Below are 68,277 nucleotides of genomic sequence, written 5' to 3' on the forward strand. Positions count from 1 at the left end.
CCTGATGGAGGGCATCAGGGAGAAACTCAGGCTCAGAGGAAAGATAGGACTCAAGCTAGAGATGTAAGGAAAGTCTGGGCCTGCCAGGAGGAAACACAAGCATCCAGTGCCCCTCTGTGGGTCAAGGGCCAGATGCTCCCACAGTAGAGACCAACCCTCCAACCCCCCAAGTCTCTGGGCTTCATTCAGCTCCCTGAGCTGGGTTCCCCCTCAGCCTGTCTGAAGGTGGTTCTCTCCACAGGGGAACCTCCCACAGGGGAGGCAACCTCCCATGGGGAAATGGCGGTTGTGAGGGTGAGGATCTGATACAGCCGGAATAGAATGGCTAGATCACAGGAGTCCCGCCTCCCAGCCCACAGCTTGTGCCCAGCCACACCTTCTGTTTTTAGACTCCAGCTTTCCCTGGGAACCTCTCCTCCCAGAGAGGCTGAAGACAGGCCCCCAGGCAGTGGCGGGTGGAGATTGGATCTCAGACTTGAGGGCAGCAAAAGGGTTAACTCTCTTTGAGTCTACTGGGCCAGTCTAGCCAGCTCACCCCAGAGCGCCCTAAGTCCAGGCCTGTCTCTGGTGTTCTCCCCATTTCTCTTTCCTTCTTTCTCCTCCTCCCACCACCTTCTGAGAGATTTGGGCAGAAGCCAGGGGCCCTAGGCACCAGCTCTCTCTGGGGTGTCATTTAATATTGCCCTAATCACCATCTCCTGGTTTATTAGCTGTCTTTCCCTCATGGCTACTCTTGTCATCCCTGAATCTCTGTCTCTCTCTCTGTCTCTCTCTCTCTCACAGAGAAGCAAAGGGCTTCTTTCCACTACAGTTCCTGCCCTACTCAGCTCGCCTCCCTAAAACTAATCCTGATCAACTGGGAGGCAGGAAGCAGGAGGTAGGAGGCAAGGAGCTAGAGGTACTGTTCCGAAACAACAGAGCAATCCCCGTAACAGCACGCTCAGAAAAAGAGAGAATATCAGAGGGGCAAGTATGAGGAAGGCGGACGAAATTAGAAGCCATCTAATGAAGACTCCTCTCCCAGACAAAACGGGGTCATCGAAGTCAGACTGAGGAGTAGAATACTTCCAATCATTTATGTGTTTCATATGGCAGACGGGAGAGCATGGAGACCCTTTCCCCTAGTGATATAATGAAATTATACTTTTGAAAATGTTTCACGAATTTCAGAGTGCTCTACAAACGGAAGGAGTCTTATCCATCGCTGCATAGCTGATCTGTGGGAGGAAGACCACCCGACAGGGTGGAGGTGGGGAGGCACTCAGGCCTGCCCAGCCCCCACCGCTACAGGCTCTTTGGCTTCATGATCGTAAGACTGTAAGGACCCCATATCCGTGGACACTTCTGATTCCTGATATCCAGTGCTTCTGTTGGGTGACGTGTCATGATTTGGGGACGTAAAAATGTGGTCTTTTCAGGGAATGTCCAGCAAATGCCCTTGCTTGAATGGCGTCTGTGTCAGCGGCCACTGACTGTAGGTACCAGGATGGCCTCTGTGAAGCCTGGAATGTACCTGTTTGCCAGTGAAGTGTGAGGGCGTCCCCATCTGATACCCCTGTCCACCCACCCCTAGTCTTGGGTGGTGGGAGAAGTGCCCGGTCCGGCCTCAGCCAGGCACCAGGTGCCATCCCTGGAGCAAAGGTAAAGTCCAGAGATAGCCTTCCACCCGATGACACAGGCAGGCATGTGAGAGATAAATAAAGGTCACACTTTGGACTCAGCCGGAGAACCAGGGCCCCTGTACCCCTTCTACTGGCAGTCCCACTCCCCTGCCCAGTTAAGGGAGGAAGACGAGGCTGGGGGAGGAGGCTTTGTCCGGCTACTCACTGCACCTGGAAGCGAGGTGGGCGCCATAGATCACTACGGTCATTACCCTCACCGCCGCCTCCCGCAACGCCCAGCCTCGTATTTATGCCTCATTACTCTGGCCGGGAGAGGAGGGCCGGAGGGTGGCGCGCGGTTCCAGGCGTCGCGTACCGGCCAGGTAGCAGGTGAGTTCAGGTGAGAAGCAGGGAGGGGAGGAGGGTGCTGCGCAGTGAGCTCTCCTTGCCCGCGGAGAGTGGTGGCTGCGTCCCTGGCACGACACCCTCTGTCTCCAGGGCCCCGCGGGCGCCCGCGCGGCACAGCCGGTCCGGAGCCCGCGGTGAGAGGGCGGTGCCAGCCCGCGTCCCCGCCCCTCTCCCTCCACCTTCACTCCCGGCCCTGTGCTGCCCCGGTCCCGCGGGCCGCTCGGTCCCAGACCCAGGCCTGGCAGCGGGGTTGGCATTGCCGGGGCAGCCGTCGGCGACTGGGAGCCCCGGAGGCGGGGGCCGACAGCGCGGGACACCTGCGAGCACAGGTGAGCTGCTGCGAGTAGGGGAGGACGGGGGCGGGGCGGGCTGGGGGCAGCGGGGCCGAGGGCGGGGGCGCGGGGGCGAGAGCGGAAGGGAAGCCGGCGTCAGAGCCCGATAAGGGGTAGGGAGAGAGAGAGAGAGAGAGAGAGAGAGAGAGAGAGAGGCAGCCCTTGAAGAGAGGATTGTTGGGAAGGGTCCTGGAAGACAATGAACTTTTTCCTCCATTGATCATAAATCAGAGAAAAGTTAAGGAGCGGGCCCTCTGAGCGGGCCGGGGCCTCAGGCCCATCTGGAGAGGTACAAGCCGCTACTTAGAAGGCCTTCTCTCCAGGCCCTGCCCACTCAAAGGGTGGGTCCTCTCTCCAGGTTTAGGGGGAAGGGATGAAGCCCCCACCTGGCTCCGGCTCGGCTCTGTGGAGGCGTTCCCAGAGGCTGGGGAGCACCAAACATACCCTCCTGCCCCTTGGCTCTGTCTCTAAGGCCGGAGGTCTCCTCGCTGTCCTCCCTCACCTCCCTGTCTGTGGCCAGGAGGGTCCAGGTGGGGGATGGGCAAACTTTGAATGAAGGGCCGGAGAGTAAGCATTTCAGACTTGAAGCCCGTAGGAACGGTCCCTGTCACGACTAGCAGGAAAGCAGTGGTAGACATTTGGAAGGGAGTAAATGTGGCTGTGTTCCACTAAACTTTATTTAGGGACCCTGAGATTTGAATTTTGTGTTCTGGAATATTAGTCTTCTTTTGATTTTTTTTTTTCCTGACCATTTAAACATGTGAAAAGCATTCTTAGTTTTCAGGCTGTGCAAAGACAGGAGGCAGGTGGTTCAGTGTTCAGTGCCCCCCAACCCATGTCCCACCTGAAGCTCTTTCCTAGGCTGGGGGTGGTGGCTAAGTGCAAAGGAAATACCCCCCCAGGAAGGGGACATCCAGGAAGCCTGGGCACCTGCCTATGGCCCTTGCTCCCAGCCACTCAGGACTACAGCGTCCTTTGAGGCAGGTGAGGAAGCCTGTACCCCAAATGTGCATACATGTGAAGGAGGAGACGTAGCTCCAAGGGACCTTCCACCCAGCATGTGGGCTCATACCCAACTCCACCAGGTCACGGATGGGCAGCTAGGCTCCCCCAGTAAGTGACAAGCTCTTGTTCCTTCCTCCCCCACTCCATCATCTTTCCCTCCTCCCTCCCTTGATCTCCATCCTGGCACCACCGACTGATCAAGGCTGACCTTCCCATTTCTCTGTTTTCTCCGTGCAGCCTCAGGGGACCCTTTTCTCCTGGACATTGAAGCTATGACCCTTCCGAGGTGACCCAGGAGAGAAGAGATGCAGACGTTTGCTCTTCCAGATGAGGGTCCCCTCCAAGGACTTGTGGCCTCCCGCATTGAGACTTACGGGGGCCGGCATCGGGCCACCACCCAGAGTTCTGCTGGCAGTCTCTATCCCCGAGGTGGCCCCGTGCCGGTGAGCCCAGGCTGCCCCCAAAGTGACCTGGGTGGGGCAGAAGGAGGATACCAAGGCTTTCAAGTCTTGTAGGCTCATGGGCTGCTCTAGTCCTATCCCTCACCCCTACCTTCTTTCTTGGCTTGTGAGGGAGAGGAGGGCAGGGTTGGGCCAGGCTCTCAGGACTCCACACCCATCCCAGGCAGATGCGGCAGTTGAGGCAAAGAGCCAGGGGAAGCCAGGTCCTCAGAAGAGGTGCTGTTAGACAGGTCTGAGGCATGGGGGGGGGGGGCCGGCGGGGAGTGGCATGTATCCACCCTTAGGGTTGGTGCCTCCCAGACCCCCACCTCTACCTGGGAGGAGCCTGTGGGCTCCCTGAGACCAGCTCCCTCTGAGTCAGCAGTGAAGGAAGAGCAAAGGTTCTGGGTGTCCCTACTCTGCAAGCAGGGAGGGGTGCGGGGGCCTCCCTGGGCTTCACCACGTTCCTCCCTCCTGGCCTGCCTCAAATCCTGACCAAGAAAAGGAATGTAGAGGCCAAGCAGTCTTTCCCTCAGCCTCCAAGCTACCCTTTACCTTGAGAACAGTTCTGCTTCCAGCTGGGGTATCCCCTGCCGTACTGGAAGAGGATTTGGCCCTGGGAGACAGGGAGGATGGCTGGGGACTCTCCCAGCTGAGGGCAGGAAGGGAGACTAGGAAGTTTGCGGTGTCAGTCAGGCCACAGGCAGATCAAGGAATGTGACCAGGCCTGCCGGGGAGGAGACTTGTGGCCACTCCATCTCAATCTCACATGCAGAAGGGCAGCCACTCCCAGCTGGAAAGGACACGGGCTGCATGCCCCTGGGGAGGAGGCCGCACATGTGTGTTCCCTCATCCCCACGTGTGAGGGAAGCCGCGAGGGACCCAGAATGCAGTGCGCGCTGCGCTGTGCATGCAAGCCCCGGGTCCAGGAAGCGCGCCTGTAAGTGGGCAGATCCCTGGGGGACACACACACCAGAGCCCAGGCGTGTAGGTACCTGTGCGCCTGCTCTAGCGGGGGCCCCCACTTCTGCCCCTGGGCCCACTGGGGGAACCAAGTTGGCATGCCCCTGCCCAGCTCCGCTCAGCCTCCCTGGCAGCAGCTGCTGTGACTCAGGGCAGGAGTGGCTCACCTCAAACTGGTTTGAGGGGCAAGGTGAGCCCTCCTCCCCACCCCACTGCAGCGGTAGGGGACACCATCTGGAGGCAAGCCCGGCCCCCCAGTACCACTCCAGGACTTCTGGGAAAAGGGAGGGCCCTCTAAGAACTTACCCTGTTCCTCCTCCACCAGTATCCCGGGCACCGACGCCTCCAAGGCTATGTCCCCTTTGCCAAGGGCTCCAGCCAAGTCCGAGGCCTGTCTCCCCTAAAGCTGCGAGAGCCAGAGCATGAGAAGAGGCATGGAGGCCTTTTAGGGGCTGTCCCCCCACACTCCCCCAAACTCAAGGTAAGGGGCCTCTCTTCTCCCAGCCCCATGCTCACAGCCTCTGCAGATGGTCAGGGCCAAGAGCATGGCCAGAGAAGTGGGTTCGGTTCTGTCCAGAGACCCTACCGAAGGTGCATCTCCAAGCCATGCTGCCTCTTAAAAATGTCCATTTTAGAGGCAAATGTCAATGTTGCCAGAGACCACTGGTTCCCTAGTCCCATCTGGTCTCCACCTGCGGTCCCTCTGCAGGGTTTCTGCCTCAGAAGAGCCCTACAAAGTATCCTTCCGGTCAGAGGGCCTAGGTCAGACCCCTCCATCAGGCACCTTTCTGCAAACCAAGGTGCGTCTCCATCCGTGTTCCAGCAATGCTCTTTCACCAGCCAGGGTCAGCTGTGACCCCCAGGCCTCTGTGTCCCCACTCACAGTGCTGCTTGCACTTGTCCCATTCTCAGACACAAACACACACGTGCCTGTGCACATGCGTGCACATAGCCCTCCCCAGGCCGGGCGTCTGGGTGCCCAGGACATGGCCAGGACTGGTTCCCTTCTCGGCTCTCCCAGGAAGTCACCAAGGCCCGACAACTGGAGATGAGGCTGCATACATTCAGCATGTTTGGGATGCCCCGCCTGCCCCCTGAGGACCGTCGGCACTGGGAGATAGGAGAGGGTAGTGACAATGGCCTTGGCATTGAGAAGTCCTGGAAGGAGCTGGTGCCTGGACACAAGGTAGGCCCTGTGGTGTCACAGACGTACACATACATACCTCCTCTGCCCTAGAAGAGGAAAAGGCCTTGGAAAGTGGGGTCACGTGGGGAAGGGAAAGCGTTTGGAGACATCTTGTTCTGGGTTCTACTCCTGGGTCTACCACATACTAGTGAGACCTTGCTCGAGACTCTAAATCTCTCTGAGCCTCAGTTGGTTCATCTGTCAAATGGGGATAATACCACCTATACACTTGAGGACTAAAAGGTCATCTACAAAGTAGATCTAGTAGCATTGAACAAATAACAGCTGCTGTTCTTGTCATCATTCCCCAACTGAACGAGCGCTGTCCCCACTCCAGGAGATGAGCCGGGGGCTTTGCCACCAACAGGAAGCACTGTGGGAGCTGCTGACCACTGAGCTGACCTATGTTCGGAAGCTCAAGATCATGACTGATGTGAGCTGCCCCCAGCTCCAGCCCAGGCCCCCACCTCAGCCATTTACCCATCTCCCTTGCATTATCCCCCATTCCTCCAGGCCAAAAAGGGAGGACCATGGCAGGGGGTGGGGGGAAGGTGGTGGGGACAGGCAAGCAAGATATCCCCCTCATTGGACACCTGCCTGGGATCTTGGGAAGCAGGTTAATCGTGGTAAATCTGAGCATAGAGACACATCAGAGGGCTAGGCTGGGGTCCCAAGAGGTAGAGATCAGGTGCTGAGACCCTTGTCTTTCCCTGAATCCAGCTCCTGGCCGCCGGCCTGCTGAACTTGCAGCGAGTAGGGCTCCTGACCGAGGTGAGTGGGCGCTCTGGAGGACCCACCACACCCCAAGCCCTGAGCCCACAGAGTGGGAGTGGGCTCCCAGAGAGCCCCACAGGCTGCTGTGACCTAATTCCCATGGACCTGTTTTCTAGAACACCCCCTGCCCTCCCTCCTCCCTCCCTTCCTGCTCTTGACCCCAAGCAGGCTGGCCTCTGCTCTTTTCCGGTGCTCAGCACAGCAGAGCCAGCGTGCCACAGAGGTAAAAGGGAAAGCCGCAGCCCCTCAGATCTCTCAGCTCCCCTGCAAGTTTCATCCAAGCTTATGGTTCCTCACGTGTCCACTGCCCGTGCTGCCACTTGCCAAGGCTTGTGGCTAAGCTCTGCTCCCTCTTCCAGGTTTCAGCCGAGACCCTGTTTGGAAATGTCCCCAGCCTGATTCGAGTCCACAAGAAATTTTGGGAGGAGGTGCTGGGGCCCACCCTGAGGGAGGCTCGAGCCTCAGGCCAGCCTCTGGACCCTGTCAGCCTGCAAGATGGCTTCTTGACGGTGAGGCATGGCGAAGGGCCCCGTCTGGCTGGGCAGGCCTGGGAGAGCCCAGAGAGGACCTGCCCACAGGGCCTGCCTGGGCCGCTCAAACCCATCTGTGAGTTGAGAGAGTCTGAGGGGACCCCCCCCACCCCCAGAATATCACCTCACCTCCTGCCCTTCATTCCACAGGTACCACCTCTGTCTCAAAAGCTCTTTGGTCTTTTGGTGACTCTTTTGAAATGAAATGCAGCTACCTCAGGGAAGGGTTCCACCAAATCTCTTAACTATAAAATCTTACTTCTTGGCCGGAGAGCCTTTGATAAACAGCTGCGAGAAGAATGGGGCCGAAGCAAGGCGTCCCCTAGGCAACTGGGGGAGGGTGTGTAAAAGGCCACAGGGCACCCAGAGCATGGAGAAATGCAAGAAAGCCAGAGGCCTGGGGTCAGACTTTCTTCCACAGTTTTACCCAACCAGGAAAATGTGGGCCTTGCAGAGCTGGAATGGGGGACAAGGTGGGGGGACAGTCTCCTGGGAGCCATTGACAACCCGTTCCACAGGAATAGGGCAAGCCTCAGGTCACTACCCACCACCTATGTGAAACGGGAGCTGCCGCGTCCTGAAAACATTCCAGCTGAATTATTGATGATGGGAGAGTCCATCCAGAGCAGCAGGGTACAGCAGGGGCTGTGCATGGGAGATCAGAGAGCGGCCGTGGGTCTGCCTCCCGGGGCCTCAGTTTCTCCCTGGAGCCCAGAGGGAAGGGCTGGCGGTCATGGGGGAGGGCATCATGGAGGGTAGGGACTGGCATGAGCTGGACTAAGGGTCAGTAGGAGGCTCCCTCCCCCATCCATGCTCCCCGTGCTCTGCTGCTGGATCCTGTATTTCACGACCGTCCCCTGCCTGCCCGTATCTGTCCCTCAGTTCAGCCAGAGATTCCAGCCCTATGTCCAGTACTGCCTGCAAGTGAAGCGGACCATGGCTTATGCCCGGGAGCAGCAAGACAACAACCCTCTCTTCAATTCCTTTGTGCAGGTGGGAGAGAGGGCTCCTGGGAGGGCGGCTGGGTAGACCTTGGACCACCTGATCATCCCTGTCTCCGGATCTAGCTGAGTCCAGTGCTAGAAAGGGGCAGCAGGGGCCCTCAGACTTCTGACCCCCTGCCCTCCTCTACTGGCAGTGGTGTGAGAAGCACAAGCGCTCCGGGAGGCAGATGCTGGGTGACCTGCTCATCAAGCCCCACCAGCGCATCACCAAGTACCCACTGCTGCTCCAGGCTGTGCTGAAGAGGAGCCCTGAGGCACGTGCCCAAGAGGGCCTGAGTGCCATGGTAGGTGGCCTGACAGGGTCATGCCCTCGGGAGCTGGGGGCTGGTGTGTGGGAACTGACTTCCAGGAGCTCTTAAGGCCCTTTTTTTTTTTTTAATGTTTTATTTATTTTTGAGAGAGAGAGAGAGACAGCGTGAGTAGGGGAGGGTCAGAGAGAGAGGTAGTCACAGAATCCAAAGACAGGCCCCAGGCTCTGAGCCAGCTGTCAGCACAGAACCCAACGCAGGGCTCGAACCCACGAACCATGAGATCATGACCTGAGCCAAAGTCGGATGCTCAACCGACTGAGCCACCCAGGCGCCCCTAGGAGCTCTTCAGGCTCTTAAGGGTCTCTTCCCTCATATGTATGTAGCAGTGTGGCACCAACTGGCCACTTGCATTGTCATTGATGGGGTGAGATGTACAGGGTAAGGAGCTGAGCTGTCCTTCTTCCACACCCCGCCCATCACCTAGATTGCTGCTGTGGAGTCATTCCTGCGATACATCAATAAACAGGTGCGCCAAGGGGAAGAGCAGGAGAGCTTGGTGGCTGCAGCCCAACGCATTGGGCCCTACGAAGTGCTGGAGCCTTCCAGTGAGGAGGTGGAGAAGGTAAGGGAGGGCAGGGGGTTAGGGGGCTCAGCAAAAGCAAGGTCCCCAGGGAAAAAGATGAAGCAGAGGCCTGGGGGCTAAGGGGCAGAGGTGGCGCAGAGGGCCTGTGCCCGCTATTCCTTCCCCATGAGGAGGGTCTAAGGGTCAGAGTTCTAAAGAATGAAATTACTGGATTCTTCCTCCCCCTCTAAGAAGGTAAGGATGAGAAGAGAAGGCGCTGGTGACAGAACAAAGAACCACAGTGGCTGGGAGGGGGAGGCAGCCCTGCCCAACCCTGTTTACCCTCTCCGCCCTGTGTCCCTCAGAACCTGCGTCCATTCTGCACCCTGGACCTGATGTCGCCCGTGCTGGGGGTTGCTCCTGAACACACCAGGCAGCTCCTGCTGGAGGGGCCCGTGCGAGTGAAGGAGGGGCGAGAAGGGAAGGTGAGGGGCTATGGGGAAGACTGGAGAAGATGGAAGGTAGACTGAAGAGAAGGGAGGGATGCCAGGAGACAGGATCAGAGTCAGAAAAACTGGAAATGGGCAAAGAGATGTTTGTGTGTCTGTGTGTGGCTAAGCTCTGGTGGTTTGTATGCCCCTGAGTCAGCCTATAAAGCAGAAGGTGGGACCAAAGTGACACCCCTTCCAGCTCTCGCATTCCACGGTTGTGTACCTGTCCCTGGTGCACGTGTGCGCCCATGCACGCACACTGTGCAGGAGCCCCGCCCCGTGTCCCACCCTTCCCTTACTCCAGCTGACACCTTGTCTCTTTCTCCTCCACACGCCTCCCAGCTGGACGTGCACCTGTTCCTCTTCTCTGACGTGCTGCTGGTGACCAAGCCCCAACGCAAGGCAGACAGAGCCAAGATCATTCGTCCCCCACTCATGCTGGAGAGGCTTGTGTGCCGACCACTCCGAGACCCTAGTACGTCTGTCCTGCGGGGACCTTTCCCTTCTCCTTTGCTCTTGGCAAGGGGAAGGAGCAGTCAGGGTAGGGATCAAATATGGTCCAGCCCTTTAGCAGACCTTCTCCTCCACCCAGACAGCTTCCTGGTGATCCATCTCACTGAATTCCAGTGTGTCTCGAGTGCCCTCACTGTGCACTGTCCCAATGCTACAGACTGCGCCCGGTGGCTAGAGAAGACCCAGCAGGCGCAGGTATGTGAAAGCCGGGGCGGCGGGGGGGGGTCCCTCAGAGGTCAGAAACGGGAGCACAAGAGGGAGGAGGAAGAGAAAGAGGCTGGGGTGGGTGCAGGTTCAGCCTGGTTCAGGCCCTCCAGAGGGAGACATAGTCTTGACCATCCACAAGAGCATGAAAGGAAGCCTTTGGCCAGCTACTGTGCTAGTCACTGGGAGAGCCCAAGACAGCATCCCCTAAAGGCTTTTTTACCCGGAAACCATGATCTTCTGAACTTCATCTTCCATTCGGCATTAACGGAGCACTTGCTGGGTGCAGGCCCTAGCTGGGTGCTAGGGAATCAGAAAAGAATAAAACGCCACTCCTCCCCTTGGGATATGCACTGCAGCGTAGCTAGGCAAATTAATATGCAAATAATAGAAACATGTACACAGAATGGAACTATGACCGAGAAGGGAGTAATTCATTCCGTCTGGTGGGCTGATGGGAAAAGGGGAAGTCTGCTGAGATACCTTCACGGAGAGGCTATTGTCTGAGCACTGACTGGGGGGGGTGAGTTCATGAGGGCAAGGATGGGAAGTAAATGTAGTCCAAATGGAGAAGCAGATTGTGCAGATGTGGGAAACGTGAAACTGTGTGTTGAGAGAACCACTGGCCTAATAGTTGATATTACCAGGACATAAAGTCCAAGGGCAGGCATGGTGGCAGAGAGGCTAGGGGCTAGGTACTACCAGATCATGTCTACTACTGGATGCTACACTAAGGAACTCTGTCCCATAGATGACAAGGATTGAAAGAAGGTGTTTAACAGGAAAGATTTATGTGTTAAAAGCTAGAGGAATTCAAAAGTCCAAATGGAGCTGTACTGGTTACCATAAACTTAATAGCTTAAAGCAATAGAAACATATTCTCCCACATCTCCGTAAGCCAGAGGTTGGTTGCCTCTTCCAGCTTCTGGTAGCTTCAGGTGTTCCTTAGCTCATGACTGCCTCACTCTAATCTCTGCTTCTGTCTTCATGTGGCCTTCCTCTCTGTGTGTCTCTCTGTACAAATCTCCCTCTCCTGTCTCTTATACAGACACCAGTCATTAGATTTAAAGCCCACCCTAAATCCAGGATGATCTCATCTCAAGATCCTTAACTGAAGATCTTTGCACATCTGAAAATAAAGTCACATTTACAAGTTCTGGGGGTGAGGACCTAGATATATCTTTCTGGGGCCACTAGTCAATCCACCATAGGAGCAGAGTGGCCAAAGAGTAAAGATTTGAATTGGTCTTTTAAAGATGGGGAAAACCATGAGCAGAAGAATCAAGGGAGCAATTGGGTTAGATTATTTTAGGAACAGTGACCATGTCTAAGTCTGAGCCAGGGTTTGTGTGAGCAAGTGACGAGAGGCCAGGTTCTACAGGACCTCAAGAGCTACTGAAGAGGGTAGATGGGACAAGGTTGAATTGAATTGGGTTGACAAGAGAGAGCCACCATAGATTCGTGAGCAAGGGAATGCCATGGTGAAATCAATGTGTTTATCTTGAATTGACAGCTGACAGTGTGATAAGTGGGCTGGAGGAGGGAGAGATTGGTGGCAGGAGATTTACTGTACTAGTTTGGGTGGGAAATATTGAGGTTTAGTGTCATGTTCTTAGGGACATATTGCAAGAAAGGGGGGACATGGGGAGGGAATGTTAGAGAAAGGAGCTGAAGAAGAAGGAAGAGAAAGGTGAGCATTAGGGAGACTGTGATTAAAAACCTATACTGAATGCAAGAAAATCCAGGTTCAGACACCAGTTCTACCTCTTCCTAGGCTGGGTGGCCTTAGGTGAGTTATGTGGTCCCCTGAGCTTCTATTTCTTCACCTAAAAAATGGACATAAATAATGGCAGTCCTTGCCTCAAAGAAAAGAGCCAAAGAAATCATTCTGATTAAGCAGGTAGCATGCCACCAGCTCTACGTAAATGCTCCCTAATGCAGGTTACAGGTTAGGGAGGACAAAGGATGATTTCCAATGGATGATTTCCCCCTTTGAAAGACAGCTTTGGCAGCTCCCTCTGAGTGAAATGAAATCAATACAAAGAGAGAAACCTGTTGGGTTAGTTGTTGCTTCCTGGGAGGGGTGGGTCTAGGGTAGTATTCAGTTTTAAACAGAAGAACTTTGAAAATGATATAGTGGGGGATAGCCAAGTGGAGACATCTTAGGACTTCTGGAAAGTATGGAAACTGGGTCCTGGGGTTCAGGTGGGTACACAGGATGAACTATGAAAGTTGCTAAGAGAGTAGATCTTAAAAGTTGTTAGTTAACAGAAGAGAAAAAAATTGTTTCGTAAAACGTATGGTAACAATGTTAACTGGACTTACTGAAGTGATTATTTCATAATATATACAAATGTTGAATCATTACCCTGCACACCTGAAGATAATGTAATATGTCAATTATACCTCAATTACCAAAAAAAAGCATTTTGAACAAAGAAAGAAATCTTAATGTAGACTATTTCTAAAGAATACAACAACCTCATTACTTTTCCAGTTTAAATCACATTAGTGGTTCTCATAGGACTTGCTTAAATGAATAGATAATAATGATTTGTCACTGGCACATTAGGTAATTAGGGCTTCTGGAACTTTTGAAAATGTGTGAAAATAGTCTTGTTCTTTAAATAATTTTAAGCACTCTTCCTGCAATCTTATCTATACTATCATGTCATAATGTGGAGAGCTTATTTAAGAAAAGGAAATCCAGAGGCACCTGGGTGGCTCAGTTGGTTAAGGGTCCGACTTCAGCTCAGGTCATGATCTCACGGTTTGTGGGTTCGAGCCCTGCATCGGGCTCTGTGCTGACAGCTCAGAGCCTGGAGCCTGCTTCAGATTCCGTGTCTCCCTCTCTCTCTGCCCTTCCCCTGCTCATACTGTCTCTCTCTCAGAAATTAAAAAAAAAAAAAAAAGTAAAGAAAGGAAAAGGAAATCCAGAACTTAGTCTCTGTTTTAATAGTGTATTAAAAGCTATAAATTAGGAGAGTAAAAAGTCAATATCAGGATTTTGCCATTTAAAAAAAGACATGAAATAAGAATGAAAGACAGATCTTGTGTCTTTCAGCCCTGTAGGACTGCCACTTCCTTAAATACTTAAACAAGCCACAAGGCTCCTCAGGGCACCAGGTGGGGGGCCCTTACTGGAGGCCCTTTCCTTCACCACCCCACTGTCAGAACTTTCTCTTTTTCCTTTGGTTCCTAGTCCCAAGATGACACCCTCCCCCCCACCACCACCTCCCTTTAGAACCCCCAAGGGACCAGTACAAACTATTGGGATTTTATTCAAACTAATTTACCTCTGACAGTCTCACTCTTGGCTAACAGAGGAAAGGAGGTCACTTCTGATACATAACCAAGCTGTGCACAAGTTCCCTGGCCTCCCTTAGCAAAACAAAGAACACTGGAACTGAAATTAGTTTGTCCTGCTATTGTTTCACACCAAATTCTTTAAAAAAACAAAAAACAAACAAACAAAAAAAAAAACCTGCTCTCTGTTGCCATCAGTCTTTGTAAACTGATAAGGGCAGTGGAATACCTATTGACCCCCTTGATAGAGCAACCACCCAAGGATGGGACTATTGCTGCCTTCCCCTCACAGAAATGTAGGTGTAGATTTATCCCCTTCAGGTCTAGCCAGGACAGCTTAAACTTTTAGAAAAAAACAATTAGCTTCTCTAGGGAAGACAGACTAAATCCTGAAATGCCCATGATTAGAGACTAGGAAGAGGAAAAAGGAACCAGTGACAGGAACAGAAAAAGCTGTCAGAGACAGAGGTCCAAAAATGAACAGAGGGAGGCTGAAGCAGGCAACTGAGGTAGTAGCCAGAGTCCAGCTCTCACCTGTTATCTGTGTTCTTGCAGGGGTTATGTCATCTCTCCAAGCCCAGTCCCCATCTGGGAAATGGCAGTGATAGTGGCACTATCATTCAGAAGAGATGGGACAATTATTGTTGCTGCTTGGCATGAGGCCCAGCATTTAATGGGCGCTCCATAAATGTTAGTTATTATCATTAGAAGAAAGAGGTGGTCAGTGGCGCCTGGGCAGGACTGGGTGTTGACTAGGGAAAGACCTCACAGCTGCTGCTCAGAGTTTGTGGGCACTTTGGAGATCTGTCCACTTGGGGAACTTTGGGAGGAGCAGATGAATCTAGGAGCAACCCCAGAGGCAGTGGGGAGAAGAGGCGTTTCCTGTGAAGGCTTATGTCCTCCACCAGGGCAAAGAAAGAAGAATCCTGCTGTGGGGGGGTGGGGGGGAGACCTCCTTTCCTCTTCTCAGCTGTGTGGAGGAGCCACATTTTGGCTCAGGCACCAATTTCCTCTTCCCTTCCCAACTTGACTCTTCTTTTCCCCATGCTGAGAAGATCCTCTCAGGGTTGCTGGAAAGGCTTTGGGGTGTCTGGGGGGAACCTCAAACAGCCCCATTCTCTGAGGCCTCAAGTCCCCTCCCTCCCTGCTTTTTCCTAGGGTTGGGCCAGGGGCAAGTTTAGTGGAGATATTTGTATTAGATTTTCCTTGCAAACCCCACCCCTTCCTCCCAGTTCTTTCCTTCTACACACCATCCTATACTGGACTTCCCAAACACTCCATTGAACTTGGATCATGTAGGGCCAAGGGCATGGCATCTCAGCCCAACATGCAAGCTGCTCCAGTTCCACCCAGGCCCCAAGAACAACCCCGCCCACCACTTTCTTGTTCCATCCCACACTGGAGATGAAGGAGGAGGTCATAGGACCTGGCCCTGGTGTGCTGGTTCTCTGAACCCAGGTACCATCATGCTTTGCTTTGGTCAACTGACTAGTCTCATGAAACTGTTAGGAATCTTTGCAGTGCTTTGTCACTTATGAGACTGAGAGACTGGAGAGCCAGAGAAAGGAAACTTGCAATATAAACCTGATGTTATTTTCCTATCCCTATTCATCCATTTCTCCAACCTGTCTATTGTCCTGACCCAAGCTACCCCCTGTGTTTCTGGAGAGGCTTTGGGAAGGTCCAGGTGTCCAAGAGTTGCTGGTTCAGATACCTAAGCTGGGAAGATAATCAAAATATTTAACAACCAGTATGGCCTGGCCATCATCCAATCAGAGTGGAGCATCTTGGGGGGTGGGGAATGCGCTACAGGTCCCCTCCTGTGCCACATGTTATCGCTGGATCTTGAAGGATAGGGCAGTCCTAGGATAGGGAGGCAGGAGGCTTGGACAGCAGCCCTTTGCTTACCAGCATGGAAGTACTCCAATATTTTAACAATGATATGGCCATACCAGTGAGTACTGGTATCAGCACTGCCCAGAGCTGCCTCCCTTTGGCCCAGCCTCTGCCTTCAGCCTCTCTGTGCCTTTCCTCCCCCTCCCCAAGCAAATGTCCTTTAGCAACTCTACCCTTTAAGGCTGCCCTTCAAAGTCAATGTAGTTCCTGAACCAGGACTCAAAGAGAAGGCCCAGTCCCAGTTACGCTTTCCTTCTCGTGGGACCATGAGCAAGTCCCTGTGTCTCTCTAAATCCTGTCCTCTCATCTGTAAAAATGGGCTAATATACATGCTTTCCAACTACAGGGTGATGGTATGTATCAAATGATCACATGCATGTGGAGGCGCCCTGTAAGGTGCTTCTCAGATGTCACTATTTTATTCTGAGGACGCCTGTGAGGGAAGAAGACAGAAAATAACAGTGTATCCTCTCTCCATTCCTCTCGGGAAGGTCTTGCTTTCATCTCTGAAGGACAGCAAAGGACAAAGCCTGACCCTGCCCTCCTGGTGGCAGAAGAAGGGGTAACTTGAGGGCCCATCACTATTGAGAACACTTCTACCACCATCACTATCTATCAGGGAGGGCTTCCTGAAGGAGAGAACAGATTGGATAGATGGTTTGCCAAGGGGACATGAAAAGCAGGAAGAACCACACAAGCAGGAAAGGGGCCTTCTGTTCACCCCACCCACCCCCAGAGCCAGCTCGAGAGTTCAAATCCTAGCTCCATCCCACTGTCTTTTGCTTCATGACCTTGGCAGTTACTTATCCCAAGTATTCATTTTTCCCTATTAAAGTAGGAGTAACAAATAATATCTGCCTCATAAGCTTGATAATCTGTTCAGAAGCTGTGGAGATTAAATGAAATTATGTAAAACACTTAGCACATGCATGGCGTACAGCAAGTCTGAATAAATGAGAGCTCTTAATGAAACTATGCCCACCCCAGGTCACCCTGCAAAGGCTGAAGACAGAAGAGTATGTCCAACAGAAGAGGGAGCTCCTGGCTCTCTATCGGGACCAGGAGCAGGAGGCCCCAGGCACCAGGCCCTCCTCACCTTCCCCGGAAGGCTCTCAGAGCAGCGCAGAGGGGAGGTAAGACCCCCAGGGACCACAAGTCTCTCAAAGCAGTGGGGCTGCAGGCAGGGAGAAGACAGGAACCCACAGAGCAGAGAAATGGCAACAGAGCTTCTGGGGACATTGGGAATAGAGGAACCCAGGCTACGGGTCGGAATAGAACAGGTTGGCACCAGTCAACAGTTGCCAGGGTGAAGGAAACAGACAAGAGATGTAAGCTCCTTGAGAGGAGCAGGCTCCCCAGGCCGGGGATGGAGAGTGAAAGCCAGTGTGGATTTGCAGAATGTCGCAGCTGCAAGGATCCAGTGAGTCCAGATCCCCAGGTTCATTCACAGTAACACAGCTGTTCAGCAGCGTGGTTAAGGAGAAAAAAGATCCATCACTGAAGGATCACCTCAGGGGAGCTCAGGAACCTTTCAGCAAATACCTGAGCACCTGCTTGATACAAAGTCCTGGCCCAAGTGCTGTGGCTAAAATGCCTTAGGAACTTACAGTCTAGGCAGCAAGATGAGAAACTAATCATGCAGTGTAAAGGTGACACCAAAGTAAGTTTGGAGGAGGAGCCATTTCTGGATAGAAGGATCAAGGGAAATTTCCTGAACTTGAACTTGATCCCTCAGCACTGGACTCTGATCATTTACTATTACTATCAATTGCAGGACTTCTGAGTTCTCAACCATCATCCCCCAGCTGGTGGTGACAGTAGACACAGATGAGGAGTCTCCGTTGGGACCAGATGATACTTCAGACTCTGGCTACGGGACCCTGATCCCAGACTCCCCCAAGGGGCCCCACTCTGTGAGCCGTCTACGCCCACAGGCCCTGCGGCGTGACCCTCGCCTCACCTTCTCCACCCTGGACCTCCAAGATGTTCCTTTACGGCCTCAGCCTCCTAACCCCCAAGCTCCCCAGCGCCGAAGCGCCCCTGAACTGCCAGAGGAAGGTATCTGGAGAGGAAGCACCCTTCCCAGGAGAGACCCACCTACCTGGTCTGAGGAGGAAGATGAGACCTCCGTAGTCGGGAATGTGGTAGCAGAAACGCTGCAAAGGGCCCGACTTCGGGGACAGCTCGCCCCATCCCCGACCCACTCTGACTCTGCTGGGGAAAGCCCCTGGGAGTCCTCAGGGGATGAGGAAGAGGGGCCCCTCTTCCTGAGACCTGACTGCACCCCCTCCCCCCACCCTCTCCGGGCTGAGGACATGCTCAGAGAGATCCGGGAAGAACTGGCCAGCCAAAGGATTGAGGGCGTCCCGGAGCCTGGGAGGAACAGCAAGCCTCCGAAGCTGACCCGGGTCCAACTGCAGAGAATGCGCGGGCCCCGCATCATACAGCTGGACACCCCCCTGTCCACATCGTAAGTGCAGAAGGGAGGGTGGCCTGGGAGGAGGTGGAGAAGCCAGTATGGAGTGAGAGGGGTCCCAGAGACGTCGGTCGGGACAGAGTATAGAAGGAGGGCAATACCGGAGCAGGGGCCATGGCAAGGGGGTACTTAGCCTCACTCTTCAGCCCACATCTACTTTGCCTAACACTCACCTCCTTTCTTTTCAGAGAGGTGTGAGGAACACTCAGGACCTCTGGCATTTCTCCCGGAGGAAATCTCTCCCCAAGAGTGCTGGTCACTACCCCACCCCTGTACTCTACCTCAAGGACCACACTTTCCACTAAGAAGCCTGGCCGGGGCACTGTGCCCTTCCTGCTCTGAGGGCTTTGGGATCAAGTGCTGTACATTTTTGTACCATAGACATACCAGAGCCCCACATAAAGTTGTGCATAAAAATGACCGCCTGGTCATTGCTAGATGAAGTTGGGAAGAAAGAGAACCTGACGAGGAAGGGGTCGCAGCAGCACTGCTCCTTTGTCAGTGGGCATCATGGCGGAGTGTCTGGCCCAAGCTCAGGGCTCTTCCCAGCCCACCCCATCAGAATCCCGGGGTCTCTGCCCCAGCCTCCCACCCCCCGACCCCCCCACTCAGAAGGACCACCCCGTTCAGGAGCAGAGCTTTAATTCCAGAGTTTTAGTGTATTTACAAGAATCCACAGCTCCAGCTGGCCGCCCCGTTGTTCTGTGCCTGCCCTGCCTTCGGACACATCAGCTCATTCTGTGCTTGTCCAGGCAGAGGGGTGCCCAGTCTCTATTAGTGTAACATAACTGATAAAAAAAAAAAGGTTGCTTATCTATTGTGACAACGGCCTAGAGACCAACCAGAGGCCCCTAAGCTCCCTTGCTGGGTTTTCCAAACCCAATGTGGGTGATGAGGCACGGCGCCCCTCATCTCTACAACCACGGGCTTGGGCTCCTGGCATACTCAGCCTCTCTCTCTCATGACCACACACGCACACATCTGTCACACACACAAGGCTGACCCTCCGGCAGTGCTCCAAAAACGGAGAAAATCTGTACACTGAGGGAGTAGCACCGAGTAGGTGGCTGCCAGTTGATGCCTGCCCCTCCAAGTCCCTCGTCCATAAGGAGGGGATCCGGAGGGTATCTCGCGCCGTCCTTCTGGGCCGCCCCGCCTTCTGGGAGGCAGCAGTCCTCAGAGCAGGCCCTCCCGGGGCGGGGCGGGGCCTCACCGGAGGAGGCGGGGCGAGAGCGAGGCGGGGGCGCACAGCGCCTCCTCGATGTCCTCCAGGCAGCCGAGCAGGTCCATGTCGCGGAGCACGCGGCCCAGCAGCTCCAGCGTGGCCTCGCGTCGTGGCGTGCGCCGCCGCCAGGCAGCCAGCATGCTGTAGTGCGCCTCGCGCAGGCAGCGCCCGTTCTCCAGCTCCAGCCGCTCGATCTCGTGCTCGCTCAGCCCCAGCCGCCGCACGAACTCCTTCCAGCGCAACGGGGGCACGCCATCCACCACGGCGTACAGCGTCGCGGGGTCCGAGGGATCCGCGGCTGCGAGGAAGCGGAAGCTGGGCGGGGAGCCGCGGGGCCCTCCCGCGCACGCGCCCTCCAGGAGCTCCACCCACCTGCCCCGGCTAGGAGCTGGGAACTCACCTTCTGCGCGCTGAGTGTGGGGGCTGTCCTCCCACTTCTGAACTGCGGTGGCGATGGGGGTGGAGGCGGGAGCCGCCGTGAGGATGGGGCCAGCCCCCTGGTAGGATGGGGCCATCTTTCTGGAGACGGATGCAGCCCTGAAGTTAGACCACTCACAAGGAGTGAAGATGGAGCTGGGGGTGAAGGTGGAGCTGGGGGTGGGGGAGCTGGGGGTGAAGGTGGAGCTGGGGATGGGACTGAAGCCTGGGGCTGTGGCCAGGGGCTGAGGCTCCCCCTGAAAGAGAGAAGGCACAGCTTTAGTGAAGGAGAGGACAAGCGGCCGGAACCTTCTTTATTCTGGAGAGGGGCTGGAATTAGGGGTGACCCAGGGTCGTTTAGCTATTACAAGATTGTAGTGGACAATCAGCAGGAAAGATTGGGGCTAGGTTCCTGGTTTCATCTTACCTCTTTTGTAGGTGTTGCTTTCCCACAAACTGAAAAAAAAGAAACCAAGCGTCACAAATCTCACTTCCTCTCTCAGCCCTGGAGCCCATACCGGGGCTGGCCCTCGGGACTTGTGGTGACATGCTTCAAGTCCAAAGTGGCCCCAGGGACGAGAGACCTACTGATGCATTGTGACCTCTCACAAGCCATCAGGGCCACCTCCTGCCAACGGGGGTGGGGGGGGGGTTCTCGGCAGCAAATGAAGGGGACACTCCTCATTTCCCTCCATGCTGATCCAAGGCACCCGCTCAGCCCCCTCCCACATCCCCCTGCCGAGCACACCTTCCCCTGCCGAGGCCCCACTCACCAATGGAGAAGAGCTTGGGCTTCCACCGTTGGCGGCACATTAAAGCAATGGAGAAGGATAAAATGCAAATACCAAAGAAGATCACCAGAGGCAGCAGCACTGTGGTGCCTGGAGACAAAAGACAGGTTGTAGTCTGAGGAGAGGGAAAGCTGGAGGGGCAGGGCTAGCTGGGTAGGTGGAGGGGCAAGGATTAGGAGAGAGCAGGTGAGCATGGGAACCAGGTTATTTCTCCTCACCTGGGTCCTGCGGGTCCTTAACAGTTTCCGAGATGGGTACACACAACTTCATGCACTCTGTGTTTTTCTTACAGCTAAAAGAAGAGACCGCACAGGTGAATAGGGGCCCTCCCATAAGAGGAAGACTGGAGGCGGGGGGGGGGGGGGGGGCGGAGAAGAAAACTCCACACTGCTGGAAATTCTCTGCTTTACAGACATTTTAGCTATCTCTTGATATAATGGAAATTAAAACCTCTCCTGACGCAGAGGAATGAAACACAAGCTAATCCCAAAATCATTTCATTTTAGAACTGGAAGTAATCTCGAGGAGGCTGTGTAGAAAAAGTAATTCAAAGCAGTCAAGGGCACGGTATGAATTCCAGTCCATTCATTGGCTGGCAGTGTGACTCCAAGCAAGTCATTTAACCTCTAAGCCTCAGTTGGCTCATCAATAAAATAAGACTCTTACCCACCTGTCGGAATTGAGGAGTAAGTGAGATCATTGTGCCTGACATATAGGAAGCGCTCAATAAATGGTGGCTGACACTGGGTTGTTGTGAGAAACCCATGGCAAAGAGAGGTCGGAGAGCTTTTTCTTGAGATGACACTGATAGTGACAATCCCTGACTTTGTGGAGACAGGTCAAACATGCATGTGAAAATTTTAAAAATACTTATTATTGGGGGCAGCCAGAGAACACTCTCGAACAAGCACATCTTCCCCAGCTGGGAGCTGTCACTGGGCAGCAGGAGTAATGAGAACTCCATGCGGGGCTAGAAGGAACTTGGGATGGTCAGTCCTCAGCAGGAAGAGGCACTTCCGCCCACCTCACAAGCCCAGTGAGAACCACATGGAATGAATGTTAAAAAGTCTTTGAAGGAGAAGAGAAGACACTTAGTAGAAAAAGAAAACAAATAGTTTGGTGTTACTTTGTGGCTGTATGACTTTGCCACGTGGATGTCATTATCCTTACTTTAAAGGTAAGAAAACTAAGGCTCAGAGATGCCAAGTAACTTGCCCAAGGTCACATATAAGTGGCTAGGCCGAAATTGAAACCCAGGTCAGATGAACTTTTAGACCCCTCAGAGTTCCTTCTTTGAGTATGCAAGAACAGCCTCCGTGGAGCCAAAAGAAGTGAGGAGGCCTGAACAGAGACTGGGGAAGAAATACCACATCGCATCAAAGATGCCATCACTAATAAGCACCATTATTTACACACTACATACACACACACACAGAGCTGCCAGTTAAACCATGATATATCATCAATTGGAAGATGCAGTCTGACTTCAGAGACATGAAAATGTGCGTCCTAGAATCAATGAACTATAGGAGACCTTGTCATCCCCAAATCCAAAGGTCTAAGTTCAAAGAACTGCAAGTCCATGGAGTATGAGCCTCTATTCCCAAAGACTTCTTCAGATTTTAGGAACAATTCTGGCAGGGGGTGGGGGGAGGAAGAAGGACCGTCTGGTGTTTTGACACTGTCAACCACTCAAACAGCCAGTAAGAACCAGAGCATCCTGGGCTGTCTCCCTTGCCCTGCTGGTAGCTCTCACCTGCAGCCACCCTATCCCCCCTGCCGAAGCCCACTCACCCCATTCCGTGCCCAGCAGCTGGCGGCGATACTCACTTAGCACAAGAGACGCATTCATTCTTTCTTAGAAAGAAGCCCGCGTGGCAGGTGCATACAGTGTCCTGTCTCTCCTTGCCTGTGGGCAGAGATGCAGTACACTCAAGAAGGGGCACCCTGCACCAAGGACCACAGGGACAGCTAGGAGGGGCGGGGGGGTAGATGGCCAGAGTGGTCCCACAGACTTAGGGAGTGGGAAGGAGAGGAAGTGTGGGGTCAGGGGGCTGGGGTACAGGAAGGCAGAGACCCTCCTGAGACAGGGCCCACCCTGGGGCGGGGAGGGGGCTGGGCTCGGGAGAGCTGTGCTCACAGGAGATGTGCACTGTGCCATTGAGGCAGAGGCTGCAGTTGAGGCACTGGAAATGGGTTTCACTCCAGTAATACCGGTACTGGTTCTCCCTGCAGCCACATACGGTGTCCCGGTACACTGTGCAAGAAGAAATCTCCACCTGGTACATTTCTGGAGAGGGGAGGAGACAGGGTGTGAGCGCCCACCACCACCACCACCACCACCACAGTGTGTATCTTTCTCTGTATGCATGCCCGCACCCCTGCACTCGACTATGCACACACATTCCTGCCCCCAGCCGCCAGCAGAGACGTGTTTGCCCTCACACACACACAGGCGAGCACGCTGCTCTAACATATCCACCTGACCTTCCATTTAGAGCCCTGGCCAACCTCCTGAGACTTACCTTTTCGGCATTTGGAGCAGCTAAGGCACTGTCTGAGGTAGTTCTCTGAAGCAGTAAATGTGCCGTTTTCACATTCTCTGCAGTCCGTGTCCAGCCCTGGGCCCTCACAGTCATTGTACAAGTAGGTCCCTGTGATGGAGGATCAGTTAGGCTGCAGCGGGAACTCCAGGAAGGAGCTCCATGCTAGAGAGAACAGCCACGAGTCTGTAAGAGAGGAAATAAGGGAGAAAATCCCAGCCCAGAAGAGGCAGCAAAGTTAGGAGATTGGAGGTCAGAGACCCCCAGGTTCTAGAATATCTGGAAAAAGCACAGGAAGAAGCAGGACCCCATAACTGAGGAGAGTCAGTGTTCCCACTTTCGCCTACCTTTGTGACACTTCGTACAGCAAATGGAATTATTTTGAGGGTGAAGATATTTTCCATGGGGACACAGAACAGCTCTCTTCTCCCGGTCCCTGAGGTGAGGGACAAGTCCAGTAACCCCTAAAGGGTATATTTCCACCATCAGAGCCAGGAGCACCTGGGGAAGAATCAGAGGAGAGACTATCAGGAGAGGGAGGGTGGGAACCTTCAAGGTAGAAAGTTCAAAGCCTTCCCAGCTCAAGTCCTTTCTCGGTGGAACACTGCCCCCGGGCCATTCCCGCTCAAGGTCAATGTTCTTCCTCTAAGCTTAGACAGCTGGCCCCACGTGATCTAGTGCTTAATTCTTCTCCAGTTGTTCTGTGTACTAATTTTTTGTCCCTCTAAGCTAAGACTGGTAGACCCCAGGCCTGCACTGTATTTTATCCTTATTTCCCCATAGCAACTAACAATGCTGGACACAGAGCTGGTGTTTAAGGAATGTTTTGTGGGGGTTTTTTTGTTTTGTTTGGTTTTGTTTTGTTTTTTATCAGGAACTGGCAGGTTACCTCAATTGGGGCCCTTACTTCCAACAAGGAGCCCTAAGGATACGGGTGGTGTTTCTCCTAGGTGCTATGTTCACAGTGTGTTCACTTTGTAAAACATCCACAGAGGTGAGCAGTTAGGATCTGTTCACTTCCTGGATTGCGTAATACCAGTAGAAAGGGCTTTTTTATATAAAATCAGATTGGAGGGCAGCAAAGTTAGGAGACTGGATGGCTCAGTTGGTTAGAGCGTCCTACTAGACTCGGTTTCGGCTCAAGTCACGATCACACGGTTCGTGAGTTCGATCCCCAGGTCCAGCTCTGCACTGTCAGAACAGAGTCCGCTTGGGATAGAATTCTCTCCCTCTCCCTCTTTCTCTGCCCCTCCCCTACTTGCACATGCTCTCTTTCTTTCTCTCAAAATAAATAAACAAATAAATAAATAAACAATAAAAACTTTAAAAATAAAATCAGACTGGTGCAGAAGTAAGTGACATTTCTGTGGGCACCATGGGTAGGGAGTGAGCAAAAGCAAGAGTTTCTTTATAAATCTGTATCAAAACCTCACTCAGGAGTCTGCCCTCAGACCTCATGTGCATCCCCTTCCACCACTAAATCTGCACAAATACCCCAGGTTGGCCAGGGCAAACAGGTGGGGGAGTAAAAGGGAAAGTTCCAGACTGGGAATGAGGCAGATGATTGACAAAGTTTAGGCACAGACAGGAGTGGACAAAGGCATGTAGGTTACATACAACCAGAGCTGGCTCAAATGAAGTCAGGAGCTGAGGGTGGGCGGGGAAGTCCTGAAGCCCTGGGCACACCGGGGTGGGGGTGGGGGGCATTTTGGGAGGCACGCTTTACAGCCTCGGGGCAAGCCCACAGCAGCTGAATCACTCGCCCAGTTCTGGCTTCAGAGCCAAGGAGTCAATGCTGAGCTCCAACCTAGACTTTGTTCCTTAATCAGCCTCTTCTGGCTTTCCCTGGGTCTTGATTTTTTTTTCCCCTCTGCTATAAGAGCCGCTTCATGTAAAGATAAGAGGATGTCCTCAAAGTGTGTTAAAATTGGGGGAAAATAGACTAATCAGATCACAGAAACCCCAGTCCGGAACAGGAGAGCGCGGCAGCCCACACCCCGGTACGCAGGCAGGGAGGCCAGGCTGTGCCCTGAGTCACCCTCTGGGAGACGCTGCAGCCTGGAAGCTGGAGCCTCAGCCACAATCAGAAGCCACACTGAGAAACAGAGCAGCAGTCGTGGCAGGGCTGCGCCCCCCTACTCAGAGGGCAGCCCCCTTCCTGGGCCACTCCAGCACTGCCATCTCCCCTGAACACGACTGGGGTGTCCAGGACAAACAGGAAGAATCCGGGTGGTTATGGGAAGAACTTCTCAATCTTGAAATTGTGACTCCTTTCCCCGAAGAAGAGCTCTCAGGACATAAGGTTACTGACACTTGGAATTCCATGCAGGGCTCTGTCCCGTAGGAGCAAAGCCAACCAGCAGAGACAGAGTCAGGACAAAAACTTGGGGGTCCCAGTTCCCCCTGACAGGCTTGGTGGGGAGCCTTTCAGGGGTCACTGGCCTGTGAGAAATAAACTTCCCAGGAGAGAGGGAGGGAGAGAGGCTTTTTCAAGCCTAGCGTCCTCCTCCCTCTCCAGCACTTTGGGGGTTAAGTCAGATCCGGGAAAGGGAAATCTTTTCCCAGCAACTCCGCCCAGTGACTCAGGCCAGGGAGGGAGGGCATCTAGGGGAAGGGACTGAGAACCAGCAGCTTCCCCAGCTCCTCAAGGGTCATGAGTCAGCACGAAGGCTGAAGGGACCAGCCAGCAATTAGGACCCCCTCTAAGCCCTTTCTCCTGTGGGCCAGGCTCTCCTTCCAACCCCCACTCGGAGTACACTTCTTCCCCCCTCCCCCTCAAAAGAGCCGGCTGTGGACCCCTGTCCCACTTGGCCCACATATTTTGGGAAATGGCTCCCTCTCCCATTCCATCCCAAAGGGAAGTCTCCTCAACCCCTGGCTTCCTCCCAGCGGGTCACTATCCGCCCCCACGGAGGGGCCACTCAGCAATTACCGGCCCCTCAGCATCCTTCCTTTAGACCAGGCCCCACCCTGGCTCCTCCTCCCCATCCAACCAGTCCCCAAACGACCAGCCCTTTCCCTGGAATCTCACAGGACCCCCCTGACACTCCCCAGTTCCAAAAGGAAGCAAACTAAGGCTGCCCTCCCACCCGGGGTTCACTGCATTCCCACAGCCTGGCTCGTTCTGGCCAGTTGGGTTGGGTTTGGGGACCTCCCTGGGGTCCCCAAACAATCCTTAGGAATTAAGGCAAGTTCTGAATCTCCACAGCCCTTCCACCCAAGTCCAGTGGCAGCACAGGAAAAACTCCAGAGCCCTGAACGCCCACTTCCAGGAGTAAGGGGGCAGGCACGAAGGGATGTAAGACAGCCAGCAGGACTTCCCAGGTGGCTCATAGCCCCCAGCAGGGCCCAGCCAGCCTGCTCTGACCCCTCCTAGCTGCTCTGACCCCTCCTAGCCAGGGCCTCAGGTCCCCACCAGTCAGCACCAGCCGGCTCCCCTCCCGGGAGGGGAGGTGTCCAGGCAGCTGCACCTTGCAGCTGAATTAGGGAGTGAGCTCTGAGGGCAAAGACCCTGGCCAGCCTGCACCTGTTGCCTGGAGCAGGGGAAGGGCAGGAAGCTGGGAGGTGCCTGGGGAGAGACAGTTGAGGGGGTGGCCCAGCACCCCTCCAACTCCCCCACAACTTCCGCCTGGGGAGACTTTAAAGTGAGACTTCCTGTACCAGGGCTGCAGAGGGGGCGGAGAGGATGAGAGCAGAGCGACCCTGTGGTCTAACCCTGACCCGGCACCTCGTGACCTAGCTGTGCCCTTCTCCTGCATTAATTTGTTCATTAAATTAAAATGTGTTTGTCTTTTAATGTCAACTTTCAGGGAGCTTATGACAGCTTCTCCTCTAAGAGCTTGGGTGAGACCCCACCTCTCTCCTCTGAAGCCTTCCATTAATGCTACTTCCTCCGCTCAAGCTCATTAGATGCTCAGCCCCCTGTGAACTTCTATAACAGAAATTAACTATATTACTTTTGGCTCTTATTATAATTATCCTGGGTGTGTAGATATGATCTCCCCAAACAGACCAGAAACTCTATGAGATGAGCAATCAGTAAGAGTGTGTGTGGTCAGAGATGGGTTTTATCATCCTGGTTATCTTCTCAGCCCCCAAAACCAAAGGAGCATAATAAGCATGGATTGACTGGCCAATCTAATGACTCCTCTGTCTTCCACTCCAGTTGAAGCCAATGACTCCCAGAGAGGGAAGTCGAGAGGCAGTGCTCCCATGAAGGAACACACTCATCTCCAGGGGAGAGTTGTCAAACGATACCCACTCCTTCCCACACACATGCACATACATGCACACCCCCTCACTGGAGAGTTTGATGAGTGTTTCTCTCCTTTTGAGCATCGCTGGTGACTGAATGCTGCACGTGTGAATGTTCCAAAGGCAGATAAGAGTTTGAGAAGCCCTGCTCTAGTCTGTTAGGTACTTCATTTGGCTATTCCCAGACCTTCAACATGCCCCAAACTCAGTTCATCAATCTCCTGGTCTAGACAAATGTCACACCACCAAGTTCTCAACACCCACAGTGCCGAAAGCTTTTCCACCCTTCTCTCCTAAGGCCCCCGCCCCCCCTCCCCCATCCCGATACTGTGACCATCCGGCCTGTCAGTTCATCTCGCCAGTCCTTCTTCCATGATCTCTCAGTCCTGTCCATAACCATGGGTTGCCTCACACTTGCATTATTGCAACTGTCTTCCAGCTGATTGCCGAGCCACCAGCCTCTCCTCCAATCCATTTTATCTGAGTTCACGCTTCAACTTGCACCCAAATGCGTGGGAATCTCCCTCTCCAGAGCCTGACCTCAAACATCGGTTCCACACAAGTCATTCCTTCCCTGTGTGAGTACTTGCAGATGTACCTCACTGCTATTCTGAACACGTTCTCAGCTGACATGGGCCCTTCAGAGAACTGTTTCTGAATGAATGAGTGAATGAATGAATGAATAAATGAGTGAATTCCTCTACCTGGGACCATATTCAAGAGTCTCTCTTCCTCCTCTCTCCCATTCCCTCCAATTTTCTCATTCTCACATCTTCTTGTTCCTCAACATGGTCCTTCCACTCCAGTCAAGGTGTTCAGCTTCCTGCCACCATCACCCCCAACACAAAATCCCACCTCTCCATTCCCTTACTCTCCCTCAAACCAGTCTCCCTTCTTTCTAGCCATGCTGCCAGTCAATGACTTCAAATCTCAACTCTAAATCCACTTTTCTATGAGGCTTTCCCTTCCTCATTCCATCTGACCAATGCTTGTTCCTTGATTCATTCAAGAGTTAGGGAACACCACGTAGGCACCAAGTCCCATATAGCTGCTAGGGACCTAGAATGAATACACGCTGCTCACGCTATCAAGCTCTCAGCTGGGTCAGAGACAATCCATTCATTGTAGGCCCTGTGGGCTAGGTGGGAGGGGCTCCTGGGGCACGGACACCAGAGATGAGGTCTGCTAAGCAAGCAAAGGCAGCTGGATGATGCTCATTCCCTTCCCTGGTCCTGCTTCCCGTCCGTGTTCCAGCGCACCACATCAAAACGCTTTTGTGGATATTCTCCCCACACTGTTCTGAAATCATTTTTTTGCTGTAAGCCATCTTTGCCCCCAGACTACAAGCTCTTTGAGAACAGCAAAGCCCTAGGAGCACTGTCACACTCTCTCCTGTATTCTTCCCCACGACCTCCCCCCCACACACGCACACACACTCTGGTGTGCTCAGTATTGCCCGGTGACTGGTGAGCAATTGAAAACAGCTCAGCCCTTTCATTCCTACTGTTTCCCCTCCAGCTCCAAGCTGACCTTGGGTCCCTTCTCAGCCAACCTCCTACCTGCCATCCTCCGGCCCAGCCACCAGGCACTTTCCTTTATCTGGTCAGGCCACCTGTACCCTCTGTTTGCCAAACACATAATTACCACCATACTAACAACACAAATCTAACGTTTATTGAGTGCTTTCTATACCTTACTCCTCTACGAGACTGTAGACTCCATGGGGGCAGAGATTTTGTTCACTGCTGTAATCCCAGCACTTAAAATAACGCCCAGCAGAGACCCAGTACTTAATAATTTGAAGACCTAACATACAGCTGACCCTTGAACAACGCAGAGGTTAGAATCAACGGCGTCCCCCATTTAATCACAAATCCACATACAACTTTTGACTCCCCCAAAACTTAAGTAATAGCCTCCTGTTGACTGGAAGCCTTCCCGATAACATCACAATCGATTAGCACATATTTTGTATGTTATCTGTATTATATACTGCATTCTTTTAAGAAATTATGCTAGAGAAAAGCAAATGTTACTAAGAACATTATAAAAAGAAAATATATTCACAGTACTGTGTTTAATGGGGGTAAAATCCACGTACAAGTGGACCTGCGCAGTTTAAACCCGTGTTTGTTCAAGGGTCAACTGTGTTACAATTTAATCTTCAAAACAATATTAGGAAGTAGCGACTATTACATCCATTTTAGAGATAAAGAAACTAAGACATGAAAGGTTCTGTAGTCTGCTCAAGTTCAGGCAGCTAGTCTGTGAGGGAGCCAGGATTTGAATCCAAGTGATGTACCCCCAAAGAGAGAAGAGAAGACAAGGCAGCCGGATGGGGGCTGAGGGAGTCTGGGAGAAGGACAGGCTTGAGAGAAGTCAAGAGACAGGCTGGGGAGGGGCACCTGGGTGGCTCAGTCCGTTGAGTGTCCGACTTTGCTCAGGTCATGATCTCACGATTTGTGAGTTTGAGCCCCATGTTGGGCTCTGTGCTGGCAGCTTGGAGCCTGGAGCCTCCATCAGATTGTATGTCTCTGTCTCTCTCTCAATAATAAACAAAAATGAAAAAAAGAGAGAGAGAGAGAGACAGGCTGGGGAGAAGGGGGTGAGACAGTGAGGAGAACAGTAAGAACTCAGATTGAGAGAGGTGCTGCGTGGGGAATCAGGGTCTGGAAATGGGGACTCCCAGCAGAAAAGAGAGGGAGAGGAAGGAACTTGGGAGCAAAAGTTTCAAAAAGGAGACTTCTGGGAAAACTGACAGAAAAGGAAGAAATGGTTAGGAGAGACACGACAAGACCCAGAGGAGAGGAGAGTGGGGAGGGCAGGGACCCTGGAGAAACTGGCCAATGCGGGCCAGGAAAATCCACCCAACTATGTGGGGGAGAGGGGCTCACGGTATCGCACAGACTGGCTCCAGGACATGCAGGGAAATCAAGGATACATTGAAACAAGCCTGAGGCACAAGAAAGGGACATTTTCCAGTGACGAAAACAACTTTCTACCAACTTCCCCAAACTGATCTGTAGAAGAAGAAACCAAGGGATTGTTGTTTGGGTCTGCGGGGAGGGGGCTGAAGGCTGGCACAGCGTCGGGGACCAGGAGGAGGTGCTGGTAGCTGTCTAGGGTCAGTCCCTAGAGTCAGTGCGATGGAGGCCACCCGCCTAGAAGCTGAGCCAGAAGCAGAGGAGGGGGATGCCAGCAGGTGGGAGTCCTGGCCCTGGGGACCTCTCCACTGCCCCGTCCCTATCTCGCTCCCCCTCCACTCCCAAATAACCCCTCTCCAACACACGCACAGCGTCCCAAACTTACCCACCAACCCATCGCCGTTCCCGGACTCAGTTTCCCCCTTCACTAGCATCCAACTCCTACCCCCTGCCAAGGTTTGCCCAGCCAGGGCCCACGGGCAGCCTCACCTCTCCCAGCCGCACACACACCCGCTGGCCAGCTGGCCAGCTGACCAGAGGTCGGAACTCTGAATCATCTGGACTCTAAGTAGGCTAGGCGTCCTTCCACTCCTCTTCTTACCCCCCCGAAATGCGCCCGGCCCTTGGGGATCACCTGCCCCGCATTCCCGGCCACCCCCGGAGCCCAGCAAACTTCCACGGCTGTCCTCGGGTTCTCTTTCACCCGCCGCCCTGTCTCCGACTCGGCGCAGGCGTCTGAACGCGACCCCCGAACTTCTGGCCGAGTTTGAAGTCGCGCCAGGCCGGCGGAAGGTCGCGGCCCGGGACCAGGGCCCACTCCTGCGGGGCGGCGCCCTCCCCTCCCCCCACCCCGGCCCCTCGGCCCGCGGCCCGGCTCTCACCAATGGCGGCAGCAGGCCAGGCACGGTGGGGAGGCCCATGTCAGGCCAGTGCGGCTTCTCACTCCCCCATCAGGGCTCAGGCAGTGGCGGCGGCGGCGGAGCCCGGGATGCGCGGGGCCGGGAGGTCCCAAGAAGGGCGCGCGCGGGGAGAGGGGCGCTGGGCCGCCGCGGGGGAGGGGCTGGGGTGAAGCTCGCCGCCTGGTCCCAGAGACCTCACCCCCCGAAGGCCAGAGCCGGAGCCCGAGTCCTGAGAAGTAAGAGAAAACCAAAGCAGAGAGGAGAGTGGAGGTGGGAGGGAAGGGAGAGTGGCAGATGGGGTGTTGCAATTGCGGGACAGGAAGAGCCTGGGGGAGGAGACGGGAGGAGGCGGGAGGAGGGGGCGAAGGTCCTTAACCCTTCGTAGCTCAGTCAGAGGCGCCAGAGTCCCAGATGCAACAGCCTGGGGCCCCCAACCCACCCCTCCCGACCCAACCCCACGGTGCAATAAGCCCCTCCCTCCTCACCCCGTCACCCGACCTTCCGCACGTGAACAGCACTAGAGCGATTCAGGGCTTTGGAGTCCAGTTCACTGGGTCCCAGTTCAGAATCCTCTGCTTTTGAGCTGGATGGTCTTGGACAAATAACCTACACTCTGTGTGTCTGTTTTCCGATCATCTGTGAAATGGAGAGAGAGCCCCTCGCTCCTGGAGTTACTGTAAGGATTGACTGAGACAGGAAAGGTAAACATCTGATCCATAACAGGTAATCGGTATTCCTTAGGAGCTCTTCCCTTGTCCCGGGAGTTCTCCACCCACACCCTAATCTCCCCCTTAGCTGGGAATTTACCCCTCCAACCTGAACTCGGAGTGAACTCAAACCCTAGTTTTCTGCCCTCCCTGGCGCCCTGATACCCTCGCCCCAATCAGGTGTTCATTCACTCTCTGCCCGGCTGGGACCTCTAACTGCTGATGTGACTTTGCCACAAAAAAAAAAAAAAAAAAAACGGTGGCAAAATCTCCCCCAAGCCTCATTTATTAAGTGACAGTAACGATGCCTAGCCCACCTACGTGGGGAAAATGCTGTCATGAGGCTTGATGAGATCATTATTCGTGAAAATGCTTTGGAAATCACAGATATTTGATCAGGTATTACCAGTATATTCTCAGTGCCCCTTTCCCAAATACTCTGATACATTAATCCAGACTGACCTTAGACATAATCTACTGCAGCCTCTTGTTTTATAGATAAGAAAATCTGGGGACACACATGGCATGTTCTCTGCACAGCCAGCTGAAACCCCCGAGCCCCAGCTTCAGTCCAAGGTCCCATTTTGCTATGATAGACACATTGCCACTTTTCTATCTGTCCCCTTGAGTCAGACACCACACTCTGACTCTGGGTATTTCATGCCACCCCATTTGTGCAGGATATCTCCCAGATGAATCCCACAGCAAGGGTACAAGGTTCACCCAAATATCCTGTAGGCACAATGACTTTCACTATACCCCTTTCAGGCCTGAGGTCCTCCATCTGCTGAGGTTGCTAGAAATGCAGGGAGACTGCAGGGGTGAGGTCCAAGGTCTTTCTGGCTTGGAATCAGAGCTCCTGGTTCCCTTTCCCCTTGATCTACCAGCTGACCCCACACCTTAGACTCCACACTCCCTGGCTCTCCCTGGCCTCCCCTCTTTGAGCCCAAGAGCAGGGCATCTGTAGATGAGAATGGAACTCAGATGTCTCCCACCTCTCTCTGGCTGACTTCACTCCACTCCATTCTCCAGCTTCTGGAGAAGGAAGTGTTTACCATATATTAAGCATTCAGTAAGTGGTAGCAATGTTAAGAGTTGCACAATTAGGGGCGCCTGAGTAGCTCAGTTGGTTAAGCAGTAGACTTGGCTCAGGTCACCATCTCACGGTTTGTGAGTTCGAGCCCCGTATCAGGCTCTGTGCTAACAGCTCTGCTTCAGATTCTGTGTCTCCCTCTCTCTCTGCCTCTCCCCCACTCACACTCTGTCTCTCTGTCAAAAATAAACAATTTTTAAATTTAAAAAAAAGAGTTGCACAATTAATAACTTTAATGTCCTAATTCTTAGTGTTACAAGGAATTTTTAATAGTCTGTGTCAACTGTCAAAGCCATTATATGTGGGGCGCCTGGATGGTTCAGTCGGATAGATGTCCAACTTTGGCTCAGGTCATGATCTCACGGCCCGTGGGTTTGAGCCCCGCATCGGGCTCTGTGCTGACAGCTCAGAGCCTGGAGCCTATTTCAGATTCTGTTTCTCCCTCTCTCTCTGCCCCTCCCCAGCTCATCCTCTCTGTCTCAAAACTAAGTAAAAGTTAAAAAAAAATTTTTTTAACATTATATGTAGCCTGGCACAAAAAGAGAGTTTCTTTCATTGTTTAGGATAAATGTGTATTTACTTTAAATTTTGAAAAATGTGGTATTAAATTGTTCAATAAAATTCTGTTTTAAAAAAATGGTTTGGGGCACCTGGGTGGCTCAGATGGTTAAGCAACTGACTTCAGCTCAGGTCATGATCTCATGGTTTGTGGGTTCAAGCCCTGTGTTGGGCTCTGTGCTGACAGCTCAGACCCTGGAGCCTGCTTCAGATTCTGTGTCTCCCTCTCTCTCTGCTCCTCCCCTACTCCTTCTCTGTCTCTCTGTGTGTCTCAAAAATAAGTAAACATTTTTTTTAAAAATGGTGAGGGATGGGTGTTGGTAGGAATATGAAAGGCTGGGTTGGCTCAGTAGGAAGAGCGTGCAACTCTTGATCTCCAGGTCATGAGTTCAAGTCCTATGTTGGGTATATATATATATATTTTAGTAAAAAAATAAATAAAAACTTTTAGAAAAGAAGTATGAAAGGCTAACTAATCTCATGGAGGATAGAGGAGGTGAGAATGTAGCCATAACCTCTCTAGGGCAAAAAGAAATAATGGTGACGGAGGAAATGGAGATGGAAAAATAGCAGAGGGGATGATGGAATTGGCTGTTATGGCTTATGGAGCAATGGATGAAGAAAGAAGAGCGGAGACCCCTCCCCATCACAGGTCACACATACTCCCACAGCAGCACAGAGTGATCACAAGGGCACTGGACTCCAAGTCAAGGTGACATGGGTTCTAGCCCCAGCCCTGCCATTCAATTCCATGTGTGGCAGGGAGATAGGGTGAGTCATAGCAGGAGACTGGGCTCCAGGCTGGGTCTGTGAGAATCATGAACTTGGGCAAATCACGTCACCTGCTAACCTACTCTATAAGGAAAAGGAGGCAACCTAAAGCCTTTCTTCTCTGACATCAATTCTAACTCCTAAACCTTGTTCAGGGGTATGTACATAGATAAGGGATGGAGATAAGGAAATTCCAGCATGGTTAGTAGGGGTGTGGGGGACAGAGGAGCTAATTGCCCTCATCCATAATGGAGCCAGCTTCATCTGCCAGGGGAGAGGGGCTGGGAACGGGAAGGGGCAAGGCCTAGGCTGGGCTGTGGCAGAGAGCAAAGGGGCTCTGACAGAGGAGACTGTTGTGACACCACCATTTTCCCCTCATCAGCTTGAGTCTAGGAAAGGGAAGTCAGAAGTTCTCGCGTCAGTTCCTGATCACAACCTTTCCTACCTCTCCACTCCCTTCACTATCTCCCGCTCTTTCCCCAAGGTTCCCATGGCCCCTCAGGACAGGGAGATTGTAACCGAGGAAGGTAAGACCTAGGCAGCAAGGAAAGTGTCCCCAAAGACGACAAGGAAGAATAACTTCTGGATTCCAGGTCTGATGCTAGAGAAAGGAGCCAGTGTTCTAAAAACTGGGGTTCCACTCACACATCTCTCAGTTTATCTATATTGAAAGCAGAAGGGATTCCTGATGCTGCTCTCTGCAACAATGAGAGAATAGAACATAGCAGGCTTTGAGGTTCCGGAAGAAGCCGCCCTGAGTCTCATCCTCCCATGCCACCCCCACTACTGGGCAGTTGATGGGGAGGTGGGCAGGTGAGGGTGTTATCTTACAGCTAGGTAGAAGGTAGCACTCAGTGATCACAGAGGAGGATTACTGATGCTGGTAAGTAAAGTTAGGGAGAAAAGGAAGTCTAGACAGTGGACAAGGGTGAGTCATCCCAAGCACTGGCCAGTAGGTCTCCCAAGGAGAGCAGCACCATGACTTCTCCTTAACATGGTGATGGGCACCTAGCACATGCTCAGCTACGCCCGTGAAGGAGCTGGCAGCAAAGTTTGTTTCTGCCAGTGCCCCTGAAGAATGGACCCTTCCATAGCGAAGCCAAGGGGTCTGGAAGTCTGGGGCCTGGGCAGTGACCCAGGGACTTGCATCCACTCCATACCCCCACACAGCCCTCCAGACATTCTTTATGCAACAAATATTTATTGAGCACCTGCCTACTTGCTCCAAGCGGGACACTGGGCTAGACCCTGAGGATACATAAATGAACAAGATTCAGTTCCTGACCACAAGGAGCTCACAGTCTAGCTGGGGAGGCAGACACAAATGAACAAGAAGGTATAATGCAACATCGGCACCCCAAGAGACGTTATGGTGTGCTATGGGAGTCCAGCGGAGAGGGAAGTGATCAAATCCGGGGCAGATAAGAAGAGGCAGAAGGCTTCCCAGAAGTAGTGGTGTCTGAATAGGGTCCTAAGAGATACATAGGAGTTCTCCAGATGGTGTGGAAAGCTTGTAGGCCAAGGAAATAGTTTGAGCAAATATGCAGAGGCATGAAGGACACAGAGGCATTGGGATATGGCTCCATGGGGATACAGGCTAGATGAGGCTGGAAGAAGCCTGGAGCCAACTAGGAATGGCTAAGCCTTTACTACATTGGTCTGTTCTGGCCCCTACCCTGGGAAGGGGAATTGCCCAAGAACTAACAAAGGGGGCTTTTGGGTGGGGTTCCCCACTCAAGTTCAAGAAGAGGAGCAAATGTCTGTGTCACTGGAAAGCAGTGTGGCCAAGCCCGGGGTTGGCTTCAGTCATCTTTGGGTAGGAAACCTGTGCATGGCTCTGTGTGCCCTTGCTTGTGTTTTGTTTCCGGTCGCCAGTGGTTTCCTAGGAAGGTTCCTTGTCTGAGCTCCAAGTTTGACTTGGCTGATCCCAAGGAAAAGGAGATTTGTTGGCAGTCAGGTAGGGAAATCAGAGTCTTCTAGAGGCAGGACCAGAGGGTACAGGACAGAAGCCAGGGCAATGCTAGGCAGATTCCCTGGCTCCTGTTTCCTGGGCAATTTCTGTAGCCCCTTATCCATCCTGCTTCCCTCCCCCACACCAAAGGCAGTTAGGCAGCTCGAGAGGAAGTCCCAAGACATTCTTTAATCCTGCCAAGCCTGGTCCCCTCCCACCAGGGGAAGCGCCTGCCTTGGGAGGGGAGGGCACTTTCCTTCCCTCTCAGGGCTCCCCCCAAGTATAGGCAGAGGGGCTGGCCCCCACCAAGTTGGATGGAGATGGGCAGGGACCCAGAGTGGCATAGGCAGGCGGAGGGGCCATCAAGGCTGGGGAGGTAGCAGGGCCTGGCGGGGATGTGGAGTAGGGGCAGAAATGGGAGGGGAGGGAGGAAGCTGGAGTGGAGGCCACCTCCTGGGCACCCCTGCCCCCTCGACCTGGAGACCAGTATCGACTTCGGAACCTCCGGAGCAGCATGAGGAATGTGATGACCAGGAGGTCAAAGATGAGCTCAGCCATCTCCACCACAGACAGCACCGAGGAGCCGAACCACAGGCTCCACTGGCTGCCCAGATTGGACAGGAGGGTGACCATCTGTGAGGGAGAAAGGTACACTGACTCCTGGGGCAGGGGGCCCTGCTGGGCTCCGGAAGGAGAGCCCCGTCCCTTCCTCCCCGAAGTCCTTACCCACCCCTCTCAACCTCCTGGTGGCCCCCTGAACCCCTTCTGTCTTAGTCTTACCTACCTGGAGCACCCTTCCCTCCCACCACACCCAGAGACTTCATCCACCAGTCAAGTTCCCCTTCTTCCAACTTTTGCAACCTGACCTTTGCCCCCCCCTTTCCTTGGTCTCTGCCTTCAAGGCCCGGGCCCTCTGGTCCCACAGAGGCAGCCCCTCGTTTTCCCTGACAGACACCCACTAAGGTCTCCAAGAGAATTGCAGGCTCAGTAGGGACATACCGTGACAGAGGGAGACTCAGAATTGGTTTTGTACTTCAGCTCCTTGAAGAAGATGTTGAGTTTGGCAACCCCATTCCTTTGGAGTTAGGGAGAGAGGAGGAAGAAATGGCAATGGGTTCACTTCTCATAAACACCCTCCTCTGATCTCGTCCTCTTCCCAGATTGGGTTTTCCCTCCCAAGGATTCCTCTCCCCAGGTGGGTCAGGGTGGGACTGACCTTTTGTTGTTGATGGTGTAATTGTTCTGTCGGGATAGCATCTGGAAGATCCAGTCCTGGAAAAGAATGGGGGTGTCAATGGGGTCACCTCATACTCTTCAGGCGTATAGGGTCGGGGGGCAGGGGTATCCGTACACATACACCCAGAAAAGACCACAGTGTTACACACACGCACACACATGCACAAGTGCCCGCGTCCCCTCTCCCTCCTACCCCTCCCCTTCCCCACATTACCTGGGATGTCACTGAGGGCCATCGTGAGTAACCAGCAGAGAGCTGGTAGCTGGTCACACTGGGGATGGAGAAAGGAGCTCAGTGATGGGGCTTCTCCCACCCAGTCAAGTGGGTGCCCAGCTAGTGTCCCAGGGGAAGGGGACACTCACCTGCAGGGCTTCCGGCACTTGGTGAAACACCCCAGGCGGTCTGAGGAAAAGGCATCCTGGAGCTTATAGTAACAGTAACCTGTGGGTGCAAGGAGATGCCCATTTTCCTAGGGCACCTCAACCTTCTCCACCCCAGACCCAAGAGGTCTCCCAAAATATGTAGCATATCACACATCATAAGTAGCATTACAGTGATGTCTCCTGAGTGGCAACACCAAAAAATGTTTAAAATATTAAGCTAAGTGGGGGTGCCCGTTGGCTCAGTCGGTTAAGCATCCAGCTTCGGCTCAGACCATGATCTTGCTGTTTGTGAGTTCAAGCCTCGCATTGGGCTCTGTGCTGACAGCTCAGAGCCTGGAGCCTCCTTCAGATTCTGTGTCTCCCCCTCTCTTTGCCTCTCCCATGCTCATGCTGAGTCTCCCTCTGTCTCTCAATAATAAATAAAAACGTTAAAAACATTAATTTAAAAAATTAAGCTAAGTAAGGAAGAAAACCAGAAAAAACAAAATCAGCCCAGGATTCATCTATGAAAAGATGAGCAGGATATGGACAAAAATCTAAAATTCAAAAAGAGGGGTGCCTGGGTGGTTAGTCAATTGAACATCCAGCTCTTGACTGATGGCTCAGGCCATGATCCCAGGGTATGGGATTGACCCCCACTTTTTTCCCTCTCTCTCTCCCTCTGCCCCTTTCCCCTACTCATATTCTCTCATGCTCTTTCTCTCTCTCTCAAATACAAAATAAAATAAAAGTCAAAAAGAAAACTGGGAACAGTTGTTATGTAAGAACAATGAGATGCACTTCACACCCACGAGGACGGCTATTCAAAATAAACAAATAAATAAGTATTGGTGAGGAGGTGAAGAAACTAGGATGCTCCTATATTGCTGCTGGGAATGTAAAATGGTGTGGCCACTTCGGAAGAGTCTGGCAGTTCCTCAAAATGTTAAGCACAGAGTTATGATATGACCTAGAGACTCCACTACTAGGTATATACACAAGAGAACTGAAAACAAACGTTCATACACAAAATGGAAACAGGAAATAGAAACAACCCAAATGTCCACGACTTATGAATGGATAAACCCATGTGACATATCTGTACAATGGAATATTATTCAGCCATAAAAACGAAGTACTGATCAATGCTACAAGGTGGATGAACTTTGAAAATACGGTGCTAAAAAGAAAAGAAAATGCTGTGCTAAAAACAAGAAGTGAGTCACAAAGGACCACATATGATATGATCCCATTTATATGATATGCCCAGAATAAGGCAATCTGTAGAGACAGAAAGTAGATTAGTCAATTCTGGGGGTAAAGTAGGGGGTTGCGGGTGCAGGGAATGGGGAGCTCAGAGAGTGCTAATGGGTAAGAAGTTTCTTTTTGGAGCAAAGGAAACGTTCTAAACTTGACTGTGGCCACTTCTGCACAGCTCGGTGACTATACTGAAAACTAAAACTATACTGAATGGGATAGACATGATCTCAATAAAGTTGTTACCTAAAAAGAAACAGGGGTGGGGGAGGGAGGGGATGAGTCTACGGATCTCCCCTCTCCCCTGTTTGCCAAGTTCTAAGTAAGTTCTAGTGTCATTCTTGCTACTTTCAGTGGTCCAGAAGTCCTTCTCCTTTTCTGACCCAAATCCCTCTATCTACCAGGGCTGGGGGTCTGGAACAGTGAAATGTGGGGGGCAGCTGGGCCCCTCCCTCTGGGAAAGAGCAGACTGTTCCTCTCCCCATCCCCACGGCTTCTCCAGCAAGCAGCATTGTTATTTTCCTCTTACAGATCCTCAAACTCACAAGCACTTAGAAATCATTGTTTGGGGGCAGCGGGGAGGAAGGGGCAGGGAGTCCCTGCTCTGCACACCGTCCTTGTCCTCAGAAATGACATCACGTCTTCCCCCTGGGATCCTGAGCTCCCCTCCAGCTCGGACGCGCTCTGACCTAAGGTGGGAGAGACGGGAACCAAGTAACCAAGTACCGAGCAGGGGAGACAGCTGAAGGGAGGAGGCAGAAAGATCCACAGGGACGGAACCCAGAAAGGCAGACACTAACCTCTGGGGTCTGCCCGTCCCTTCAGAGGTGCGGAGGCTCATCTCCTCCAGCAGTGGCCACCAGCAGGGGGAGAGCTGGGCCCAGGGGGAGCCTGGATAAGAGGACCCTCAGGAGGACCGGTGGCCCGTGCCAGGTAAGAAGAGCCTGTGTACCAGGATTGCCAACCCTGAACTTTCCAGTTTCTCATTAGGGATTTCCTTTCTCTCTCAGCTTCCTAGCACAGATCCTCCATGCGGCATAACTCAGCTATAGTGGAAAGGAACATGCATTTGTCTACTCCTAATCCAGGATTAGAAAGGAGATCTCTGTGCCCTCCAGACTTTTTTGATTGTGCCTTCCTGTAGGTAAAAAGGTCTTAAATAAGCAATTCCAACATATGTATTTGATTTGTAAATTACATACCTGCTACAATAGCATTGAACCATTAGGTACGCTATAAAACATACAAAACGGAAGATGTTGGGGAACGAGATAGATACATATAACTTCTAGTATTTTCTTCCTGCACCTGGTGAGCTGTGTGTGAGACAGGGAAGCTACAGGCAGAGTGTGGAGCAAGCGAGCCAGCGAGGGAGATTTTCCTCACGTGCTCTTCCTTCCTTCTGCTGCAAGTTATTTTTAAATGGGGCCGTTCTCTATAAACACACAGAAGCCAAAACCCAGAGAGAGAAGCTGGGAGGGAGGAAGCGGAGAGAGGGGAGAGACAGAGTGAGAGGAAACAGCGAGGTGAGTCTAAGCGCTGGAGTGCAGGACAGAGGGAGAATGAGGGTCACAGAGGGTCTGAGAGGGGAGAGTCCTGGAGCAGAGGGGCTGGCCAGGGGCTCCCTGCGGTCTCACCCCAGGAGTTATGCTTCCTGTAGTCACAGAACTCCGCGTTCTTAGGCAACGGATAGAAGATGTAGGCACAACCACATTCCTTGATCATGCTGTCCTGGAAGCAGGAGTGGATACACACCTGGGGGAGAAGGGACAGGGGGTTCGGGCCTGCCCTCCCCACACACAGCCCAGAAGAGGCAGGGAAGGGGGGATGAACAATGCTCTTCACCGGGCCTGCACCATCTTTCCACCTGCCCCTCCCCCCCCTCACACACACAGCCCTCCAGCTTGGACTGACCAACACCGCAGGCCCAGGAGGTGGTTGCCGTGGAAACAGGCTGGTCTCACCTGCTGTGTATACTTGGTAAGATAAAGGTTCTCCACGGGGACGTCGCTGCCATTCTTCGTACAGTCACCATAGTTGCCCCCAAGTCTGTCCAGGGCTTCCTGCAAACCCCATACACACAGAGAAGTCAGAGGTCAGAGGTCAGAGCAAGTGGCCAGGCCTCTTCCTGAATTCTCCGTCTTCCCTCAGGTCCAGGCGGTTTGTATCGTGCACTGGACCAGCCTCTCCTGTCTGCCTTGCCATTTCGAAACATGCCCCCAGCGGCCCCCAACGTCCATCCAGGTGCTACTTTCAAGGTCGCTGGCTCCAGAGCAGTCCCCGGAGCAAGCACGTCCTGAGCCCTTCTCAGCACCCTCACCCAAGGTCCCTCCTCAGGTCCCTACTCTGCCAGCCCCTCGCCCCTAACTCGGCTCCTGAAGACTTCCCCCTGCCTCAGACCCACCCCACATGATCTCCCTCTACAGCCTTCTGGCTGCCCAGTCACCTCCCCTGCTGGCTCCAACCTGCGGCTCTCCTCCCCAGCCTCCCAGGCAGCTCCCTTGCCTTCCTCATGCTGATAGAGGTCTCCACACCAGGCCTCAAGTTAAAGCCGCCATCGTCCATGAAGGCAGGCTCGTCTTGCCCGTGCACCATTACCCTGGCCCCGGTCACTGTGGACAGCAGCGGGATGAAGTCATTCTGCTCTGTGCGCAGCGTCAGGGACAGACCTGGGGGTGCAGAGGGAGCAGAGCGGGGGAGGTCTTGGAGAAGTATTGGGGGACGGAAACCCCCCTTCCACACGCCTGGTTTCTAATGCTCCACAGAGAGCAAGGCCAGGAAGCTCCTGGGCTGGATTCAGGAGTGGACAGGGAGAACTGGGACAAGATTCCTGTAACACCTGGAGAGGACTTGGTGGCGCCCACGGGGGACAAAGAACAGAGAGGACTCCTTCCAGGATGGAGACGGGCATGTTGTGGGGAGGCCCAGAGGCACACTGGACCTCTAGGACATGAGCACAGGGTGGGTAAATGTGGGTGGGCAGGGCCGCAAGAAGTGCTGACACACAGGGATGGCAGAAGCGAGGACTTGCTCACCATTTTTGATCCCAGGCATGGAAGACATCCAGAGGTTAGAGTTGTTCTTGCCATTGAAAGTGTAGCAGTTCCCATATATTGGGTGGTGAAAGTGGGAGTAATTCCTATCCAGGATAGAGAAAAGGCAGGGTCAGAAAGGAAAGTGGGGGCAGGGGAGCCAGAGAGAGCAGGACTTTCAGTGACCTTTGTTTCCTGATCATCTACTATGCGCTAGAAGCTTTCCCCATGTTCCCTCAGCCACTCCAACCAACAGCCTGTGAGGGCATCATCCCCACGTCACAGAAGAGGAAGCTGAGCTCAGAGAGCTCAAGTAGCTGCCCAAGGTCACACAAACAGTGACGACAAACTTGAGACTTCAAGCACAGTCTCCTCCCTCCCAGGCCACCTGACCTCACTGGCCTTGTGAACTCTCTTGTGTCACTGTGTTGCATTATGAAGACTTTGGCAGCATCCCTAGCTTCTCACGTATCTAAATCTTAGTTCCCCATTTGGACTGTGATCTCCTTGAGGACAGGAGTCACGTCTCCTTCACCTCTGTATCATCTCTGGGTTAACTGCATAGTTCTTGACATGTAGGGCCCTCCAGGAGATCGTTAATAAACAGTGGTCGAATGGAGAAGGGACGGGAACAGAGTTAGAGGAGACAGCGAGAGCAGTGGTGAGCATGCAGCTGAGCGGAGGAAGGTCAGGGGCCAGGGCAGAGATGAGTGGGAGCAGGGTTCTGGTGGGATGGCCCTGAGCAAGTCATTTTTTCTAAGCTTATTCTCACCTGTAAAATGAGGAGGCTGGAACTAGATGATCTGGAATATTCTATGGGTCTTGAAGAACAAAGGCCTAGAGATATGAAATACTGGTGGACACACAGAAGTGCTAGGAAGCCAGCGTTTCCAGCGCTAAGGCTGGATTCAGGGAAGGATGGGAGAAGATGCTACAGAAGTGAACAGAGGCCCGTCCTGAAGCAGGGGAGGGGACAGCCAGGTACAATGTGATGCACGCACACCACGAACGCGACATAGCAGGTAGAATCAAGCAATTAAATGCAACAACACGGATGGATCTTTAAAACAGAGCTTAGGAAAAAAAGAGGTGAAATGAGACACAACCACTTATGTATGTGTAGGAGAATATATGAGAAGCAATATAACGTGATGGTTAAGAACACAGACTCCAGAACGAAACTACCCATACTTGAACCCTAGCTTTAACAAGCACTAGCTGTGGGACCAACCACGTTACTTAATCTCTTCATGCTGTAATTTCCTCCTCTGTAAAATGGGGATAAGAACAGGACTTACCTCACAAGGGTGTTGTGAGGATGAAATTATAGTTGGAACAGTGTCTAGCACTTAGTAAGAACTGTATACATTTGCTATTAATGTTACAGGCATCTGTTAAGATGGCTAAAGTGAAAAAGACAGTAACCAGCGGAGGCTGAGGAGAATTTAGAACCCTCATATACTGCCGGGGGAATGCAAAATGGCACAACTACTTGGAAAACCATCTGACAGTTGCTCAAAATATAGAATTACCACATGACCCAGCAATTCCACTCACAGGTATATACCTAAGAGAAATAAAAACATACATCCCTACAAAAACTTGCACAAGAATATTCTTAACATTATTCGTAATAGCCAAGAAGTGGAAACAACCCAAATGTCTATCAACTGAGGAATAGATAAATCAAATGTGGGATATCCATACAATGGAATATTACCCAACCATAAAACGAATGAAGTTCTGATACATGCTGCAACATGGATGAGCCTTGAAAACATGAAGCTAAGTGAAAGAAGCCAGGAACAAAGGTCACATAGTGTAAGATTCCATTTCTCTGAAATGCCTGCGATAGGCAACCCATGTAGATGGACAGTAGATTCCTGGTTTCCAGGGCTTGGAGGAGGGGAGGGAATCGGGAGTGATTGCTAGGAGGTGTAGGGTTTCTTTTAGTGGTGAGGAAAATATCCTAAAATTAGATAGGGCTTGCACAATCCTGAGTATACTAAAAATCACTGAATGGTATACATGTATAAGGGTGACTTTTGTGGTGTGAGAATTGTATCTCAATCAAGCTGTTATTGGCGAAAAGATCACAGAGAAGGAGAAGGGTAACATAGGGGAGGAGAGGGATGAGAGAACCATGATAAGGAGCTTCAACTTGGTTCTGGAGGCCACGGGAGACAGTAGAGGATTTTAAGCAGGACTAACCTGAAGGGTTGCAGAATACGGAGAGGCTTTGGCGGCAGAAAGATAATAGGAGGTGAAGGGATTATAATAACACGGTGTGGGGCGCCTGGGTGGCTCAGTCAGTGAAGTGTCCGACTTCGGCTCAGGTCATGATCTCACGGTTCGTGGGTTCGAGCCCCACGTCGGGCTCTGTGCTGACAGCTCAGAGCCTGGAGCCTGCTTCAGATTCTGTGTCTCCCTCTCTCTCTGCCCCTCCCCTGCTCATGCTGTCTCTCTCTCTCTCAGAAATAAATTAAAAAAAAACCTGGGTGAGAAATGATGAGGCTCTGAGCTAAGGAAGTGACCTAACTGTCAAGACTGAGATGAACGATGGACTTTCCGGTGATGGGGAGGTAGGAGCATGGGACTGGCAAAGCAAGAGGGCCGGTGGGAAGGTGACAATTAGAGACACTCAGTGGCAGGGTGAGATCACTGGGGCTCAGGCACTGCTACTGTCTCACTTCCCAGCAGGTAGCTCCTGTCTTCAAACAAACAAGAAGACTAGAGACAAGAACAAAATCCTGTGCCACCCGCATGTGTGCGCCAGGTGAGGCAGGGCAGAGGCAGGTGACACCTGGCCCTGCTGTCTTCTGCCGAGACCTGGGAGGGAAGGGTCCCGAGAGAACTGAGAGGCTGCCTTAGCACCCTTCCTCAGCAGAGGCAGGGAGGTGGTGCCTGAAAAGGTGAAAGCCAAGAAGCAGAAGTAGGAGAGGAGGGGAGGGGAGGGATGGGGTAGGAGGAGCCAGAGGCTGCAGCCTCAGAACTGCCAGCTGCCATGACCTCTTTGCAAGGACATCATGACTGAAGTTATAGCAGAGGGAATGCCTGGCGGGCAGTACAGTTGAGTGGGAAGGAACCTTAGCTAGGGCTAACCTGGTGGCCTAGGGCAAGTCACATTTGCCTATTTGCGTTCAAGAGCAAGGAGACCCATTTTTCACTGCAGTTTACAAAATGCCCTCATGCTTATCTCATGGAGGTGGGTGTGATCAACATCTCCATCACTTGAGTAAAAGTGCCAGAAGGGCACGAATTATCTACATGGCCCTGTTTGATGTGTCCCAAGTGCCTAGAACAGTGACTGACACAGAGCCCACACAGTAAAAAGAATTTGTCTGAATGCACACTGAATGAATCTCATTTTCCCCGTATTTTACAAAGAAATGGGCTCTGAAGAGTGATATGAAATGCCCAGAGTCACCTGGCCGGAAAGTTCCAGAGCCAGAGCAGGGGCTCAGTTTCACCCCCCTCATTCAACTGAGGCTGTTTTCCTCCAAACCTCCACCTTATCTGAGAAGATGACCTTCCAGGCCCTTTTGAGTTTGGTGCTAGTTGACAAAGGGACCTTCGAAAGATGAACCATGGATTCATGGATTCATGGATTCATGAACCATTGGATTCTCAAAGCCAGACCTCAACTCCAGCCTTCCCAGGGCATTCCTATTAGGTGGCCTCACTCAGACCCAGCAGGATAATCCATGGGGCAGAAGTTTGGACCTGAGGTCAGTGCTTCCCCTCCTCCCTGGGTGCTGCCCGTATGAGCCTCAGACTGGCTTCAGAAAGGGCTTCAGAAAGGAGACCCGGTGGAGAGCAGGGACTCACGCCTGATTGCAGGAGGCCTGGTTGAAGCGGCAGGCGAAGATGAAGTTGTCCAGCATGTCCTCCTCCGAGGCTGGAGAAGTGTCCCGCAGCCGAGAAAGAATGTTGATGTAGTGGAAACGGTACCACTCCCTCACCGCATCCACCCCTGACGAGTATGTCTGGTAGAAGCAGTCCGATTTGTTCTGGTTGCACTAAACAGAGACCACAGAGTGTCAGAGGGTCATCAGCAGGGGACAGGCTGCAGGGCAGGCTAAGGTCAAGGAATGAGTTGTCCGGGATTCTGAGGACTGATGATGGGTGGGGAGCCAGGAGTGGGGAGGAACAGGAACCCGGAGTGCCTAAGCTGACGGGAGCAGTTGGCTAAGGAGATCAGGAGCTGTACACACCTTGTGGGGCATTTCTACAGCCCCTGCGAGAGGGCGGAGCATGGGTCCGTCACCCCACTACTGACGGTAAGACGGAGGAATCCAGAGCTTTGCCCTAGCGACTGAGCGAAGACCGGAACCCAGGTCTCCTGGTCGCCGGGTCCACGCTCCCCAAAGGGGGCCTCTCTTTCTTCTTCCCTCTGCTCCTCTCCCACTCCCACTTACTCTCCCTTTTGTTTTTTATTAAAACAATTTTTTAAGTCTCTCATTTTATTGATTCTTTATTCTCTGTCCCAGGCAGGCAGAGCCCCAGTTCCCTGCCACGCAGGAGGGTCCCAGCGGAGTCCCCACCAGTGAGTCCCCACCAGTGGGGGGCTGCCGATTCACAAAGGTGCTTTTTCCACAACAGACTTGACTTCCGGAAGCGCAAACCCTCCCACAGGGGTCCCAGTAAGGAGACCCCCACAAACTGGCGTTCGGAGAAACGTTATTAGTTATTTTGCCAGCAAGCCGACGAGGTCCCGCCTCCCGTCGCTAGGCAACAGAGGCGGGGTCCGGAAAGGGAGCGCAGCGGGGCGTGGGCGGGACCCGAGGGCCGGGGGCGGGGCCTCCGGGGGCGGGGCCTTACCAACTGGAAGCCGATCTTCCAGTCCTTCCTGTTCACTTGGGGGTTATTGTCCCGCACGCTGGAGGCGGCGCTGCGGACTCCGCGAGCCCCGGGGGGCGGGGCTGGGGCCCCAAGGCGCTGCAGCGGGTGCGGCCAGGTCTCCCGCAGGTCGCGACGACCGCGGGGGTGGGTCCCCAGGGTGCTCGAGGAGTTGTATTTGTACAGGTCGTAGAGCGTCTGCTCTGTGATGCGGTCCAACTCCTCCAGCTCCTCTTTAATTTGTGTGTACCTGGAAGGGGCGATGGGAAGAATGTAGGACTTGGGGCGCGGCCTCGCACGGGTCCCTGGCCCTTCCGGGCCTCAGTTTCCTCGCCGAAACCGGGAGGTCGGTTCATCCTGGAAAAGCCTGCAGGGAATAGCTCTGGTGTCCCCAGGGCCCTCTCGGAGGGATGGGGACGTGAGGGTGGAGACAGGTGTTCCGCGGGGGTAGTGGAGGAGACTGTGAGCCCCGGCGGTGACGGCATTTATTAGGCCGGTTTATCAGAAGGGAGAGGCGGGGGCGCCTGTCGGTGAGGCGCTGTCCTCCCACTCGCCCTGGCCGCGAAGGGAACCCGGAACTCTTCTGCCCTTTTCCAAGACGGAGAGGGTGTGGCCGCGGCCTTCGCCCACAAGCTCCCTCCGACCCGGCGTGCGAGTCAACCCCCCCAGGCCTCCTCTGGCGCGGGTGGCCTTTGGCTCTGTCTGCTGCCTAGCACCTTCTAAATTGGGGGTACTTAACTGCACTCCTAGAATTTCCCCAGAAACTTTAAAACTACAGACGCTGCACATGGCCCCTCCCCATCAAAGACTCAGTTTTAGTGAGATGGGTGGGGCCCAAACACCATAAGTTAAACGCTGTCCAGTATAAATCATCACATTCTTGGGGCGCCTGGGTGGCTTAGTCGGTTAAGCGTCCGACTTTCGCTTGGGTCATGATCTTGCGGTTCGTGGGTTCAAGCCCTGCGTCGGGCTCTGTGCTGACTGCCAGCTCAGAGCCTGGAGCCTGTTTCAGTCTGTGACTCCCTCTCTCTCTGACCCTCCCCTGCTCACGCTGTCTCTCTCTCTCTCTCTCTCTCCTAGAAATAAATAAAACATTAAAAAAAAAATCACATTCCTTCTCAGCACAGGCGCTGTTACCATCTCCGTCATGCAAGCCCATAGTAGAAGTGCCTTAGGGATAGAATAGATACCAAAACAAAACAAATACACCTAGAACTAATAAATTCAACAAGGTTGTAGGAGAAGAAACCAATGTACAAAAAAATTAATTGTATTTCTACATTATAGCAACAAAACGATGGAAAATCAAATCACCATATTAAATAGCATAAACAACATCAAATACCAGGAATAAATTTAATGAAAGCGAGGCAAGAGCTTTACACTGAAAATCATGCTGAGAGAACTCAAAGACCAAAATAGAGAGTTAACCCGAGTTCTCTACAGAGTTCCTGGTCAGGATGTATCCCAAATTGGCCTTTGGATTCAACACAATCCCTCTCAACAGACATTTCAAAGAAACTGATGGGCTGATTTAAGGTGTATGTGGAAATGTAAAGAATGTAAAGTGATTAAAGCGATTTTGTTTTTAAGTTTATTTATTTTTAAGTAATCTCTACACCCAACATGGGGCTTGAACTGATGACCCTGAGTCACATGTTCTTCTCACTGAGCCACACAGGTGCCCCTCAAAACAATTTTGGAAAAGAGCAAAATTGAAGTACTTAGTTCCTTCTGACTTCAAACTCACTATAAAGCCACCGTCATCAAAAACAGTGAAATGCTTATGTAAAGATAGACAGTAAATTGATGGAATAAAGTCCAGATATAAACTCAAATGTATACATCAACTGAGTTTTGACCAAAACGCCAATGGGGAAAATAACTTTTTAAATTTTTTTAAATTTATTTTTGAGACAGAGAGAGACAGAGCAGGAGTGGGGGAGGGGCAGAGAGAGAGGGAGACACAGAATCTGAAATAGGCTCTAGGCTCTGAGCTGTGAGCACAGAACCCGTGTGGGGCTTGAACCCACGAACCATGAGATCATGACCTGAGCTAAAGTCGGACGCTTAACCGACTGAGCCACCCAGGCGCCCCGAAAATAATTTTTTTAAACAGAGTATGTATTGTATTTGTATTGTATTCTGTATTGAGAAAGGGGAAAAAAAGGAAACTCAACCTCCACCTCAGTTTCTACACAAAAATTAAGCCAATTTGGATCATAGACCTAAAGATAAAATTCAGAACCAGAAAGATTCTAGAGGAAAACACCAAAGATATCTTCATGACCTTGAGGTAGGCAAACATTTTTTGCAATAAAAAGTATCTAAGGAAGAACTATGCCAAAATACAAAGACTTCTTACAAATTGGCAATAAAAAGACAGGTTGTTTAGGGGTGCCTGGGTGGCTCAGTTGGGGTTGAGCGACTGCCTCTGGGTTTTGGCTCAGGTCATGATCCCAGGGTCATGAGATCAAGCCCTGAGTCAGGCCCATGTTGGCCCTCCCCTCAGCCCTCCCCTCCGTGTGGAACATGGAGCCTGCTGAGGATTCTCTCTCTCTCCCTCTGCCCCTCTCCTCTCCTCCTGCTCTCTCTCTCTCTCAAATAAAATGAAAAAAACAAAGACACAAAAACCAAGACGGTTTGTTTTTAAATGAACCAAAAACAAAACAAAACAACAAAAAACAACAAAAGTAAAAAAAATGCACCAAAAGATATACACGGTCACTAAACACAGGAAAAGGTGCTTAACATAATTAGTCCTCAGGGAAATGCAAATTAAAACCATCATGAGCAATTCACTGTGGTGTGTACCTGAAACTAATAGAATAATATACTTCACCTCTACTTCAACAACAAAAAATACCATTTAAAAAAAGGCAAACTTCTAAAAAATGATAATGAGGTTACCACTTAACACCCATTAGAAAGACCAAAAAAGTAAAAGACATTCAACAGTGTCAAATGGTGGGATTGGAGAACAGCTGGGGTTGCAGCTGGTGGGAGCGTCAAATGGCACAGTAGATTTGGAGGGCCATTTGGTCGCTTCTCATAAACATGCATCTACTTTATGACCCAGCAATTTCACTTCTGGATATTTTACCCAATTCCACTCCTAGCTCTTTACTCAGCACAATGAAAACATAAAGACATGTACGTGAATGTTCATAGCACTTTTATTCATAATTGCCAAAAAGCTTGAAACCACCCAAATGTTCATCAATATCACTCAGCAATAAGAGGGGGCCGATACAGGCAAAAAGCATGGGAGAATTTCAGAAACATTTAGTTCAGTAAAATGAGTAAGTTGAGCCAGACGCGTGCCAAAAAAAAAAAAAATTCACATTGTGTGAAGTCTGAGGACAGGTCAAACTAATTGATGGTGATATAGGAGTCGGAGAATGACCCTGGAGGGGGAGGGGGAGGAGAGAGAGAGGAACGGGCTTCAGAGAGTCACTGTGCAATGGAAATGTTCAGTATCTTGATTATCAAACTTCAGTGAGGGCTTAAGATTTGTGAATTTTAGGGGCGCCTGGGTGGCTCAGTCAGTTAAGCGTCTGACTTCAGCTCAAGTCATGATCTTACCATTTGAGTTTGAGCCCCGCTCGGGCTCTGTGCTGACAGCTAGCTCAGAGCCTGGAGCCTGCTTCAGATTCTGTGTCTCCCTTGCTCTCTGCCCCTTCCCCTCTCGTGTCCTCTCTCTCTCTCTCTCTCTCAAAAATAAACATAAAAAAAAAAAGTTTGTGCATTTTATTGTATGTAAATTATACCTCAGTTAAAGAAAAAGTCACATACCTGGGGCAGGGTGGAGGGGTGAGGGCCTGCCAGAGATTGGTGTTTACTGGGAATGTTGGTGGGGGGGCCCTAAACAAGGTTGTTTTACAAGAACCCCAGGGGCCCTAATGTGCAGCTACATTAACCAGCCTCTAAGCCATACGCTCACTGTCTACGCCACTTGCCTCTGTTTCTCTTTCCTTCATAAAGTCTGGCTGGCTGGGCCATAGGCATCAGCTCCAGCGCCCCTCATGCCCTCAGAAAATGTAGCCCAGGTCCAAAGTGTGTGTTTGACATTCCAAGAGACTTGTTTGTGATTACTTGTTGGTAATTAAAAGAATGGCAGTGATAGCTAGTATTTATTTAGCACTTTCTATGAGGCAGGCCCTGTGGTATTAGAATGAACATTCATTTAATCTTCAGTGTAATTCAGAAAACTATCGGCCACTGTTAGCTAATACTTTTTACAGGTGAAAAACCTGAAGCAGGTGACTTGTTCTAGGTCACACAGCCAGGAACCAGATCAGAAAAGCACTGTATCCATCACACTGTTCTCTGCTCTGTCCCTGGCTAGCTCTGGCTATTTTAGGAGGTGGGCAAGCTGCCCCAGAAAGAGCACTGGAGCCAGAATTAACTGGCTGTGGGTCCTGGCATTCCAGCCAAACACGTCTAGCAGGGGGAATGTTGGTAAGTACGTCAACCTTCCTGAATCCAGCCTCAGTTTCCTCATCTGTAAAATGGGCACAACACTAGATCACACCACGTGAAGCTCTTAGAGGGTTAAATGAGAAAATATTCAGTGGCATAAAATGAAGAGGCCACTGAATATCAGGAAGATGTGGACAGGAGCCCAAAGCCCAAGAAACTCAACCTGGTCACATAGGAAGAATCCAGGTCTCCCACCTTGGCTGGAGTTATTTCCACCTGAGCCACCACATCTCTGGCTGAGCCTCCCTTTGCACACGCTCCTATATGTCTCAAGTCCGTCTGTGCCCTCCTTCTGCCTTGTACACCTCCCTCATCCGCATCATAGACTCAGGGCTGTCACCTTCTCTAGCCACGCGGCTCGTCCCCACAGAGCCCCAAGCTGTCCCTAAGCCAGCTCTCCCCTCAGTGGCCTCCCTCATATTCAGCTCCTTCCTGCCTCTTCCGGAGAGGCCTCTGATGAGACCCAACCCCCACCTCCAGAAGAGGCCAGGCTCCATACAAAACACCCTCCCTCCCCAAGGTCGACTTTCCTTTTGGTGTGGGGCTCTTAAGGAAGAGAGAAGTATTGCCATGGCACCCCTTCAGAAATCTCTCCCTCCCCTTCAGCTGACACCTAGAACTAAGAAAACTGACCACTGAGTCAACCACACTAATAACATCAGATCTTATCCTGCAAGCAGGAGGGCCCTGGAAGAGGAGGCCGGGGCTGGGGAGGGAAGAAAGACTACACATTTGGAGCTTCGGCAAGACAGCTCAGCCCTAACCTTGACTTCCTACATGAGTCACGGTCCCTACCCCCACTCCCATCTGCTCTGGCAGACATATGACATTGGAGGGTGGGTAAACCCGCGCACAACTCAATCAGGCAGGCGTTACTGCTCCGCTTTACAGTTGAGGAAACCGAGGACCGCCAACTGGGCAACTTCTCCAAGGCCCCTCAGCCAGGAAGTACTGGAGTCAAGATTTGAATCCAGGCCTGTCTGACTTCATGGTCCCTGCTTTTTCCACTACGTCCGCCTCCGGGCTCAGAGGCCCTTGAGAATGGGCAGCAAAATCTCCTTTCCCTGCAGTGAGCCATCTGCCCTCCATCCTCTCTTCTCTGCTCAGGACAGACTAGCAGGAGGAGGAATACTAAGAGCTTGAAGGGCTGATAGCCCTGCTGTCTTCCTCTGTGCATCTCCTCCCTCCCCTTCCCCTTCAGTGGCCCCCTTACAGAAGAGCCCTTCTCACAGAGCAGCCTGGAATTTGCCCAGGCTTTCATTCCCCCCTCCCCAGCGCCCCCAGAGGACCCTAGTAGAGCATTCTCAGCGAGCCTTCCAGAAGCACTAGGCAGATCTGGGCACTGGAAACTCACCAGCTTCCTCCCCTACGAGTGTGTATCTGGAGACCTACCCAGCTCCCTCCTTCCTCTAAGGACCACCTAGAAGCCTTGACCTCCCTTTCTTTGACCCCCTCCCTCAGCCTCATTCTCCATCCCCTCTTAGCACCTGCAACTTGCCTCCCTGGGGGCTGTGTGTTCACAGCCTTCCACACACGGCCTCTGTGAGCTCATCCTGCACAACACGGTGATCACAGGCAGGTGCCTTCAAGCAGCCCCTCAGCCCTGAGCCCTCCACTCCCAAGGCAGAGTCAGCCTCTCTAGCGTCAGTTCTGAGTTCTCAGGTTACCTGTTCCATTCAGTCCTGGCTGCAACATTTCAGAGCAATAGATGTTCACAAACTAATGCTTGTTCCAAGGATGAACAGCCAGGGTGGTAAACGGCTCTAGAAACCGTTTCATCCAAAGAAAAGTTGCAGGAAGTAAGTTCTAATCAGCCCTCCAGGTATATATCTGAGCCTTGCCCACCGTTTAGATAGTTTGCCTTGGAAGGGCGCCTGGGTGGCTCAGTAGGTTAGGCCTCAGACTTCCGCTCAGGTCATGATCTCACTATGCATGAGTTGAGCTCGAGCCCTCGTCTGGGGCTCTGCTGACAGCTGGGAGCCTGCTTCAGATTTTCTGTCTCCCTGTCTCTCTGCCCCTCCCCCGCTTGCACACTCACACTCTTTTTCACTCAAAAATAAGTAAACATTTTAAAAAATTGATGGCTTGCCTTGGAGAAATTACTTATCCTCTGTGCCTCTGCTTCATCATCTATAAAATGGGACTATTAATAGTCCTTGCAGGGCCGCCCAGCTGACTCAGTCGGAGGAGCATGTGATTCTTCATCTTTGGGTTGTGAGTTCGAGTCCCATGTCGGGTGTAGAGATTACTTAAATAAATCTATGTTTTAAATAGTCCTTGTGGCATAGGGTTATTACGGGAGTGAAGTGAGTTGATACAGGAAAAGTACTGAGAAAAATACTTGACAGAGTAGACACCGTACAATTACTGCTATTGTTTTATTATCAGTACTGTTATTGGAGAAGAGCAGGCTGAGGAAACACAGGAGCACTGCCACTTATCTGCCACTTATCTGCACTTATCTGCCACTTATCTGCCATGTGACTTTGTGGTCTTAAAAAAGTAGAACTTAAGACCAGATTCCAATTTGAACTCCTCCACATAACAGCTGGGTGACCTTTGCAAAGCCTGGAGGTTCTCAGAGCCTCCGTTTTCTCATCTGACTCAGGGGAGGTATCTCTTTCCTTATCTAACAGGCTCATTAGGAGGATCCGAATTCCATTGTGGATTTTGCAAGCTACGCCTCAGATGCTGCTGTCATTGGCGCACGTGAACTGGTGGCCGTTGGGTGAAGAAGCACATGTCTTTAGGGCTGGGTCAAAGACACAAAACCAGGAGCAGAGGCTAGAAGTTACAGTGAGGTCAGCTGCAGCTTCACCTAGGGAAGAACTGTCTTTCTTTTTTTTTTTTTTTAAGTTTTTATTTATTTATTTATTTATTTATTTATTTATTTATTTATTTTGAGAGAAAGACAGACAGAGCGAGGAGGGGAAGGGAAGAGAGAGAATCCCAAGCAGGCTCTGTGCTGTCAGCATGGAGCCCAATGTGGGGCTCAAACCCATGAACCATGAGACCATGACCTGAGCCAAAATGGAGTCAGACGCTTACCCGACTGAGCCACCCAGGCGCCCCAAGGAAGAACTGTCTAACAACAGGTGCTACAGAGGTGGGGAGGGTCCCAACAGGAGAAGGAACCCAGCACTGGGGCCAAAGTGGGCAGTTCTACGAGTCTGGGCTTTCTGTCCCTGCCAGACCTGCCTCCACAGAGCCTGCTTTCCCCACCTTGCAGAGTTAGGCTCAGGGGCGCCTGGGTGGCTCTGTGGCTTGAAAGTCTGATTCTTGATTTTGGCTCAGGTCATGATCCCAGAATCCTGGGATAAAAGCCCATGTTGGCCTCCGTGCTGATCGTGGAGCCTATTTAAGATTCTCTCTCCCTCTGACTCTCCCTTCTCCCCCACTTACACACATTCCCATTCTCTCTCTCTCTCTCACTCTCAATCTCAGATTTAAAAAAAAAAAAAAAGTCCCTGCAGCCTCTCTCTTTAGGGAATCGCCCCTCACCTCACCCGACTCCTGTGCCATGCCTCTGCTCTGCCATCTTGGGAAGGGATTCCATGACCTTCTTTGATGTTTCAGAATCTTGAGCTCTTCCTTAGGTCCAACCTCAGTCCCTCCCAGGACTACATGAAAAATATGTTCTTGGGCTCTGTTTTCTGGATGTGGATAAGACTGGCCCTCTCTCCTGGATGAAAAAAGCCCTTTGTTGACCACAAAGAAAGGGACTGCAGTGGCTGACCCTTCACAGTGGATTCTTAGCACTTCCTTGCTTAGTGTGGCCCCTGTAGCCTGTCTTAGAAGTTTCCAGGCAGCCCAGAATGTCTCTGCCTCTGCTGGCCACGGACATCCGGCTGCCAGCCCTGGGCATCCCTGGTCTGACTTTGCCTCATTCCTGTTATCTCACCAGCTGGTATATCCTGTCCACTGATTTGCACCTCCTCCCTGCTGCTTGAGTAGGAATCACTCATCTGCTTGCTTGCCGCAAGCCAGCCCCTGTGATTCACCCTCGGGTCACCACCTACCAGGCTGTGTTAACCTCTCCACCCACCCCTACCTCTCTCCTTGAACAGGAGCCAAGAGCCCTGCATCCCTCTCTCCTCCACTCCTGACAAGTACCCCTCATCTTACCGCTGCTCTCCCCCAGCAGCCCCCCTCCAGCAGCCGGCAATCCTGTGGCACCTTCGTAGAGGGAGAAAGGGCTTTGAAATCAAACACACTTGGTTTGCGACTCAGCTGCTAACCCGAGAGGCACTGGCTACTAGGTGGAGTGGGTGACTTTTGAATCCCAGTTTCACCACCTGTGTGGTGGTGTGAACTTGGGCTGGTTATTTAACCTCTCTTGGCCTCAGTCTCCTCTTCCATAAAACGGGAGTGATACTGGTACCTACTTCAGAAGTCTGTTGTGAGAATTAAATAACTTCATATAAAATGTAATGTATCTGGCGCACATTAAGGACTATAGAAGTGCTCGCTATTATTGTTGCTATTTCTTTATTATGTGCTGTGTGACCTTGCTCAAATTATTTCGCCCCCACTTCCAAATGGAAATAACAACTATGTCCACCTCCACGGACTTGTCAAAATTAAACGAGATAGTCCCTATACAGCATCCAGCACAGGGGTGAGCATGTACCAGGTGCTCAGCACCATTCCTTGACTCCCCTCCCTTCCTGGGGGCTCTCTTCCTGCTAAGTCCTGTGGCTGCTGGTCATGCAGGAGAGATTCTTTCTGTGGACACCTGTCTGTGGACACCTGTCACCCAGCCTGCAGGCCTCAGAGGCAGGGGCTCTGGTTTCATTCCCTGGGGCTTTTTCCTAGACTGTCCATGACCCTGCCCTCAGCACGCCTCAACAGATTTAGCCCTTTGCTCTCCATCTCCCACCCATGTCTTTCAAGCACAAATATTTATTGGGAGCCTACTACCCAGCCTGTGGTCCTCCCTGCCTGCCCGCCTTCCCCACCCTGCTGGCTCAGCCCCTCCACCATGGCCCAAGGAGGTGAAGAGAAATAAGTGGGGGAAAGATCAGGGTAGAGTAAAGCCCACCGGCACCAACGAAGAGAAATGAGGCTGAGCGGGAAAAGGAGAGCTGGGAAATGAGACGTCGACCTCTGATTACAAACTTCACTTATTCCGTGTCCCACATCTTGGATATTAAGAAAGGCAGGGGTTTGTGATGAGACAGAGGGTGAGCCCCAGCTCCGTCACTATCTCTGTGATCTTACAACTTGTCTGCCTTTGCCTCGGTTTCCTCCGATGTAAAACAGGGATTACAATAGTCCCCGCCTCACGTGGTTGCCACAGAGTACTTAGCAGTGGCTGATGCATGAAGCAGCTTCTTAGGAAATGGGCCCTTCACTTGACAGCACACGGAGGCTAATCCATGAAATGGCTGGCAGTGTTTTCTCTGCGGCACGGGACACCCCAACCCTTTTTAATCCATAACACACCTTTGGACATGATAGCACACATGGGGGTTCTCCATCCTTAATATGCGACCAATCTCCATCATCCATAATCACACCTATAGCCAATGTTTGCCCACATACTCTCTCTCTCTCTCTCTCTCTCTCTCTCTCTCGCAATCACACCTGTAGGCACTCACAAATCTTACACTCCCTGAAGGCAGAGACTGACTCTTGGAGACCACAGCGTCCTGCTGTTATCTGTGCTGCCTGTCTCCTCCATCTTATTTTATCTTTCTGTCCCCAGAACCTAGCAAAGTGCCTGGCCTTCAGTGAAGATTGAATGAATCATTAATGAACCCATTTGCCAGATGCCTAGCATGGTGTCGGGCGCGCTCCAGGTGTTCCCAACGTGTTGCATGACTGACTAAATACAAATACGAGGTGTGTGTCAACACCAAGCTGTGCCCTCCTTTCTTCTCCATGGTTACCATCCCCACTGGCTTCTAGAAGAAAAGCTGGCCAAGAGCAAAGATGAAACCCAAAACTTCAGGACACACCCAAGCACTTAAAAGTCAGGCACCTGGGCTGGTGATGTGCACAGCCCAGCAGGGGTCACCCAGGTCTTGGAGGGAACAGCTGGACAGGGGAAGGGGGTTTGCTTTCTGTCCTGGTCTCCTGACTTACCCTCAGCCTCAAGGCTCTCAGACTGCTTTGACACCAGCCCCCACCTTGATTTCTCCAAAATAAACTCCCCTTCTACACCGAGACCAACATCCTAGGGCCCAGCACCCCCCCCCCCGCCCCAGCTTCCACCACCTACCGCCACAGCACCTGCTAAGGGCTTCGCCTCTCCATTAGATCCATTAGATTCTTCTCTCGAGGTGGAGGAGGACTTGTTCTTCACTCTTGCTCCAGGGAAGGGATGGGAATGATCTCTACCCTGCTCTTTGGAGTTACCTGTATCTCACTTCATCTGTAAGCCCTCCCACTTGTGGGAGGAGGAAGGGAATTCCAACGACCACACTCTGGATAAGCTGGGGGTGCTTGGAGGGCCCCCTCAGCAGAGCCGCTCGGATGGACAGAGGCAGAGCCCATTGAGTCAGGGGCTCCCTATCTAGCCCAGAGAGAGGTCCACCTAGGGACAGGAGAAGCACCTCCTACCCTTGGGTCTGCGGGTCCGCCCCTGCACCCTCTGTCGCACCCTTCCACGTGTCCAGGAGGTGATGGAGGGGTTGACTGACCTGTAGGGATTGAGGGTGCAGATGGTGACGGCGGGGAAGACAAGCTTGTCCGAGTGGAGGTTGATGTTGAGGCTGACGGGGTAGCTGAAGTACTCCCCAAACAGCTGGCCGAACTGCCAGTACATCATGCCGAAGGCGCAGAGCCAGAGCACAGCCCAGAAGGCCGTCTTCATGCGGTTGTGCTGGGAGCACACCAGACGGATGGCGCCGTGGATGGTGGTGTTGTTGCAGAAGAACTGGAAGAGGTCTCGGTAGGAGCGGTGGAACTCGATCAAGGCCTCCTCCTCCTCTTTGGGCTGCGGGGGGGCCGCAGGCTCGGGGCCCAGCCCCTGCTCCTCACGCCGCTCTCCTTTCATGAGCCTTGGGGGGTTGTGAAGGGCCAGGGTCAGGGCTGAGTTCTGGGCTCTGGGGCCTCACTCCTGGACCTGGAGTGAGGCTGCTCCTGGCCAGGCCCGCATCCCGCCCTGCCCTGAGCCCAATCTTTTCTGCCCCTCCCTCCCTCCACCGTCCCAGGAGCCGGCTGACCTGCTGGAGTCCGGGCCAGGAGACCTGCAGCTGGGCTTGCCGGAGAAGCCACCTGGGGGTTCAGTCCCAGCACCTCCCTTTCTGACTCCTCAGCTGTCAGTCTGCCCTGCTTAGTCAATCTTTAGTCTCCTTCCTCCAGGACCTCTGTGTCCCAGCTCCTCTCTGTCTCTCTCTCCTGCTTTCTGCTTCTCTTTGAGTCTCTTTCTCAGCTCTCGTCTTCCTTGCCTGCCTCCTGTCTGGGTGCCAGGCTCCCTGGTCCTGCGTCTCTTCCTCTTCCTCCCGGTCTTGCTCCCTCTCGGTCTGAGCGGCCCCCTCCTCCGTCTCCAGCCCTGGCCCTGGGCTGTGTCTGTCCCAGGGACTGCAAGGCTCCAGGAGGTCTGGACTGCCTCCTGCTCCCAGCTCCCAGGCTGTGGCTGGACTGGGACTGGTTCCTTTCCAGTTGAATCTGGCAGCCCAGCCTCTCCTCCCCCTCACCTGACAGGTGCAGTGGCCCAGCCAGGGAGCCCGCCCGCCAGGCTGGGATGGAAGCGACAGAAGCCTCATTAGCATCTCAATTAAAGGTGAGCAGGGCAGGGGGAGGGGCCAAGGAGGAGTCGGAGCTGCGTGTTCTCTAAAGGGAGGAGGGCTCCTGAGGGCAGGTGCCCAGGGAGTGTGGGACTGGGGGAGGTGGGAGGCCCCCCGCAGAAGAGTAACGGCCCCGGGAGGCCGACAGGCAAGGAGATCAGAGACAGAAGGGGAGGGGAGGGCCAGAGATCTTGGGCAAGGAGAGGGATCCCAAACACAAAGCCAGGAGGGCAAAACACAGAAAAAGAACCAGCCAGGATGAGGAAGACTGAGGCAGGAGAACAGGGAAGGCAGAAAAAGGGAGATGGATGGAAGAAGACAAGATGAAGGCCTGGGAAGGAGAGCTGGAGGAGAGGCAGAGAGAGGAGGGTGAAGGGGGCAGAGCCAGCCCTGAAGGGACTCTCCCTTCCCCAGCAAGAGATTGAGGGGAAGAAGCCCCGAGTGGGCTTCCAGGAGCTGCGTCTCCTCTCTGGACACCCATGGGTCAGCCTCACCCCCAGGTCTTGTAGAAGAAGAAGGGGCGTCTACTCAGTAAGGTGGGATCACCTACTGGCCCCTCTGGGCACTGGGGCACAGGAGCACCCCTCTCTGCCTCCCCCTCCTGGCCCATCCTTTTCCCTCCTGAGTCCTCACTACCACCCCTTACCTTGTCCAGTCCAGGGAGGGGCCCAGGAGAGGCTGGAGATTGGGCGGGGCCCTGGGACATTCTGTTCTTTTTTACACCATTGGCTGCCAGGCCAGGAATGTGTAATGTCCCCTGTTGTGGTCACGGGGTTGCAGGAATGTGGTCACCGAGAGGCAGCACAGGGGCCAGGCAGGGCACCCGGGCACAGCCCCGGAGCCCAAGGAGCACTAGGGACCATGGGCCCTGAGCAAAGAGGGAGCGATGTGGGCAGCACTGGGGGTGGGGGGGGCAGGGAGGAAGAAGGTGGGCATGGCCCAAGTCCACACAGGCCCTGGGAAGAGGGAAAGGCTCACTGGTGGGCGCTGTGTTTTTCCCCCAACATCTCTGCCCCGAACTTAATCCAGGAAGAGGATAAAGAGTGAGGCGTAGGCAGTGAGTACACAGAAAGGGAAGGGTCAGCGAGCAGGCCCAGAGATGGCCCAGGCAGGTGCAGGAGACCCAACCACACAAGCCAGGCACCTCCAGGGAGCAGGCCCCGGATGTGCAGACACAGGCCCAGCCTGAGCACTGATGGAGCGTGGTGGGAGAAGGCAGACTTGCTACATAAGATAAGGATTCCGGTGGCAGAGATAAGAAGTAAGTGCTGAGGCTGCTAGGAATTTACCCAAGGGATCCGGGAGTGCTGATGCATAGGAGTACACGTACCCCAATGTTCATAGCAGCACTCTCAACAATAGCTAAAACATGGAAAGAGCCTAAGTGTCCATCAACAGATGAATGGATCAAGAAGATGTGGTTTATCTATACCATGGAATACTACATGGCAATGAAAAACAATGAGATCTGGCCATGTGTAGCAACATGGATGGACCTTGAGGGTGTTATGCTGAGCGAAATAAGTCAGGCAGAGAAGGACAAATATCATATGTTTGCACGTATAGGAGGATTAGGAGGAATTTAACGGAGGACCACGGGGGAGAAGAAGGGGGGAAATGGTGGGGGAAAGGGATAGAGGCAAACCATGAAAGACTCTTGAATGCTGAGAACAAACTGAGGACTCATTGGTGTGGGGGGGGAGGGGGGAGATGGGCATGGAGGAGGGCACTTGTGGGGATGAGCACTGGGTGTTATATAGAAATCAACTTGACAATAAACTGTTTGTAAAAAAAAAAAAAAAAAGCGCTGAGGGAGCCTCGGGGTGGCAGGCAGAGGCACTCACCCTGAGGAGACCCAGGAAGACTTCCTGGAGAAGGTCACATCTCAGCTGGGTCTTGAGGAACACCAAGGAGTGTACCAGACAAGTAAGAGGGAGGTGGGATACTCCAAACTCAGGGTGCAGCTGGGCCCTGTGGCTTCCTCTTGGGGCAGAAGTTCTCCTGTGGCCTCTTAAAGTGAGAGCTGCCATCAGCCAGGATTCCAAACCGGGTCCATCGCTTCCCTTGACGCCTGCTGGGGACACCAGCCTAGGAAGGGAAAGGCTGGTTTTTCCTTCATTTTCCAGATGAAGAAACTGACCCTCCACAAAGAGAAGCCAGTTTTCTGAGGGCACAGAATGAAACAGCAGCTGAGAGAAATACAAAATCAGAACTATTTTCCTGCAGGGATGCCTACTCAGGGCATTTGCCATTTATTTCCCATGACAAACCAGCCACAGACTCATGGGGAACTGGAGCCCCCCATTCCTGGTTTTGAAAGCTAGGAGGTTCACACGCAGAGTCTGTGGGCTCATAGGAGTCTGGGTCCTGGCTTATCTCCCTGGCTCTGTGGAAAGCTCTCTACACTGACCCCACATTCCCTCAGGACCCAGACGGCCCCAGAACCCCTATTCTCCCTGGAGCCTGGTTCATAAACAAATGGAGTATACAGCACCCTGCCTGTTTGATCTCAAAGGTTAGGAGAGGTACCTCCCTGCCTTTTCTATTTGCTAGCTGGTGTTTGAAATCCAACCACTGGCTCAAAGTAGCACAGCAAATAATTCTCATCTCAAGGGCTCTGGGAGAAGAATCACAAAGACAGGTCTGGGCTGAGCTGGGAGCACGTGGTGTCCCCGGAAGTGCCTGTCAGGGTACCGGGGGGCAACGCATGCTCAGGGAAAGCGTCCTTCTAGATCCGGAATAGGCCAGAGCAAGTTTGTTGTTGTGAGAAACACAGAAATCTGCACTTCTGTCACGGCTCCATTTTAAATATTACCTTTGAAAGTGCAGAAATAATGTCAAGGTGCATTTTTGTCACAATGCGGCTTTTCAACAAGACAGAAATATACAGAACAATAAAAACTTCCCTTTGTCCCATTCCCTACCCACCCCTCAGCCCAAGGTTGTAATCAGAATATCCATCTGTATCTTTTTGTGTGGTTTTATATACTTATATGCATTTTTTAATTTATACTTTTTTTTCATAAACAGGATCATATTATAGGTATTCTGTGACTTCCCTCTTTGCCCTTGAACTATGTGACTTTGGAAAAGGCACTTTACCTCTCTACACTCCAGTGCTCTGATCTGAAATGTGAAATGGCAGGGGGAAAGGAGGGTGAGGCAGCCCAGATGGTCCCAGAGGCCCTTTCCAGTTGACTGTGCATTAGCCCTTGCTTAACATAAGCGAGAACTGAGTCCCAGAGGAACAAAGCAACTTGCCGCAGCCACCCAGGAGTGAGGAGTGGGGCCAGATGGATGGCTGAGCCTCTCCTTTCCACACTCAGTGCTGCTTCCCTGACTTCCAGAGAAGTGGGGTCTTGCTCTATGGGGTCCCAAGGCACTGTGGTCCTTGTTTTGGAAGCTCCCCCAGCCACTCCCAGACCCGAGCTGTCCCCTACCTCCTGGTACTAGCCATGCCCTAACCCTATGTGGCCATAAAATGTGCAAAGGCTAAGGGAAAGAAGTGAAATAGAGGGTCTGCAATGGATGAGGGTCAGGAGTTCAAGGGGGCTTCCTGCCTCTTGCTTTCTGGGGAACAGAAGATGACGGAAATAATCACTTTCTCTTCCACACTGCCAGAGAGAGCCTTGTTGAGAATCTATGGAGGCACTTAGCCACCGTATATGATTACTAGCCTGGTATGCGCTTGTGTGCATGTGTGTACACACAGATCATACTGTGTACTATGAGTTCTCTGAGAACAAGCTCTAGGCTTATTTGCCTTGGTGGCCCCACTGCCTAGTGGTCACTATTTGTTGGCCTACTCTGCAGAAGACAGCAGAATTAGCATCTTAAGACTCAAGACTGATCTTTGGCAGAGAGTGATGTGAGATGAGAAAGCACCTCCATGAAACATCCTAATTTCCTCTGATAACTCATTAATTTGTCATCTATTAATTTACCTAAGTTTCCTTCACTTTTTCCATTTCAGTCTCTCTATCTTTTCTAGGGTAAAAAATGAGTCACTCAATTCAATGCAGCTCTTTATTCTTACCACTGAGAATTAGTTAGCCTTTCAACACTGGGCTGCCCACTGTGGAAAACAGTGCTCCTTCTATCTGCACTTATATGGTGGGAATTTCTCCTTAACCCATAAAGACGAACCAGAATATTCCTCCATGCCACTCCTATTCTAGTCACCTGGCAGGAGGCTTAGAAGTTCACCATTGAAAGTTTATTCCTTTGGGTCAAGGCAGGATTTCTCCACCTCAGCACAACTGACGTTTGGATAATTTTTTGGGATTAGTGAAAGGGGTGGTCCCCACTGAAAATGCAAAGTCCCCAGAGAAGGATGACCCCCTCACCTGTGACCCATCTCTCCATATTGACCAGACCCTTTCTGAGAGCACCAGTTAGCTAAGAACAGTGTGGGAAAGAGGAAAGACAGAAAGAGTATCCAGAAGAATCCATTCCCACCAGCCACCCTTTTTGGATTCTTCATGGACCTCTGGGAAGAAAGGTCTCCCACCAGTCCTCTTGGCAGAAAGCCAAACATTCTGGGAATCTATGGGGTACTCAGCCCAGCCCTGGTGCTGCCCAATGGAAATGAGCTTCAAGGAAGCTGGCAAAAAACACACAGAAAAGAAACCAAGACAATGCCCTGCCCGCAAAGAATTCATGGATCCCCCTCTGAGTTTCCTTCACCCGCCTGGATGATTTGTGGATATTACCTGGATAAATGGTAAGATTTATCAATCGTGGTCCAGCTTAGAAACAGCAAACATTCTTAAGTCTTCCAAATGGAAGAAAGTTAACCCAAGGAATCAGTCCATGGCTGATGAAAGAGATGAGAAACAAACAGGGGACAGCGAGGCAATCCAGAAAACAGCAAAGCAGGAAGCAGCTACATCTGCCCTGGACAGCAGGGCAATTTAGCATTATAGACCCAGAGGCCTCCCGAATTATTTGACAGGAAGTAAATAGTGGGGACTGCCTCACCAGAAATGGGATTATGAAAGGCGGCAAGAAAGAAACACAGGCAAACACAGAAGGGTGATACCCGATGTCCAAAAGTAAACAGACAGAGAAATAGCCTGGCTTCTTTCCTCCTCCTACCTACCTGTCCTTCATTCACCTGTCTTCCTATTGGCTGAACCTACCCGAGCCCGAGGAAAAAGGAGTCTGGGAAATGTAGTTCCCAGTAGTGACACAAAACAGCAGAGGAAGAGGGGAAGACAGATCTGTAAGCAAACCAGCAGTTGACTGGCAAAGACAAAAAAAAAAAAAAAAAGAGGCCCAGAGAGGGGAAGTGATGGACCAGGATTAAAGTCCAGATCTGAAGGCTCTTTCTTTAGGACCAGAGAGTCGTTGAAGGCTGAAGTGACAACATGAGATTGGCAGCAGAAAGAAGAATACAGTTCAGCAGCTGCGGTTAAAAAAGATCTGAGATAGCGCTTACCTGTGAAGCAGGAACCTTTTGAAGTGTAGGAAGTGTTCTGGGGGAGATACACAAGAACATACAAAAGTGAAAATTCATTGATCTGTATCCATCAGATTAGTGTCCTTCACGCATTTCATTGTTTATGTTATACCTCAATTAAAAAAAAATGAGATCTCTCTTTTCAATAAAATCCTATCATATTTTCAGATGAAATGGTATATGGCTGGGATTTGCTTCAAAATAATTTAAGGGGAGATTAGAATGGAGGAGGGCTGTAAGGAAGAAATAAGACTGCCGTGAGCTGAAGCTAGAGTTCACAATATTATTTTCTACTCGTGCGTATGTGTGTGTGTGTGTGTGTGTGTGTGTGTGTGTGTGAATTTCCATAATAAAAAGGAAAAAGAATCTAAGGCCACTACATGCACATACCTGTATGCATTGAAGAGCTCAGTGGTGAGTCCAGAGTCAGCCTCCAATTCCCTTGACCTTGAAAGAGCAACAGCTCTGAGCAGGGAGTGTTGCTCCGATATTTCTTCCCCTTCCGAGCAGCCTTGGAACATCTGCATAAACATTTGCCCGCAGAGTACACGTCTGAGGTCTGCACCAGGAGAGGAGAGTGAAATGTCTAAACTCAGGCAGGCCCTTCACTGTCTTGTGAGCCCTCTTCCCCGGGCACACTCCTGTGCCACTACTTCCCAGCTCCTCTACCAAGAGCCTGTCCGGCCAGTCAGACAAATCAATGCAAGTGAGTGCCAGGCCCTGCAGGGAGACGGGGCAAGGCAGTGCCCAGGTGACCCCTCTCCAGAGAGCAAGTCAGCTCCTCACACCAAAGGAGACACCCTGAATCACAAAGAGGCAGCAAGGTTGCTGGACTGAGCTTGGGACCCAGAAATCAGGAACTCTGGAGCCTAGGCTGGCCCTGCCACAGACTGGCTATGTGACGTGGACAAGACACCTTCGTTTTACCCTGTAAATATGTACTGGACACTTGGTATGGGCTGGACTCAGCCATGCACTGAGACCCAGTCTTAAAGGTGCAGTCTCGGCCACTGCAGAGCTCACAGCCTGGTGAGGGGGGAGAGAATAAGCCCAGACCACGGTCTAAGTGAGGTCTGTGCCACCTGGGGGCGGGGGGTGCATCCCAGAGCCCAGGCGAACCTCAAGGACAGATGGGAGTTCGCCAGGAGTACAGAAACTTGCAGACCAGAGAGCCTGGCATAAGGGGGCGTGGCAGGGGCTGGTGCTAACGGGTTGCAGGGAAATGGTGGGAAGAAAGCGGGCAGGGACTAGACCAGGCCCCCTGGAATCCTGGTTTCTCTGTGGAACCCACAGCCTCCGTCTTCTCATGCTTAAGACAAAGTGGCTGCATTGGTGGTCCCTCAGCTGCCTCCAGCTCAGAGGGATTCAGAGGCTCCCTCCTGGGAGAGGAAGCTGGGACTGAGGACTGTGGCCACCCAGCTCCGGTGCAGCTGCCCCTCTTCACAGGGACCTCAGTCTACACAGTCCTCCCCCGTTGTCAAAGGACAGGGGAGCAGAGGCCGCTCCACTCTCTGCAGTGTCTTGTAGGTGACCTGTGCCCACTGATGCGTGCACTGGGTTGGGTCAGGGGACAGGCGGGCTGGAAGGCTTGTTATTCCTCTGCAGCTTATCTGTAAAAGTCACACAACAGGGCAGGAACCCCCGGGAGTCCAGATGGATGCCAACTGGGCCTTCTGGTTCCCAGATGCTGCAGCTGGCTGGCTGCGGGCCTGGGCGGGTGTCGGCACTCTGTGTCTGCCTGTCGCGGGCCCTTCCACTTTCAGATCGGGCCCCCAGCTGGACCCAGCGCCGCCTCTCCCTCTGCCCCGCTCTCGGAGCCGGGTCTGAGCACGGTCTGCCGGCTCTGCTGCCCATTCCTACCTAGCGGTCCTCCCCTCCCAGCCAGGCTTCCGAAGAAGGGAGGAGGCCCGGTTCCGGCCCTGATGCCCTCACGTGCTTTCCCGGCCGCCCCTCCCGCCCTGCATCGGGGCAGCCAAGCCTGTTCCTCTTCCCCGATTGCGACAGCTGCCTCTGCTCCCAGCGCTCCCTGTCCCCGCCCCGAGGCCGGCTCACTCCACTCCCACTTCCTGAGCCCGGCTCTTGGAGCCCCGGAGGCCAGGCCAGGCCCGGCCGCTGGGCCCCAGGGGCACGTCAGCCTGAGCCGTGTCCCAGACCCTGGGCTCAGGAGGAGGTCGCTGCCACCACTGCCGGGGACGTGCAGGCCTCCCACCCAGCTCCCAGGCCTCCACCCATCTGGCCGACTGGCCGCCTGGCCGCCATGCGCCCGCCGTGGGCTGCCTCCCCCTGCGGCCTGGCCTGGGGGCCACTCGCCCTGGGCCTCTGCGGCCTCCTGGCAGCATCCCAGGCCCTGCTGATGAGGGAGGGGCCCGCGCAGGTGGGTGAGGGCGGGCTCGGGAGGGGAAGCGGGGTGTGGGCAGCCCTCTCTCTAGTCCCTCTGCCCTCCCCAGCCGCCCCCTGAACAATTCTCTCCCCCACCGCCGTCTCATCTTGAAGGCGCTCCCATACCACACGGAGAACCAAACCTGCCGGGACCGGGAGAAGGAGTACTACGAGCCCAAGCACCGCGTCTGCTGCTCCCGCTGCCCCCCAGGTGAGAGAGACGCCATGGCCACAGGACGCCTGGGACGGGAGGTGGGTTACAGGGCCTCCCGCCTGCCTCGCAGCCTCGGAGACAGACAGACACCATCGCCCGGGCAAGCAGCAAGACATCCTTCATACGTGGCCCCCAAGACGACAAGGTCACACGGCCAGTGGCAGAGGTGAGGAGGGGGCCTGCTCCCCTGACACCCGGACCCCTTCACTCATGTTCTAGGCACACATGTGTCAGTCGAATGCAGCCGCAGCCAGAACACCGTGTGTGCCACGTGCCCCGAGAACTCCTACAACGAGCACTGGAACCACCTCTCCATCTGCCAGATGTGCCGCCCCTGTGACCAGAGTGAGTGGCCGTGTGCCGGGGAGGCTGGGGTCTCCGGGAGCACAGCCCCTCCACCGAGCCCGCCTGTCTGTCTCCCCACCAGTGCTGGGCTTCGAGGAGACCGTGCCTTGCACCAGCAAGCAGAAGACCCAGTGCCGCTGCCAGCCGGGAATGTTCTGCGTGCACTGGGACACTGAGTGTGTGCACTGCGAGCCGCTCTCCGACTGCCCCCCTGGCACCGAGGCGGAGTCTGAAGGTCAGAGGCCACTGTGGGCAGAAGGCGGGGAGGAAGCTGGGTGCCCGTGATCTTGAATGGGGGCGGGGGCAGGTGTTTGATCTGTGGGGAGCCCCCAGGTAGTTCTCTTTGACATAAAGAGCCTCCTCTCCCTTCCTGGGCGAAAGGCCCACAGAAGGGGTCTGCAGAGAAATGGAATGGGGGCAGGTTCGGGGCCTCAGAAGGAGGCTTCTCTCAGCTTCGGGAGGCTCAGGCCAGAGAGAGGTCAGGAAAGGTGCTGTAGAATGAGGTGGGCAGGCAGGGAGGGCCATCCAGTGGGAATAAAGGGAACTCACAGGTGGAGAGATTCCCCTTGCCCGCTCACCCTGGCTGGCCCTCCTTTTCTCTTGCCAGGTGATGTCAGGGAGGCTAAGAGAAACTGTGTTCCCTGTAAGGCAGGGCACTTCCAGAACACCTCCTCCCCCAGGGCCCGCTGCCAGCCCCACACAAGGTGAGTGCACCCCCACCCCGCACCCCTGCCATCCCAGAAGCCCCAGCCGCTGACCACCCTTATGCTCGCATGCAGGGGCTCACCTCCGCTCGCAGCCCTGTGCCCGCTTGAATCAGGCCTCTCTTGCCTTCACAGGTGTGAGGAGCAGGGTCTGGTG

The 68,277-nt window shown here is 52.8% G+C and overlaps 4 protein-coding genes and 1 long non-coding RNA gene across 7 annotated transcripts in view; 3 read left to right on the top strand and 2 right to left on the bottom strand.

Moving 5' to 3' along the window:
• Positions 1–3,651: 3,651 nt before the first annotated feature.
• PLEKHG6 (pleckstrin homology and RhoGEF domain containing G6) lies at positions 3,652–18,347 on the top strand. Its single transcript, XM_039218399.1, has 15 exons — positions 3,652–3,789; positions 5,075–5,230; positions 5,771–5,935; positions 6,273–6,368; positions 6,656–6,706; positions 7,069–7,218; positions 8,122–8,232; positions 8,378–8,527; positions 8,979–9,116; positions 9,422–9,541; positions 9,890–10,022; positions 10,140–10,255; positions 16,454–16,599; positions 17,241–17,936; positions 18,131–18,347. Exons 1-15 carry the CDS (start codon positions 3,652–3,654, stop codon positions 18,138–18,140), a joined length of 2,376 nt encoding a protein of 791 aa, XP_039074330.1. The 3' UTR covers positions 18,141–18,347.
• Positions 18,348–18,567: 220 nt separating this feature from the next.
• On the bottom strand, positions 18,568–31,374 carry TNFRSF1A (TNF receptor superfamily member 1A). 3 transcript variants are annotated; one of them, XM_039218400.1, is made up of 10 exons: positions 30,978–31,374; positions 23,266–23,419; positions 22,901–23,029; positions 22,516–22,665; positions 22,206–22,284; positions 20,594–20,667; positions 20,358–20,465; positions 20,012–20,040; positions 19,568–19,841; positions 18,568–19,465 (listed from the first exon to the last, which is right to left on the bottom strand). In XM_039218400.1, the coding sequence occupies exons 1-10, from the start codon at positions 31,014–31,016 to the stop codon at positions 19,152–19,154; spliced, it is 1,350 nt and encodes a 449-aa protein (XP_039074331.1). In that variant the 5' UTR covers positions 31,017–31,374; the 3' UTR covers positions 18,568–19,151. The 3 variants fall into 3 exon arrangements, with proteins under 3 accessions (XP_039074331.1, XP_039074333.1, XP_039074332.1); XM_039218402.1 differs by lacking the exon at positions 30,978–31,374 and adding an exon at positions 30,586–30,885; XM_039218401.1 differs by lacking the exon at positions 30,978–31,374 and adding an exon at positions 30,482–30,555.
• Positions 20,417–20,948, top strand: LOC120221152. Its single transcript, XR_005525740.1, has 3 exons — positions 20,417–20,482; positions 20,668–20,688; positions 20,882–20,948. It is a non-coding gene; the product is annotated as an uncharacterized LOC120221152 (long non-coding RNA).
• Positions 31,375–35,310: 3,936 nt separating the features above from the next.
• Positions 35,311–58,288, bottom strand: SCNN1A (sodium channel epithelial 1 subunit alpha). Its single transcript, XM_039218396.1, has 12 exons — positions 57,929–58,288; positions 46,785–47,052; positions 45,792–45,982; positions 41,967–42,070; positions 41,437–41,600; positions 40,896–40,994; positions 40,569–40,686; positions 37,675–37,753; positions 37,526–37,583; positions 37,292–37,347; positions 37,075–37,150; positions 35,311–36,708 (listed from the first exon to the last, which is right to left on the bottom strand). Exons 1-12 carry the CDS (start codon positions 58,282–58,284, stop codon positions 36,340–36,342), a joined length of 1,938 nt encoding a protein of 645 aa, XP_039074327.1. The 5' UTR covers positions 58,285–58,288; the 3' UTR covers positions 35,311–36,339.
• An 8,222-nt stretch (positions 58,289–66,510) lies between these two features.
• LTBR (lymphotoxin beta receptor) overlaps positions 66,511–68,277 on the top strand; it is a 6,592-nt gene continuing 4,825 nt past the window's right edge. The window contains 6 exon segments of the mRNA XM_039218397.1: positions 66,511–66,852; positions 66,972–67,068; positions 67,291–67,416; positions 67,499–67,651; positions 68,024–68,120; positions 68,256–68,277. The exon segment at positions 68,256–68,277 is cut by the window's right edge and continues 70 nt beyond it. Coding sequence (XP_039074328.1) covers positions 66,736–66,852; positions 66,972–67,068; positions 67,291–67,416; positions 67,499–67,651; positions 68,024–68,120; positions 68,256–68,277 — 612 coding nt within the window. The 5' untranslated portion in view covers positions 66,511–66,735.

This window comes from Hyaena hyaena, unplaced genomic scaffold (genome assembly GCF_003009895.1).
Source record: "Hyaena hyaena isolate Hyena2069 unplaced genomic scaffold, ASM300989v1 scaffold_760, whole genome shotgun sequence".
NCBI classification, from domain to species: Eukaryota; Metazoa; Chordata; class Mammalia; order Carnivora; family Hyaenidae; genus Hyaena; species Hyaena hyaena.

Excerpts from the sequence above, each read along its gene's own strand:
- PLEKHG6 (XM_039218399.1), top strand. The coding sequence starts at position 3,652 with ATGCAGACGTTTGCTCTTCCAGATGAGGGTCCCCTCCAAGGACTTGTG. Across the intron at positions 5,231-5,770 it reads CACACTCCCCCAAACTCAAG|GAAGTCACCAAGGCCCGACA; the intron begins GTAAGGGGCCTC and ends CGGCTCTCCCAG. Across the intron at positions 7,219-8,121 it reads TGCAAGATGGCTTCTTGACG|TTCAGCCAGAGATTCCAGCC; the intron begins GTGAGGCATGGC and ends TCTGTCCCTCAG.
- TNFRSF1A (XM_039218400.1), bottom strand. The coding sequence starts at position 31,016 with ATGGGCCTCCCCACCGTGCCTGGCCTGCTGCCGCCATTG. Across the intron at positions 23,420-30,977 it reads CTGGCCTGCTGCCGCCATTG|GTGCTCCTGGCTCTGATGGT; the intron begins GTGAGAGCCGGG and ends ATTCTTCCCCAG. Across the intron at positions 23,030-23,265 it reads CTGTACGAAGTGTCACAAAG|GGACCTACTTGTACAATGAC; the intron begins GTAGGCGAAAGT and ends CCTCCATCACAG.
- SCNN1A (XM_039218396.1), bottom strand. The coding sequence starts at position 58,284 with ATGAAAGGAGAGCGGCGTGAGGAGCAGGGGCTGGGCCCCGAGCCTGCG. Across the intron at positions 37,348-37,525 it reads GGCCCTCAGTGACATCCCAG|GACTGGATCTTCCAGATGCT; the intron begins GTAATGTGGGGA and ends ATTCTTTTCCAG. Across the intron at positions 36,709-37,074 it reads CTGAGTCTCCCTCTGTCACG|ATGGTCACCCTCCTGTCCAA; the intron begins GTATGTCCCTAC and ends TCTCCCTCACAG.